General features: G+C 32.9%; 1 protein-coding gene, 1 non-coding gene and 1 pseudogene across 2 annotated transcripts; 2 read left to right on the top strand and 1 right to left on the bottom strand.

Annotated features, from left to right (window-relative positions):
* Positions 1 to 1,792: 1,792 nt before the first annotated feature.
* LOC120262601 lies at positions 1,793 to 1,899 on the top strand. Its single transcript, XR_005536866.1, has one exon. It is a non-coding gene; the product is annotated as a small nucleolar RNA R71 (small nucleolar RNA).
* Positions 1,900 to 24,547: 22,648 nt separating this feature from the next.
* LOC120259993 lies at positions 24,548 to 33,143 on the top strand (annotated as a pseudogene).
* Positions 33,144 to 35,880: 2,737 nt separating this feature from the next.
* On the bottom strand, positions 35,881 to 49,642 carry LOC120259992. Its single transcript, XM_039267441.1, has 4 exons — positions 49,608 to 49,642; positions 38,209 to 38,466; positions 37,376 to 37,427; positions 35,881 to 36,127 (listed from the first exon to the last, which is right to left on the bottom strand). Exons 1-4 carry the CDS (start codon positions 49,640 to 49,642, stop codon positions 36,023 to 36,025), a joined length of 450 nt encoding a protein of 149 aa, XP_039123375.1. The 3' UTR covers positions 35,881 to 36,022.
* Positions 49,643 to 72,089: the final 22,447 nt, after the last annotated feature.

Genomic DNA, 72,089 nt, shown 5'->3' with positions numbered 1-72,089 from the left:
CCACGACCGTGCATTTTCTCTAGATGCCTTAGAAAACTCTACAGGCTTTGTAGAAAATTCCTGAACATATAAATACACTCAGAGCCTGCCTTATCATACAAAATATGCCAGGGAAAAACACGAAAAACTCGCTCAAACGACCAACAACTTCGGCATAAACATTTAAGCACATGATAACACCAAAATGTCCACGAAAAAATCACAGCAATAGCATCTAAAAATCAAGACACCAACACTTAAAGCCTTATTTATGTAAACAGTAACTAAAACAAGGAAAACAGTAAAAACTTGGGTTGTCTCCTAAGAAGCGCTTGTTTAACATCACTTAGCTTGACTTACCTCTTTTTACCTCACGGGGGTTCATAGATGAAGGTTCCCCTCTTATCCATGACTTGAAAGCATGATGAACATAACCTTTTGAAGGTAAAGGGGGAGTTGTCGAGCTTGTTACCACTTAAGGGTTCGTCACCCTTGTTCCGTTCTTGCGCTTCCCCAACAGCCTTGGTGCATTTCTTGTGGCGTCTCCTTACTCGCTTCATCTTTCGGAGCATATTTTTTCATGATCCCCGGAGTTGATGGTACCTTCTCCTCTAGACTAAGCATCATCACCTCTTTGTTATCCACTTCTTGGTCTAGCAACCCCTCGTACGGGTCTGGATTCAACATTTCCTGCACATATTCATCAATTAGCTCATCGGTAGTGTCAAGAAAATAGAGAGTATAATCAAAGTCAAGAGAATGTCACATGGCTTCGGTGAGGCGGTATATGAGCTTGTCATCTCCAACCCTCAATGTCAACTCCCCGCCGTCCATGTCGATAAGTGCCTTGGAAGTGCGTAAGAATGGCCTCCCAAGTATCAAAGGAACATCTACATCCTCATTGATATCCAACACTTAGAAGTCTACAGGAAATATGTACTTTTCCATCTTGATAAGCAAGTCTTCAATGATGCCCCTCGTATATCTCACCGTTCAGTCCGCCAATTACAATATCATCCAAGTGGGCCTAGGCTCTCCCAAGCCTAGCTTCCGAAAGAACAAGTACAGCATGACGTTGATACTAGCCCCTAAATCTGCCAATGCCATCTCTTCACTCAAATTGTTAATGTTGCACAGAATCAAAATGCTTTCGGGGTCTTTCTTCTTGTTCGGCATATTCTTTTGCAACACCGCCGAACAAGAGGTATCTAAGATCACCGATGCACTCTCTTCCAACTTCATCTGTTGGTCAAAAGATCTTTCAAGAACTTAGCATACCAAGGCAATTGAGACAATGCCTCCACAAAAGGAATGTTGATGTGCAATTGCTTGAATAGACCTAAGAACTTCTTGTATTGCTCATCATTTTGGTCGTTCTTCAATCTTGAAGGATACGGGATTCTTGGCTTGTAAGGTGGGGGTGCCACCTTCTTCTCTTTGTTAGCTCTCTCCTCAACCTCCATGACCTTAGGTGCTTCAACATTGGTCTTCTCACTCAGAAGAATATCCCTCAACCTCACGACCACTTCTCAAAGTGATCGCCTTCACATGTTCTCTCGGGTTAGTCTCGGTGTTACTCAAAGCCTCTACTTGGGCTGCTAAGGATGTAACCGCATCAATTTCATGAAGTCCGGCCACTTTCTTTTTTTCCCTTGCATTCCATTAGTGGCTATTCATGGCCATTTCCTCTACCAACTGTCAGGCTTCTTCAGGGGTCTTGTTCCCCATTGTACTTCTTATGACGGCCTCTAGAAGCTGTCTTGTACATGGATTCAACCCGTTGTAAAAAGTCTAAATGATCATCCACTAGGGGAATCCGTGTTGTGGACACTTCCACGATAGGTCCTTGAATCACTCCCATGTCTCAAACAAGGACGCAAGCTCCATTTGAACAAACAACGATATCTCATTACGAAGCTTTACCGATTTCCCCGGAAGAAAGTACCTTGCAAGAAAGGCTTCGACCATTTCATTCCATGTGGTAAAGAATGTAGCCACTGCTTTGCTATTTCTTTTAGAGAGAATGGGAAAGCCCTCAATCTTATAGCATCATCCGTAACACCGTTGATCTTCAGCATGTCACAAACTTTCAAGAAGTTTTCAATATGATTATTTCGGCCCTCATCGGCCAAACCATTGAACTGTGCAGACTGCTGTATCATTTGGATCAATGCTAGCTTGAGCTCAAAATCTAGAGCTGTAAATGGGGGGTCACACAATGCTAGATTGTGTCCCCAATACTAACGGTCTGGCGTAATAAAAAAGTGTTCTCTGTTGTTCATTCTATTCTGTCATGTTGTCAAATCCTTCAACTTCCACTTCAGCTAGATTCGATGGTTCTTGCATAGGTTCTTTACCCTTCCTTCTGAGTGTACGTTCAAGTTTAGGATCACCTTCAATTAATATCGAAGGGTTCCCTTGGGTCATAACCTAGAGCTGCACCAAAATAAAGAAAACAAAACAGACAATGATAGAATAAGAAGATGTGAAATAGAATGAATGATGAATAGCTAAGATAGTAAAGTGCAAAGTATCTCTAAACGCCTAATCTCCAACAACGGCGCCAAAAAAATGACAACACCCCTTTCTTGTGACCTGCAAGTGCACGGGTTTGTCAAAATAATAAATCCCAAGTAAGTAGGGTATCGTATCCACAGGGAGCAGGGAATAAAAATACCAAAATTGCTACTTAACCAAGTGAAGATGAATAACGATTGTGTTGATAAGATGTGATGTGAACAGAAATAAAAGAAACAAGAATGAGAGGCACAAGTAAGTGAGAGAAAAGGAAATCAATAGAAGTGTGGTACTCGGACAATGCTCCCCCTAGGACTAATGTTTCAAGTGCATGACCTACTATTATACTTTCTAATTAATGCTTAATGAGTCGTGGAAATCCTAAAGCACACGGTCCCAAACCTAAACCTTAACTAACTCTACACTATGTCCCGGCAGAGAAATCACTCAGTCTCAACACCTCACACTGTGTAAAGTTGTATGGAGTTCTAAGGTTTCCAAGTGATAAACCCGATTTCTATGTGTAGATCTAACCCATTGGTCCAGGTGAAAGACCCCTAGTAACAATCAAACCCCAGATACTAAAGTCACTTCAACGCTTCACTCTGTGGCTCGAGAAACTAAGCCACAACGGAGTTCATCCTTTAGTACTTCACTCTATTGCGACCGCAAAGAACTCTAGGAAATGGAGGTAGAATAAATCAAACCGAAGGGAAAGGGGACGCTTCGCTACCTCTCGACTCACCCTCTCCAATCTAGCATTGTCTAGCCCTCATGGTATGTTACTCATCCACAAAGGTACCAAAAAGAACTCTCAACCCTAGTGTTACTCTAAGGAAGAAATCATTCAACAAGAATTCAAGATTGGAACTCAATTAAAACATCAATTAAGGAAAACATAATAAACGGTCAAAGTAACAATAACATCCTAGGGTTTACAAAATCCAAGTACCCACTAAGGGGTTCAGCTCTCCATGGAGCAAGATACAATCAATAATGAAATAGAAAGTAAAAAAAAGTAATCCATAGGAAAACCCCCTCGGTATTCATGTCGATGGTCTTGTAGAGTAACGTCTTCTTCTCCAAAGGTCTCCTTGTCCAGCCTAGGGCACACATCGCCTGGATCGGTGCCGATAAAAGCTCCCCAATAACCTTCTTCCAAGAGAAGCGCAGTGTCGAATCCGTAGTACCATTCCAAAGACTTGCGAAAAGCCTCTCAAAACAATAGCCAACGGCCTCTCAAAAGATGGAGAAAAGCTGGAGAGAAGGGTGAAAGATTCTCCTAAAATCGGGCTGAATCACGGCTTAAATAGGGTTGGAATCGGGCATCCACACGGCCCTGTGGAATTTCCACACGCCCATGTGGATTCTCTAGAAACCTGATTTTCAGCCGGCTGTGAACAGTAACTGCTACAATATTTTTCTACATTGATTTGCTACATTAACCTGCTGTAGTACTCCGCCAAAACACTCCCAATTCCACACTTTTCATTGAGGCAACATAAACAGGCACACTTTTATGCCGTAGATCGCAACTCTTCTTCAATCAAAGGCCTTATTGGTGAAAATCTTGCTATCAATGCACAAGTCGGGATACGCAAATGTGACTGTCTTCGTGCCCCTCCAACTCATTGTAATGACTTGCATACATGGAGGTTGGTACACATTCACATATCTTAGAGCCCAACTTGTGTATTCGCGTTTGTTCCTTCCAAGATTCCACCAAATAGTGCATTCACGATCTATTTTTGGCTTCTTTTCTTAATACTTAGCTTCACAACCCTACATTCGTAAAAGAACACAAATACACATGTATTAGCACTTAAACCTAATAAAAGTAATGCTTATCGTAAGGAAAGAACACTTTGCATTCTTAACACACAAGCACTTATCACCATGCATCTAACTCCCCCTTCTATGATGGAAAATATGATGGGAAGTGTATTTCTTATTGCCATCCTAAGTGACAACCATCAACAAAGCCCCTTTATATTTTCCATAAAGGTGTATGCCTTCTATATGAACCATTGGTTTGCAATATTTGAAGGCCCCACACATAAGGGTAAACTTTAAAAAAGTCTATGAAAAACACAATTATCATGTACTAAGTAACTTTTGTTGTATGCCGGCTTAGTTTGGAGATCAATTATTGTTCCAGGGACAAATTATTACAATGATGATAGCCATTTTGGTTATTCATTATATGACTCATCCTAATTATTGAATGCTACTTCAATTGCTTTCTACTTAGTAATCTATACTTTTCTATAGGTCAAAGTGCCCATATTGATTTTTAATCTCTGTTATCAAAATAGATACATCAATGCTAGGCCTCTTTTTTACCAAAATCTATATATTTCGACAAATTATGTTGGAATCATGCTTGGAATGATCTTGGGATATCATTGCCGATGCGCACATATGAGGACAATTAGACTTTGTAATCTACCAAATCTTCTTCCTCTTGCTAAATGATGTACGGACCCTCCAACTGCATCCGTCACCATATAATCTTGAATACTGAGTCAGATCAAAATCGATCACTTTAAATCCTACTGACTTCGGCAAGCAATAATACATAATCACTATGATGGAATCATCTTAGTTTGGAATTGTATATCTACATGCGATTCTCCATCTACTATTTCCCCTCTTAATGTATAAGTGTATAAGAAAGGATACTCAAAACATTCTTGTGCAGATATTGCTTCCAAATTCTACACTTTGTTTGGGGATATTTTCCTAATTGCAATCTTCTATATGAAAAACTTCAACACTTGCTTCACAATTCTCTATATAGTTATCACTATCATGCTCATACCCACTAGAGCTCCTATACTCACCAACTTCAGTTCCATGGATATCATAAAAAGAAGTTCTTCCGATATCTTAGTGTCTGTAACTCTGATTGTATATGTGGTCGTATTTTGGTTGAGTAGTATGTCGGTGCTTTTGATGGTTGTTGTGGGGTAGTGAACCGAACATTACATGGTAGATCATCCTATACCAACTATTCTATTGAGATCCTTTTAGCTTTATTAACTGTCTACGCGGATGTAATTCACTCCCATCTCATAGTATGCTAAATATTTTAATCTCTATTGATTTCTTGTGGGGGGAACCAAAGGTGGAAGTACCAGCACCAAGCTCCACATATAGTTCAAGAACTTGAATATTAGGAAATGTTTTGTGGCAATTTAACATCATAATCATTATGTAATTTAAATAATCGATAGCAAATCTTATCTTAACTAGAAAAATAGGTAACCTGTATTTGCATTCCAGTAGAGTAGTATGTTGGTGTTTGACACGTCCGAATATGCGTGTAAACCACAAGTGTACGGGTGTCGAAGTAATAAAATACCCGGTGAGTCGGGTAGTCGAATCCACAGGGAACATGGCTACTAGTACTAACATCTTCTCTGCTTTCTAGCCTAATGATAAATGGAAAGGTGTGGTGATCTAATGTGCGAAGAAATGAATACTGGAGACGAATATGCAAGGGTGAAATGGAGGGAGAATCTCAATAAATAAAGGTGAGGTATCTGGGCAATGCTCGCCCTAGGATCTAACATGAAGTTCAAGATTCGCTAAATGCTTCTAAGCCAAGTCTAATGAGTCGAGGCTATCCAAGAACAACCGGCCCTTGCCTCCAAGCCACCGGTACTAGTCCCCTACAAGGTCCCGGTGGAGAAATCGCTCAATCTCAACACCTCACACCCCATATGACCGCAATACGCTCCAGGGACACCTAAGAGTTAAACCGATTCCTAAAGATAGATCTAACCCTAATTCCCGGCGAAGGATCCCTAACCCCCTACAAGGTCCCGGCGGAGAAATCTGTCAATCTCACGCCTCACACCAAATATGCTTGCATAGAGCCTATGGAATACGGAGATAGGAAACACTCAATCGGAAGGTAAAAGGGACGCTCCACTATCTCATGACTCACCCTCTCAACCCTCTTTAACCTTGAAGTTCTAACTCTAATGAAGACATCTCTCTCATTAAAGTAACAAGTCATGCATATACAATCAACCACAAGGATCAATTAAACATGCAATCAATGGAAACACAAGATTAAAACTCAAATCAACTCGGATTAACTAGAATCATAAAGCAAATCAATACAAAAGAATAGATCCTATGGTTCACATGCCCAAATACCTACTAGGGTTTAGCCCTCCATGGGGCAAGTTACAAAACAATGATTAATACAATGAAAAGAAACAAAAACCATAGAGAAAACCCCCTTGAATTCGTGATGATTGGCCTTGATGGGTAGATCAACATCTTGAAGGATTCCTCTCCGAAGCTAGGTCGCCGGTGGCTTACCAAATGCTATGACGGTGAAGGAAACTATCAAAGTTGGTGAAGAACACCCTCTAAATCGGCAAAGACCTCCCCTCCAAACCCTAGCCGTCTCACCTCTCAAGAGCCGCACAAAAGATGATAAAGAATAGGGCAAAACGGCTATTTATAGGCCTTAGACCGCGTCTGTCACGTGCCCCCATGCGCCCATGTGGATTTTCACACGCCAGCGTAGGCTGCAGGAATTTCCAAGCGGGCGCGTAAACAGTAATTTTGCTACAGTACTTTCCACAAAATGTAGTCCAAACACTCTTATCTTCAGGCCACATGTCCGGGCACACGTCCATGTGGTAGGTCTTGCAATCTTCACAAAGAGAAGGAACATGAAGATGTGGCTGGCTTTGTGCCCTTCCGACTAGTGAATTGACATGAATCTTCTTGGAAGTTGGCACACGTCTCCACGTTTATGAACTCCTCTTGTGTCTTGGTCCTTGAATTGAACAAGAACTCCCAACATTGTATCTTTATAGCCTATCTTTGCTTCCTTTTTACTCTTCAAGGCATTCACAACCTATATGCATAAAAGAACACCAAATACACAATATGAGACATAAACCATGGTAAAAATGATGCTCAATGCACATAAAACATATATAAAAATATGTCTACTCAAGCACTTATCAATGCTTTTGATGGTTATTGTGTTGTAGTGAACCCAACATTGCATGGTAGATCATCCAATGCCCTTCATTCTATTATGGTCCTTTTAGCTTTATTAATTGGCCACAGGGATGTAGTTCACTCCCATCTAATTGTATGTTGAATGTTTTCATCTCTCTTGATTTGTTGTTGGAGGAATTATGTGGGCCCCACACATTTTTTTTTTAATTATTTTATTAATTGTGCATGGATGGCAGTTACGGAATTTTATTTATTTATCTTTTATTTAGGTTTCAAAACCCTAGCCGCCGCCTCTTTGTTTCTCTTGTTATGGATCTTTGTTTGGATTAAGAAGAGGGAGAGATTTAGTTTTTTTCCCCCCTCTTCTCCTCTTTTTCTTTTGATTTGGTGTGTGGTGCCGGCGGCGAGGACGGGGATAGGTCTCTCCATCAAGGGTTTTGTCTCTGACGTTGTGAGGTTCTATCGAAGAAATATCGTAGGATTTTGGGGTTTTTTGAACAATCGACAAGTAAGTAAACCACATATAAATATATATATATATATATATATGTATATGTGAATCTCTGATTTTCGATAATGGGTCATCTAATTATTTAATTAAATTGGGTTTTACTGTTAAAAAAAAAACATTCCAATCCTGTTCAAAGTTCACGTTCTGTTACATTGACCATCACTTTCAAATTTTAGTAATATTTAATAATTTGTTTATTTGATTTGTGATATTTTGCTTATTTTAAGGATTTTATGTTAACTTCTCATTTAGTTTTTTTTCTTAATTCTTATATATTTTAGTAAAGTATGGATTCATGATATTTTATTTAGTTAGATTATTTATTTAATTTATGATTATTTATATTCTTGAATTGTTGGATTCTGAGTTGGTTTATGTGTTTAATTAATGATTATTTATAATTTGAATTGCTGGAAAAAATGTTTATGTTAATTGATGTTGTCATATATTGCCATTATTTTATTTGATATAATTGGAATTATTTTGTTAGAAAACGGGATCACTAAATTTCAATATTATTACGTTGACGATAATTGACTGTGCAATAACCCTGTCACTGGGGGTTAAACACTGACCGTGTTGACACGTACTTCTGACATCAGAAACTATAGTTTCACACCGTTCTGCCGGTGAAGAATAAATGAGTTCTGGCTCGGGTCACTGAGGGTGAACCTATGTGTTCTGAAATCTGACTCGGGTCACCGAGTTTAAATAAATGATTTCTGATATTTTGTTTTGCATTAGTTGTTTGAGAGACTTATATGCTCATTATTTTGGTAAATTAAATATGTTTTCAACCATTTCTGGTTTATGGGTTCATTTTGATATTTATTTCATTATATTACATTTTTTATGTTTTTAAAGATTATTGAACATTTTGTGATCCCGATATTTTTAGTGGTTACTTACTGGGCTCCCAAGCTCATAATCTTGTTGTTAATATTTTTCATGTTTTGAGGCCTTGTATGCCTACTTGGTTTCGGCCTTGTAGGTGTACGGCCGTTTGTCGGCGTCCCGGGTCCATAGAGTTGGGTTCGAGGCGTCACAAATTACCAATAGAAACAACATCACCGAGCTCCACGTATAGTTTAAGAACTTGAATATCAAGAAAATTTTTGTGCTACTCGAACATCACGATCGTTGTGTAATTTAAATAACCAGTAGTAAATTTTATCTTGACCTGAAAAATAGATAAGTTGCATTTGATATGTGTACCTCTTTCACCGTCTGTCTTCTAAGATCTTTTCAATTATTCTCTTTAAAAATTCTAAAGATACATCATTTTTCACATAGAAACAAGATTGATTGTTGAAGAAATATATTACATTATCTTCACTTGTGGTAATGGATCCATTGTAGTATCTAGAACAAGGGATATTTTTGCTCTTTTTGAAGGAAAGGGATGCTTTATAGAGAGAGTAATTTAAAGAAAGTAAATAGGATAAGAATCAAAATATAATAACAGGGTTTATATAAGAATGATTGTCGGTTGAAATTTTAATCCTTTTAATTTTGATCATTATCATTTTTTCATTTATTAAAATTTTGAAAATTTCATATTTGATAGTCATAATTTTTAACAATTGTAAATTTCACTAAATTTCACTGCCATTTTGACAACTGTTAATTTAATAATTGTGATTTTTTACCATTTCAAATTTTATAGACATAATTTCTACCAATTACAAGTTTGATTTTTATAACTTTTGACAATTATAGGTTTAACAGTCATATTTTTTACCATGTTAACTAACTCATTATAATTTTTATAGTCTAAATTTTTGTTTGGATATAATAAGTGGTGATATCTAAATAAGTTTGTGAGAAAGAATTTTAATTAAAAAAATTCAAGGATTAAACTATAGAAGTTTCATAAAAAAATAAAAAAATATTAAATAGTGCTAGAAAATTAAAACACAAAAAAGTAACACAACCACTAGATAGCCTTGTGGAAGTCACCATCAGGGATGAGTGAATAGTGCAAGGTCGAATCCCCTGTGCCGAACTGTGCAAATATAGTGTAGATATAATGCAAGAATATTGTATTGGTAACTTTCACCAACTGTTCACTGGGTCCCTTATGGGAAGAGACGTATTCTTCATCCCTCTATGGTTGTAAGGAAGGAGAAATTTACCATTGTGGAGTTGTGGTCATTGATATATCATCTTGGGCTCACATGGCTTGTCGCACCCTGACTTGCGGGCTTGACAAGTGACAACCGCCACCATAACCCCAGGAAGGATACCCATTCCACTCAACTCTCAAGTCTCCGCAAGGCTAACAAATTCTCTATAATAAACAACACTGAATAAAATGTTCAAATCGAAACTCTGAGACATGCAAGGGAAGCACCAACAAGTTAACCTAATAATAGAGTTCAAGAAGTATAGTATCCATAAATACAACGAGGGTTACATGAAATAAGCAAGCAAATAACAATGCAAACATAGTTCAAACATACTAGTGGATCCATAATCTTATACAACATGTTTATGCTAAAAAATAAACAGACATGGTATTGGAAATGAATAAAGATAGGAAGATAAAATAATGCCTAACACTCCGTCTCTCCACCACGCTATTGGCTACTAGAGCCTAGAAGGTAGAGAGAGGGTAAGTAACCTAAGTCACTCAATGAATGAGTTAGCACAAATATAAAAGAATATCAAAGCAAGTGGAAGAAACATCAATAATCAAGCTTTTATAATTTTATACATAACTTTGAATAATATGGCAAATAGCATAACATATACATGTATATGAAATCCATAAGTATTATACATGATTCAATTAAGTCAAATAAGGGTTTCACATTCGAAAATCATCTTCAAAAATAATACAAGTTTTAAAATGTCAAACCATAAAACTCACTATAAAACTTATTCCTTTTCTTTTCAAGCATATATGAAGAATCAATGCAAGAAGAATTCAGCATAAGAATCATATATACACAAATACTAAGCTTTCGTCTCAATCAATCAATCATTGGTCTAGAAACCCTCTACACTATAGTATGGTTGTGGCTAAGTTCAGAGCGGTCAAGGTTCTCATGTTCTTGACATTGATTCACTAATTCTGTATGGTGACTCTAACCTCCTAATGCATCATCCAAATCAAGCTTATATGTGCCACCTGAAAAGGAAAAGGAAACGGGGCCTCCACTCCACTTCTAAAGGATGGTCCGTGGGGACCCACTAGTGCAGTAGGCGGGTTTCAACCCCATCAACATCAAAACAATCAATACATGTACATCTCATCACAGAATCCATATCAAGAACAACATTTAAGTACGAGGAATGAAATTCAATACAACAAGTATCAATGCTAGAAGCATGCTTAGATAAACAAATTCTCATAAATCATTTCAACTCCAAAATAGCAATATAATCATCAACTCATTCACCCAAACATTAAGGGTTTCATATGTAATTCAATAGTATAGAAACTCATTTCCAAACTGATTAATAAATATGAATATTTTCAATGTAAATCAATACCAAGGAAATCCTTCCAAATCAATCAACATCTCAATTTAAATACAATAAAACCATGAGTTAATTTGAAATCAAATAATAAAAATAATTCAATCATATTCAATTTAGAAATGTGCATCAACTTAAACTGTGATGCTAAAGACTTTTGTTTGGCTTTGTTTTCTACCTTTGTGTGTCTGTAGTAGTTTGTTTTGCGTATTTGTAGAGTTCGTGATTGTACAATGGTTGTTTTTGTGTGTTTTTTTGCAAAATACATGGCCAGGAGTCCTCCTGAGCATGTACAAGACCGTGTAGGAAGCCGTGTGGCATTTCCACAGACCACGAGGGCACTTGCTACATGGCCTCCTACAAGGCCATATACAAGCTCAAAAGGACTCCTGGCCATGTATTTTTGCCAAAACACGTGAAAACAACCATTCTACAACCACGATCCCTACAAATACTCAAAACAAACTATTACATACACACAAAGCTAGAAAAACAAAGCCAAACCCAAGTCCTTAGCATCACATAACTCACTCACAACTTAGGCAATTCAAATCCCGGATTCATTACTCCACGGGATCCTTGCTTGGAGCCGAGCTCTCGCCACCTAACAAACACACACACACACACACACACACACCAAAAAAATAACCAAGAATTAAGCAAATGAAAAATAAGGATGAACCCCTAGGTTAAGAATGATATGAAACCCTAAATCAATCCTACAATTGGCTCAAGACTGGATTTCAAGGTTTCTAATGAATTCCTAAGAGTTTGAGCTTCAATCTAAACTAAGGAATCCAAAGAAATATCCAAGTTCTACCAGTGCTACAATACTGCTACAGAGACCAATCTGTAGTGACCAAGAACCTTAACAAGCAATGGTTCATGAATACAACTAATCAAAAAAGCTATAACAATGCAAAACACACTCTCAAGTTCTCATAACAATAACCAATAAGAAAAACAAGAATCAAGTCACTAACCAACCCAAGATCATCCATCCAATAAACACAAGGAAGAGAAAGAAGAGGAGAGGCTTACCTCAAGATCTCAACGATCAAAATGGATGGATCTTGGGTTTCAAAGTTGGGAAAACAAGAGCTAACAACCTCTCTTCCTGCTCTAAAGAAAGCTCATGGAAGAGGAGAAAGGGTGAAGGATAAGAGAATCAAAGAGAGGGAAAGGAGAAACCAACAAAAAGAAGGCGAAAATGGCCTTATAACCCAGCTAGGCCCCCTTCTCGGGCGTCGTACGGGTGCATGCCGCCTGTGGGGGTGTGCCTGCAGGCATCCTGCAAGCGCACGTCGCCCACAAGGGCGTGCCTATCGATCTTGGTACGCCTAGGTGTGCCTGGCTCCCTCGAAGGCACAAGCGGCCAAACGGCTACCTTACAGCCCCGATGCCTACCCAACAAGCATGGTCACATAGTACGGCCTTCGATCCAAGCCACGAAGGTGAGCTCGCATGTGCACACTCAACAACATGAGTCCAAAATCGACTCGAACGCACTCACATGGTCTTGGTCTAGCCTACTGGGCAACAACCAGGCTCGAACAAAAGTTCGAGTCTACGCACTTGAAAAGGCCGAAACACCACATGGCCAGCCCAAATTGCCCATGCGTTAACCCGCTTCATATGATAAATCTCTAGTGGGTCATTAAACCACCGTAATCGGTGCACCACCATACCTATTTATACCTTTAACAACCCTTGTAGGGCGGCGTTTGTCATCATTTGTCAAAAATAAAATAAAATAAATTATACCCTTTTTCGTGAAAGGCACAAAATAATAAAATTTTTAACATTTTTCTGTACTAATATTTAAACCGGTAAAAACTTTATCCATTTCCGTGGTAATTTAAAAGTTAAACGAAGTACATAGATCGGTAATAAAAAAATGTAATATTTAAAAATAAAAGCGGTCTTTTTACCTATTTATACCCCTATGTAGGGGTGAGGAAAACCAGTACTGATCAAGTTTTTAAAACCGGATAGGATACCCGGTTTTTCGGATTGGCAAAAACTCAACCCATATCCAACCCGGTTTAAACCGGGTACCAAAAATCAGATGCCTTGTTTAAATTGGATCGGATATTGGATATCCGGATTCGAATTTAAATTTTATCTACTCTATAGATTTGCTTTATATAACAACATTACATAATATATATATATATATATAAAAAACTTATAACTTATAAAAAGCATTAAACTTTATATTATTCTCCACACAACAAAATTCATAACAAAAATAAGAAAGAGTTTAATCAATCTTAGTCATTAAAAAAAAATCTTCGAAAGCATCAAGTGTCTCATTAATAATGATCATTGGATGATGGGCATTGGGAACTTGGAGGTGGGCTTTGGGATTTTTTTTCTTTTCACTTAGAATTTAAATTTATTAATATATATATATATATATATAACTATATAAGTATATAACTCTTTAAGTTATTAGATTAGGCATTTAGGTATTTTTGTTTTTACTTTTAGACCTTGTAAAATTTAAATTTTTTAATATACATATATATATATAACTCTTAATGGGTTTAGATATGAGGGATTTGGATTTGTTTTCTTTTTTACTTTTTAGACCATATAAAATTTAAAATTATTATGTATCTATATATAAGAATACACTTAAAAAGTAAAACCCGATTAGATCCGGTTACCCGATTTTTAATTTCTCCTGACCCGGATTCGACACGGTTTTCATCTAAAAAATTTGAATCAGATACCCGACCCTTTTTTTCAGATTGGGTACCCAAAAAATTTGGGTCAAAAATTCGGATATCGGATCGGATTGTCAGATCCGAATTTTATTGCTCACCGATACCCCTATGCCAGGCAGCCAGGTTTATTTATAAAATTATCTCTGTCGGAGATATAAACATTGCAATTAGATACATTCAAAACTATGCTTCAATGGGTGATAAGTCGCCTACCATACTATAAAACTCGATTCGCCTACACATAGGCTAGCTTGACTCTTTTGGCATTTGTTTTTAGATTAATTGTTTCACAAGTTTTTAATTACTTACTATTTAACTATATTAAATTTTAATCATAATCAGGTGCTGCCAAGTGCTTATTTTGACAAATTGATCATCTTTGGGCTTAGTAATATTATGTTAGGAGATAAGAAATTTGAATTAATAAATGTCTTATTCTGATTTGACTTCTCTAACTAGTATATCATCTTAGTATAATATAAATACAATTTTTTTAAAACTTTTTAAACATTGTCTTATATTGATTTTAAAAACCTTTTCAGTTTTATTTAAAATTAAATTTTAAGAACTCATTTAAAATTTCTCCTCAACAAAATGGTGTGACATTGAAAGAGGAATTCTTGCACAGATTCATGATTTATTTACCTATTTATATATATAAAGAGCGGAAATGCTAAATCAGAATGCATGATATATACAGCAATCTCTTATTGGCTTCTCTTCATCTCTCACTTAAATTTTGAATATTTTAATTTTAACCAAATCAAATTATAAAAAAGTTTAGGTGTACATGTTAAATTATATAATAAATCTAATTTCACCAACCTATGATGAATTTATTGAGAAATTGGAAATAATAGAATATCAATAAATTTTGAAAATTCAGCTATGATTTATTATAATTAATTAATAATTCCTCAAACAATTTTGATGATTATGTTGCTAACTATGAATAATCGATGAAAATTCAATGGTGGTTATTTTTAATGAAAACTATGCTTGTATGTTGTGAGATAATTATGGCAACTTTATGATGTTATACTTGTCAAAAGGGTGGGTGGCTGCTTGTATGTGGTGGTTGTGGTTACAGTGACCGGAGGGCAAGATGGAAAAGAAAGCAATAAACTGTGATTGGGACGCAATGGGGTCTTGTTTGTTAATTATGATTGAAAATTTCAACAGTATTTTTATTATTTTTTTTCCGTGTTTGAATGCTTGAGTTAGAAGTTCTAATAAAAAATTAATGCAATAAATATATGGTCTCCAGATAATTTTATTTTAAAAATAATTGTAATTTAAACCAAAAAATCATATAGAAAACTAAATATATAGTTTGTATGTTGTTTTACTTTAACTAATCTTTTCGTTTTGACTTGTATAGTGTGATCACCGGCACAATAGCAGTTAGATATTTAACGCAATGTATGGTTGAATTACAATTATAAAAAAAAAAATATATGCCTGAGAGTAGGTTGTTGATAATGCCCAATATATATATATATATAAGCAACGTGCATAGCACAATGCAAAACCTCTTTAAGACAAAATGGTTTGTATGAACAGATATTTCTCTAATAAAATTTGTTTTGGGATCAATTAATTAATGAATTAGATTTATAGTTATTTATTTTAATTGTTATCATATCAATAATTTTATATATTTTCATTTTTGACAAATGTTCCCCCTTCTCTTCAATTTGGCTTTTATTCTAATGTTTTTTATTGAGTAGAACAAATCCTAATTAATAAACTAACTATTGTGATTTGATTTATACAACATATTTAATAAAGAGAAGAACTCATTTAAACAATACACTACAAGAAAAATCCCAAATCGGCACGAAAAAATTGGCACGGAAAAAAATTATGACAAATTGTTACAAGATTTAACACGGAACTAACAAACCGTGTCAAATATTTGATTTTTTTAAAAAAATATTATTTACTTCCGTGCCAAATATTGTGCCAAATATACAAATTTAATAATTTTACATGATAGTGTCGAATGTAGTGCCAAACATATTTTTTAAAAAAAATAATTTATTAATACCGTGTCAAATACCGTGCCAAAACCCCAAATATAATAATATATTAATACCGTGCCAAATACCATGCCAACAATATAAATATAGTAATATATTAATATCTTGCCAAATACTGTGACAAATATATAAATATATTAATATATTAATGCCGTGCTAAATACCGTGCCAAATATAAATATAATAATATATTTATTCCATGCCAAATATAGTGCCAAAAATATAAATATTATAATATATGAATACCGTGCCAAATACCGTACCAAAAATATTAATTTATTAATACCGTGTCAAATACGGTGCCAAAAATATAAATATATAAATATATTAATATCGTGCCAAATGCCGAGACAAATATATTAATATATTAATGCCGTGCCAAATATAAATATAATAATATATTAATACCATGCCAAATACAGTGCCAAAAATATAAATATAATAACATATGAATACTGTGTCAAATACCGTACCAAAAATATTAATTTATTAATACCGTATCAAATACAGTCAAAAAATATAAATATATTAATATGTTAATATCGTGCCAAATATGGTGCCAAAAATATATTTAATATATTTAATATATTAAATATATTTTTTGCATTTTTATTTAACAGCGACACATCACAGATATAAAATATTTAATAAATTAATTTTTATTAGTTATGATAATTAAAAGAAAAAAAAAGAAAAAAAGAAAAGTTATTTCTGAAAGCATCTAAAGCCCGGACTGTCTTGCTCACCAGCCTCTAATCCCCTGCCCCCATTGAAGCTTCTTCACCGCTAGTGGCATCGTTTCATTCTTTGTTTTTGGATCTCGCTATTCATTGCTCCTCTCTCTCTCTCTCTCTCTCTCTCTCTCTCTCTCTCTCTCTTGCGGCCACCATTGGAGGAGCTACGAGGAGGAGGAGAAGCGACAGTGAATGGGGGGATCGAGGGAGGATGCGATCGGTGGTGAGTTCTTTAGGGTGTTGTTTTGTTTTGTTTTGTTTTGTTTTTTTAAAATTCCAATGATCTGGGGAGAATTTAGAAGAGGTGTCCATTCTAGGGTTTGAATATGTTTTTCATATATCTCTCTGTTGCCATTGGAGGAGCTGGAAGGAAGAGGAACATCGGGGACTATCGGTAGTGAGATCACTGTCTTTAGCTTGTTTCTTTTTCTTTAAAAATCCGGAGGAGATTCAGAATAATGTGTTCTTCTTAGGGATTGAATATGTTTTCCCTCTCTCTGTGGCCATTGCAAGAGCTCGGAGAAGGAAGGGAAGCATTAGCGTGAACTGGCGGATTAGAGGTGGTACGATCGGAGGTGAACTCTTTGGCGTTGGTTGTTTTTTTCCTAAGATCTGAAGAGAATTCAGAGTAGTTTGTTCGTTTTAGAGTTTGAATCTATTTTTCTCTTGTATATTTCTGCTAAGAATGGAACAGAGCTCTCAATCTGAAGATTTCACAATGAAGCCCGAAGAGAAGACTCCTTCGTAGGCTTAACATTTCAAATGTGCACGTGCCAGTCAATCACTCCTCATTCTGTATGATTTTTCATCACATATGCTTTAGATACAAGTTACTGAACATTTTTCATACCTTTGAAAACTTTTCTCTGTGGAGTAGTTTTTGCTTGGGTTTCACTCATTCATTGTTTTTCCTGTCTTTAGGTAAAGTTGTTGTGATTCTTTTTAATACCAAAAATTTTGCAAGAAATAGGTATCACTTTGTGTTTTCTATGCCATTCTGAAAGATGAGGGTCTGCTTAAAAGGTATGTAGATCAGTGTGCTGCTTTTATTTAGAGAGCTTTTTTCTTTTAGTTGAAACAGAATTCTGAAGGTGAATCTTTTCTTAATTGACATTGTCCCACCAGTCTTCAAATAGGCTGAAAGTGCAATTAGGAGTTGTTGGAGAACAACAGGAAGGTATTAGCATCAGAACTTCCAAAAGTCGGAAGCAAAACTTGTACCATTTTATATCCTGCCTTTGTCAAGTCATGAAGTGATCTAGGTGAGCGTTTGTTTGATATTAGAATATATAGTTATTTTCCTTTTTCTAGACCCTTTTGATTTATTCTTTTGCATTCAATGCCTTGGATGTTGTCTTCTCTTTCTAGTTAATTTTTTTTTATCTTCATATGTTTGTGTGACTGTGTCTATATTAGCAAAATCTATCATTAGAAGTTGAGCTTTCTACATGCAAGATTGGTAAGAGTATATAATAGCTAGGATATCTATTTTCCTTTGAACTAATGGAGAGAAACTGTGTCCTTACAAATATAATAATTGTCTTTTGTTGTCAAATTGTAGTTGTTGTTATTGGAAATTCTGAATAATGTCTGGTTCTATAAATTTCAGCTAGTCATGTATTCTTAATGAACTCTAAAATTTTACATCTAAAACTTGGTTCTTTGCAAGGTTCTGACATGAAGCTGAGTATCACAATAAGACTTCAAAATCACAGTTTGATGTTATTGTTTTTACTTAAACTTTTATTTCATGACCTTGTGTACCGTTTCTTTTTATCAAACTCTTTAAAAACTCTTATCTATGTTTTCTTTAGTCTGGCTTGACAGAAAACTTTGTATTTAGGTCTTGGGAAATCAGAAAATTAGGTAGGTAAGAAGATTGTTTTGTTCTTCTTCTGGATGTTGATTTCCTTTTTCGATAAGAGATAATAGTTTAGTACCAACATAGAAAGATGACAATGCTCTTTCCAACATAGGTTTGTTTAGATATGTTTGAGGTTCTGTGTATTTTGAAATTATGTTGTATGATTCATTATGAAATAAATTGTTGCTTGTGTTTACTGGAGAAGTTTAAGCTTTACAAATTTAAAGCTATTGTGCTCTTCCAAAATATTTTGTTCTAATTGTTTTGATCACATTCATGACCTTATCTAAAACTGCCTTCATATTAATTGTATGGTATACATTTTGGTGATAATTGAGATAATGTTCTCATTTCTTTTTTGCCTACTCTCACTATTAGATGGCCTTGATCCAGCCTAAAAGCTTAGGCAAATAGGATCTTTAACTAGTAACTCGACACGAGCTAGCCAAATTTTGCCGATAACACTGTATTAGCTCTAATACTATGTTATATGAGCTTAATTTATCCTAAAAACTCAAGTTAATAGGTTTACAAACCGAGGTTTGCGTATTCAGGCAAACAAATATTTTTTAAACTGATGTGGAACTATTAGGACTATATCAAATTAATCCCTAATTAAAGAAAATTAATTTTGAATAACACTAGGAAAACTAGCACTGTGTCTAACTTTCCTTCTGGTAAAAGACTTTTGTTGTGAAGCTTTTCACAGACAAAGACTTTTGTTGTGGGATATAGTGAATGTCACTACATTGCGTGGGAGGTTGTATATGAATATTTTTCTCTTTTACAACAGGATTTATGAAATGTATATATTTCTGATTCTTTTGGAGTTACGTGGGCAATAATTGTGAAAGCTCATTTTGCATTACTGCAGCATTTGGAAGTCAAAAGTTGATGGAATTCTGGCATTCAATGTTTAATGAAAGCTAGAAACATTGAGGTAATCTAAAAGAAAAGTTTATCTTTATATTCAAAGTGTACAACATTTTGAATTAGGGTTTTATTGATTAACTTAATATTTACATCTAAATTTTTAACTTCTACTCTGCTTCACTATTGAAAACTAACTGATTTCCTTATTAAATGTCACATATTGATTTTTGGATGTTACTTCTACTTCTGGATGCTTCATGCCTCTTGAAGTTATAGGCCATTTGAATTCTTTCTCATATTCCATCGCCTTGAGTAGTAGTGTTACTGCAGTTATCTTTTGGGATTGGCCATGAGAAAGATATTTATGATAATTCATTCTTCTTTCTGTCAAAGTAATGAGTTTTGATACTTACATTGATTTTTTTTGGTTTCCTATTTATTTTGAATGATCCTATTCTTTTTTCCTTTCAATATTTTCATAATATATGGATATGTCAATTCTAATTTTCTTCTTATTTGTTGTGATTGTGCCATTTTATTGGTGTTGAACACTACATGAAGCAAACCATTCGGTTTGTATATTCCTTTGTAAGCACTTTACATTGATTTTTTGGATGTTGATGGAAGCTCCTCCGTCTGAGAATTTTCTCATATTCCATTGCCTTTAGTAGCAGTGTTGCAACCATAGATTATAGACACCTACCAAAAGATTAGGGAACAAAAAAAGAAGATTATGATAAGCATATGTAATTAAAGTCTATTAACATTTTGATAAAACTTATCCTGATTTTGCTAAGGAACCTCACAACATTCGATTGGGCCTCTGTGCAGATAGCTTTGCACCGCATGGACAATTTGGGAAGACTTATTCATGTTGGCTAGTAATTGTGACTCCTTACAACCTTCCAACGGGCATGTGTATGAAAAGCACTTATATGTTTTTATCACTAGTTTGTCCTGGGCCTAAAAATCCAAAGAAGAAGATAGATGTTTTTTTGCAACCTTTGATTAAAGAGTTGAATAATTTGTGGATTGTTGGTGCCATGACTTATGATGTTTCAAAAGATGAATATTTTTGTATGAAGGCTGCACTTTTGTGGGCAATTAGTGATTTTCCTGCTTATGGAATGTTATCGGGATGGAGTACTACTGGGGTATTAGGATGTCCATTATGTATGGAGAATTCCAATGCTTTTTACCTACAACATGGTAGAAAAGTAAGTTATTTTGATTGCCATCGGGTATTTTTACCTCGAAATCATTCCTACCAAAAGGATAAGAAGTCTTTCATCCGAGGAAGAGTAGAAAAGAGTGATCCATCTCCAATGTTGTCGGGGGAAGAAATTCTTCATCGAGTAATGTTTTTCCCAACGGCCATGGAGGACCCCATTAACACACCTGCAGAGTATGGAAAAAGTCACGAGTGGACTAAAAGAAGTATTTTTTGGAATCTACCATATTGGAAAACTAACTTGATCCGGCATAATCTTGATGTGATGCACATAGAGAAAAATGTGTTTGACAATGTCTTCTATACTGTGATGAATGTGAAAGGGAAGAGTAAAGATAATGCTAAGGCTAGGAAAGATGTTGGAATTCCTTCAAATAGTACAAGTCAGACTATTCTGAAAGCATTATACACCTTGACCAAATAGCATAGGAGGATTATTTGTGAATGGCTTCAGAACTTGAGATTTGCATATGGTTATGCTTCTAACCTTGGAAAATGTGTTGATATGAACGTATTGAAAATTACATGCACGAAGAGTCATGACTGTCATGTGTTTATGCAGAGACTTATCCCGATTGCTTTTAGAGAAATGTTACCCTTGTTCATATGGAATCCATTGACAGAATTGAGTGTATTATTTCAGACAATATGCTCTACTATGCTTCACATTGATAAACTTATGGAGTTAGAAAAAAAAATAGGTTGCGGTGATTTTATGTAACTTGGAGAAAATATTCCCTCCGTCTTTCATTGATTCTATGGAGCATCTCATTGTTCATTTGCCTTATGAGGCTAAAATTGGAGGTAATGTTCAATATAGATGGATGTATTCCTTTGAAAGGTAACAAAAGTTGCAATCTAACTTTATTGAATTTAAGATAATTTTGTTTAATTTATGTGATGTTTTTTTATCCTTGTACTTGTAGGTTTCTTTATGATTTGAAAAGAAACATTGAAGAAAAAGGCACATGTTGAGGGTTTAATTTGTCAAGCTTATATTGCACAAGAAATCAATATTTTTGCAGAACATTATTTTGAACCTCATGTATCATGTAAAAGGAGGAGACCTCCACGAAATGATGAGGGGATAAATGATGGTCCCTTCGAACCTTTCTCTATATTTAATTACATAGGTCAAAGTCAAGGTCGTCCAAAGATTAGATGGCTTTCTGAAAATGAGTTACATGTAGCACATACTTATATATTACGAAATTGTGCAAAAGTACAACCATATTACAAGTCAATTAATAGAACAATCAATTTTACAATCTATAAAATATATAACTTCAATATTTTTTAAAAAATCTTCATGTTTAAATGTGCATTCAAAAGATATTTGTCAACTACCTACAAGGGAACCCTGTTGATGCCATCGATAAGGCAATTGATAAGCATTTTGCAAAGTGGTTTGAAAATTTTGTAAGTAATCGTTTTAATATCTTGAAATTGTATTAAGAGAATAATAAAATATCTCATATTCAATTTTTTGGGTTTAGGTGGCAAATGAGGTCAATCAAGTCATTGATCCTCTCTTGCAAAGCCTTGCTTGGGGTCTATCTATGAAGGCAACAACATGGCCAAGATACTTCATCAATGGTTATAACTTTCATACTGTCACCCATAGCATGGAAAAAGCCACCATGAATAGTGGCATATGTGTACAAGGGTCCAATGTTGAGGATACATGCACTGATTTCTATAGTTTATTGCAAGATGTAGTCCAACTTGAATACCATGGAAATATATTGAACCGTATTGTCCTCTTCGAGTGTACATGGTTTAATCCAATAAATGGCACCAAGGTTCATCCTCTATATAATTTGGTTGACGTTAATTGGAAAAAAAAATGTATCCAAAGTATGATCCATTTGTATTAGCACAACAAGCCATTCAAGTGAACTATATTGAGTACCTGAGCATGAAAAAGGACAAGGTTGATTGGTTAGCTGTGTACAAGACAAAAGCTAGGAGAATGGTTGAGGCAAGTTGGCCAGGAAAAGACAGAACCGCATATCAAATAGAGGAAATTACATAAAATCCAGTTGTCAGTATTTTACAAGATATTCCTTCTTTGGTTGATCCACAAGGCATACAACAATTTGTTCACTTATCTGAAGGGTTGCAAGAAATTTTAGAAAGTGAAACTGAGGAAGATGAAGAAGATGAACAGGCAAACAATCAATGTGAAGAAACTGATGATGATGATGATGATGATAATGGTGGTGATGATTTGGGAGAACATGCTTTTAATTTATTACTAAATATCTTCTTGTGTTTCTTCCCTTTTTTTATAGAAACTTTGTATTTCTATGTTGTTTCTAGTTTTTTAGGGATGTGTGTGTGCTGATAGATATATAGCTCATTTATGATCATGTTTTTCTTCTGCCTTTCCAATTAAGTTATTCTCATTGTAATTTTTTTTTCTTATAATTTATATTCATCTAAGTTTCTTGTTGTTTGGACAGATTGTTTAGTTGAAGTGGGATGACTCATTATCCAGACTATAGCTCTGTATCAGGTTTGACTATGTTTTTCTTAAGCATTGATCTCTTTGGTTAAGCTTATTGTCTCATTGTAATAATGTTGGTTGAATTATTTTTATAATATATTGGTAGCATGAAGCATCCTTGCTTTTCATTTAGCCTTTAATTTGCGTAAAATTTGTTTCCGTGCTTTACAACTTATATTTAATGTTCTCTATTATAGGTCGAGGTCGATCAACATTGAGACATGGTGGTCGATCTATATCAGGGCGAGGTCGATTAACTGCAAGTATTCATCAGAAGTCTATTAGCTCCAAATTAGTCTCCAATACCTCACCAGAATTAGGAATGCCTCCATGTATACATCCAAATATTCAAGCACCAGAAGTAAGCCCTTTGATTACACAATCTCCTCCAGCTTCACAGCCTCCGCTAACTACATATGCCGAGGCATCAACCCATGTCTTTGAGGGCCAACATGAGGCAACAGAGGATCAATCCAATGGATCTAATAGCACTGGACCCCCTTGGTTTATTACTCCTGACAGTGTAGTTATGTAAGTAAATTTTATTTTTTTAAAATTTTATTTTGTATATATAAATTCCTCAAGAAAAGTTCTTAAATTTTATAATTAAATGTTTATTAATTTGACTTGTTTTTTCAGAGATTACGATGTTAAAAGAGCAATACATGACTTGGTTCAAGGCCACTACAAAGAACCATGGACTGGATGGGGAAAGGTGCCTAAAGATGTGCGATAGAGAATGTTCACAGCTTTTAGGGTAAATATCATTTAATTAAATTTAATGTATTAATATCATTTAATTAAATATATTGTTTTATTATTAAAAAAAATATTAATGTAGTTAACCTTTCTTTCTTTAGGGTATTTACACATGGGAGTCGTAGCATGAGTCTATGATATTATGTCATTTCAACCATGAGGCGAGTGAGTGGTTGAAAAAACATTTGTACCTTGCTCCCATGCTTTACAAGGCTCCACTTGAGTGGATGACCCCTTTGGTTTGGGAGAGTTTGCAGAAATATTGAGGGTCGGAAGAGTTCAAGAAAATAAGTGAGCAAAACAAAAAGAACAGGGCAGTAAATGGTGCTTTCTTCGATTGTAATCTATCGTGGTGGATCTGTCAGCACTGCTGTACATCGCCTCAGGCTTGTAATGTCCATATTCTATGTAATTATTATTATTATTTATGATTTATTTAACACTTTAAATTTTTTATTATGCTATTTTTTCAGATTGAAGAATTGGGTAGGGAACCAACACCGAAAGAATGTTTCATCCGCACCCACGGGAAGAAGGATGGCACTCTCGAGGGTGAGCGTGCTACACAAATTATTGTAAGTATACTATAATTTCCTCAAGAAGTTAATTTTTTGAATCAATTTGTTAAATTAGTAGCTTTTTAGTAATAGTTTCATCAATTTATTTGCAAGCAATTACATTGATTGTTCAAACAAGGATTTTGTTTTTGTGAAGGCTATATCCATATATATTTTTTAAAACATTGCAATCTCTCACAATATAAGCTTATTTATTTATTTGCATCAATTTATTTGATTTGTTATATATATAGATATATTACTGTCATAGGTTACTTTAGACATTTATATAATATTTTTTTATTAATTGGATCTAATTTTTTATGGATGCGGGAACAATTTGATAAAGCCCTTGCAGACAAGTGTGATCAAAGGGAAGATGAAAATTCTATCAATCAAAATGAATTGTGGGACCACATTGTTGTCGGAAGTGGTAATAGAGTGTTGGGAAAGGGAAATATAATTAAGCAAATGTCTTCAATCAATTACAAGCCACGTTCGGGGCCTTCTCAATCAAGTGGGCAACTATATGACAAAATTAAGGAGTTGTAGCTAGAGCCTGCTAAAACCCTAGCTAAGCACAATGCAATGCTTGCCGAGCATGATACAATGCGAGCCAAACATGATGCGTTGCGGATTGAGTGGGCTCGTCGTGAGTCATTTGAAATGTCATTGCTTGCAGCACTTAGGTTGAAGGGCATTGACCTCTCCGATATGCATGTTGCTCCTCTCACATGATCTATCCCTAGAGCACCAATAGTGGAGGCGCAATTGCATGTTGATGAGCACTCTCAAATGAGAAAAAGGCCTCGCACCACACTCGTTGCCGACAACATTCTTGATGACCCGAATGATGAAGAGGATATATGTTAAAGCTTACTTTGAGTTTTGTCTTCTTGATGTTGTTGGTGTAGAAGTTAGTTTCTCTTCAATTGGCTGATAAAGAAGATGAAGCAACAATTCAAGCCATAGTTCACTTCAATTTATTTAGCAACAATTCATTCTAATGTTTTCAAATTTTTATGTTGAAGGTAAGGGTCATGAATTGTCATTCAGTGTAATTTTCTATTTTCCAGGCTACAAAACTTTCCTTCGTGCACATAACTATAAGGGCATGGTATGTTCTCTTATTACCAATACTAAATTCATTCCATTCTTTATATTATGTTTATTTATATGTATGTTCTCTGATAAGGTCAATGAATTCCACTAATGCATGGTTTCCCGTGACTTACAACTTCCAATTTAGGTTTCTTGTCTAATGTCTATGATTATTAGTACATACCATGCTCACGCCTATGAGTTTCTAGTTGCTTGGTTGACATTTGGCGATGGTAAAAAAAACCTTGCAACACACATTTATATAAAGCATCTAATGTTGCTCCTTATCAATGACAAAGTTTACATTTTCTAATATAATGTATGATGAACCGCCTTGATGAACTAGTTATATAGTCTTCACTGAAGAGAAATATGGTATAATGATGAAACTCAAATCAAATTTTTGATATGTTAATTAGACTGTTGAGAAATATTTAGGCATTTGGCTTTCGGTAAATCTCTTAAAGATTTGTTATTTATTAGAATGTTCTGTTTTAAGTTTCTCATATTTCTGGGTGCCAATATTACGCAAATGAGAGATACTTGTGGTAGTAATTAATTATTTGATCCTTATTTACCAGCCAAACACCCAAGAGAAATTCATGCAAATTAAGCATGCATACAATACATTGCTGAACCCAGACTCCAAGTACAAATATGCTTTTAGTAGTAGTTCAGATTATGCCCAGACATTAGAAAGAAACAGTAAGGCCACTGCTCAGTAAGAAGATTTCTATGGGTTCGGTATGAATCTAAGCATCTCAAACTCATTGTGGATTGAAAATGTTAGTCCATTTTACGGTGTTATTAAGTTTCATATAGTTGTATGGCCCAATATCTTGTCAGATTTTAACTATGCCTGTTGCTACTAGTAGCAGCTGATTCATGGAAAGTCCACTTTGTTTTGTTTCATACTTAGTATTTTAGATGTTGCCAATTTTAAATACTATTTTGAATGAATTGTGTAATAACTATAGGTATACTTGCCTCTTCTTGGTAATATTGTTTTTGTCATGGAATGAAACAAGAGTGAACAACCAATTGATCCATTTTTCTATATTATGATTGAACATCTTGACGTGATCACATATTGGACTGTTGTGAAATACTAGTTAAATGATGATTATACTCTGGATGAACTCTATGATATTTACAAGAACTTGCTTTGCAACAGGGGACTTTTCCCAGGATTTGCTCCAGCTTCGCTTCATCACTCTCCCAGATCTGCATCCCTTTCGCTCCCTTCACTCTTCCCAATCTCCAACAAAATGTCGATTCCTACCCAAATCCCTTCCATTCTAGAAATTTTCTTGATTTTTGATCCAAAGATGTGTTCTTGATCTCCAAGATTCATTTCCAATTGAGCTTGAGGGGTGTCAATGTCTATGCGAGCTGCACACAGGACGGATGGGAGTAGTTAGACATCGCGGTATAAAGGTTAGAGAATAATGAAAGATTGCTTCTTTTTGGATGGATTTCTAGATTTGGTGGTGGAGGTTGTGTGATTTGGTATGTTTGTGTGTTCTTTGAATGCAGAGGACGAGGAGGAGGATGGTGATTTTTCTCCGGGGAGGGCGGCTCAAGACCTATCAAGATGATCTGGAGTAGAGGCTTTGTCTGGCTTGTCTTTGTGTCAACCATTGTTTGGATGATGCTCATTCTTATTGTGTTATTGTTTCATGCTTGGTCGTGTAGTTCCAATATCATATTCTTATCAGGTGTGCATTCATTTCCATTCAGAAAAATCTCATTTATATTTTTCTTCAAATTTTAGCCTCTTTTAGTGTGTGTTTGGACTGAGTAATATGAAATGAAATGAACAATTTAGAAACTAGTTTCCTTCTTGTCATTTCCTCAATCCAAATCACTAATTTTTTTTTATTATCAAAGAACATTAAATCACTTGTGTTGTAGAGTGTTGGTGCATAAACTGATATTTAGATTTAATAACTATTTCAGATGTTAATGATCTTTGTATGAGTTTTGTTGTTATTCATGATGGAGGTATAAAGTAGATAACAGTAGTGATGAATTCAATTCTGGGGTTGTTTTGTGCTGATAAAAATGTTGGCCTTTCAATATTTAATTTCCAGTGCTTACTCCTTTTTTTTATGAATTTGAAACTTTGCTTATGATTATAGCATCCCCTTTTTCTTAAATAAGTTAAAACACTTTTCTTGAAGATTTGATATGCCTTATAATTTGTTCTAATCTCAAATGGTTTGTAAAGAGTTGTGTTATATGCAGCTTTGTGTAAAAAAGATAGCAAGGTGCTCAATATGTTAGACAGCATTGGGTTGTCACCAAAACCACAACATCGTGAGTTTATTATTGGATAGCTTCTTTCTTTCCAACTTCTAGCTTTCTCAAAGGTCTCACATTTTTTGTTTTATGTAGGTTGCTCAATTTCTCTCGCTGATCCTGAGGCCATAGTAATCCCAAGGAGAACTCCTAATACCATTCCTAAAAGGTTGTCATATATCACAGTGGATGAGAATGCAAATCCTCCACTATTTGGTGGACATCAAAGTTGGACAGAGAGGGAGAATAGCTTTAAACTTAACACAACAATGAAAGTGAGCTGCAATTTTTATTTATTTATTTTTGAATTATAGTACTTTTACATGTATGACCAATGATAAATGAGATTTTAATTGTTAATCAGATATGCCCTGTGCAAGCAATCACAATTGAAGCAGCAGAACGTTAAGATGGCAATCGTCGCACTACTAGGTAGCATTCATATTTCCTCATTCCATTGTTGTCTCTTAGGTCCTGATGCATTTTGTATTTCATATTTACTCTCATGGACGCTATGCGGCAGGTACGATATTAACATGACAAAGTACCTTATGATCAATGTAAAGTGCGCTAGAAATTAAATTGTTGTCGTGCTGAACAATGAACATTGAAACTGCATGGCTAACAAGCTTGATCTATTTTTTCAGAGGTTGTAATAAGCCTGCCATTTGTTTTTCTTCCTCTGGTATAGAGTTTTTGCGCTCTGATTTTCATGTTGCTGCTCAAAATTGCTGGGTAAAGAAAGGAGGTGCTTTCACTGGAGAGATTAGGTAATCTTCTTCTCTTGTCCTTCTAAGTACCTAAAATGTTTCTTTATATTGTTCTATTGATTCTCTAAAAATAATCTAGTTTTCAGATTCTTGGTTTTTTCCACTATAATTGCTAGGTTTGAAGCATATAGAACCCTTTTAATTCTATGCTGAATTCCTGACATTTTCTTGTTCTTTCCTCATAGCGGTGAGATGCTTGTTAATCTTGGCATCCCATGGGTCATTCTTGGTCATTCTGAGCGAAGAGCAATGTTGGGTGAATCAAATGAGGTAATTCATTAGGTAGGCATTCGATGATTATCTATGAAATTCATTTATAAGTTCAGGGATGAACGCAAGAATAATTCCGCCACTTGTTCAAGTAATTTATCGTTGAAAAAATTATTAGTTTTGACACACTTTTTGAATTATTTTCCATCATGTTTATGGTTCTTTTCTCCCCCTTTCATTCTCTAATTACAATTTTTGGAGATAAAAGTTGCCTACTGACAACGCCCCTTGCGTATGTCCCATAAGTGCACGGGTTTGTCGAAGTAATAAATTCCAAATGAGTGGGTATCGTATCCACAGGGAGTAGAGAATAAAAATACTTGTATTGTTTCTTAACTAAGCGAAAAGTGAATAATAGTTGTGTAACAAGATGTAATGTAAACAAAAGTAAAAGAGACAAGAGAGAAAGCACAAGTAAAGGGGAGGTAAGGCAATCGATATAAATGGGGTACCCGAATATTGTTCCGCCTAGGACAATCATTTCAAGTGCAAAAACCATCTAATATGCTATCTAATTAATGCATTAATGAGTCAAGGAGATCCTTCAATACATGATCCCAAATCTAAGGTCAACCATGCCTAACTCTATATATGTCCCGGAGGAGAAATTGAACAATCTCTCAACCTCGCACTCGTATAGAATCACAATGAGTTCTAGGGATTCCAAGTGATAAATCATCTTCCTAGATGTAGACCTAACCCTTTGGTCCAGGTGGAAGGTCCCTAGTCACAATTAAGCCCTAGGTGCTAAAATCACTTCAACACTTCACTCCATTGCCTCTGCAACTAAGCCCCAACGGAAGGTCATCCCTTAGCCCATTCACTCTACTATGACCGCAAAGAACTTAAGAAAATGGAGGTAGGATAAATCATACCGGAGAGGAAAGGGGACGCTCCGCTACCTCTTGACTCACCCTCTCAACCCTCTCCGATCAAGCTTTGTCTAACCCTCGTGGTGTGTCACTCACTCACAAGGGTTGCCAAAAAGAACTCTCAACCTTAGTGTCACTCTAAGGGAGTATTCAAATAATCAAGCATACAAGATTAGAACTCAATTAACACATCAATTAATGAAAGCAATATGACAAGGTTTAATGAAACAAATACATCCTAGGGTTCACAAATCAAAGTACCCACTAAGGGGTTTAGCTCTCCATGGAGCTAGTTACAATCAATGAAATCGAATGTAAAAACAAGTAATCCATAGGAAACCCCCTCGATAGTCGTGATGATGGTTTTGTGGAGAAGCCTCTACTCAACCAAGGGTCCCTTTGTCTGGCCTAGGATACACCTCGCTGGATCGGTGCCGATGAAAGCTCTCCCACTAACCTTTTTCCAAATGGAGCGCGATGTTGGAGCTATAGAACCTCTCCCAATCCCTAGCCAATATACCTCAAAATCCTATCCACAGCCCTCTCTCAAGTTGGGGAAAAGATGGAGAAAAGAATGCTGAAATCGGGCTAAAATCGGCCTTAAATAGTACTGGAATCGGGAATCCACAAGCCCTTGTGGATTTACCACACGGGTCTATGGAATTAATGCATGGGTGTGTGGAATTTCCACACGCCGGTGTGGATTCTCTGGAAATCACCTTTCTCGGCCGGCTGTGAACAGTACTTGCTATAGTGAATAACTACATTGTTTGCTACAATACCCTGCTACAATACCGGCCTGAAATACTCCCGAATCCATGTTCTCATCGAGGTAACATAAACGGGCACACGTTTTGCTCGTAGGTCGCTTTGCTTCTTCGATAAATGACTACATTGGTGGAGATCTTGATATACATGCACAAGCCGGAATACTTGAATGTGACTGCCTTTGTACCCCTCCAAATCATTGTGTTGACTTGAATACGAGGAAGTTGGCACAGATTCTCACATCTTGAACCCGACTTATGTCTTCGCGTTTCATCCTTCCCAAGATTTCCTCCAAATTGTGCATTCACGATCTACATTGGCTTCTTTCTCTAACATTCAGCTTCACAACCCTATATGCATGAAAGTAACACAAATGCACACATATTAGAGCTAAAACTTGATAAAAGTAATGCTCATCATAAGGAAAGAACACTTCGCATTCTTATCACACAAGCACTTATCACCTACGCACTCAGTCAAGGTCTATAGGTGATTGCTTGTGTTAGTGAGACTCTAGAGCAGCGAGAGACAGGTTCAACTATGGACGTAGTAGCTGCACAAACGAAAGCTATCGCTGGTTTATGCTATTTTCTGGCTAAGTTTCATTAATGACTCTATTTATATCTGGATATTCTCAATTTAGGGTCCTGACTTGATATCCCTTAATTGCTAATGTAGGTTTTCTTCAGATTCTATAATTGCATGTCAATTGTTTGGTGTAGAATTTGCATCGTCTTATTTTTTGAAATTGGAAGGTGTTTTTCCATGAATGTAGGTTTTGATTTTTGTGTTGTCAATGCCTGTGACCCCATCAATATATTAGGGGTTGAAGCATACAAAAATGCTTATTATGTTATTATTTTTCATTCCAAAAAACTTATTGCAGTGTCATTGCTAAGAAAAATGGAGTTGGTGTATACGAAATGTTTTTATCATTGATGTGCCATATTTTTTGGTAAACCATTAGAGACTGTCAACTGGTAATTTTATCATTATGATGGACATACTGAAGAATTTGTAGGAAGGCATCAAATAATGCTTGTTTTGGCCATGTCTAGTGTCTTTAGAAATAACCTTGTGCGAAATACGTAATTTGCTTAAAGAGGCAAAGAAAATGATGATCTTGCCCTGTCATAGGAATTGTCATGGTTCCCATGGGACGAATGCTTGTTACTTGTCATGTGTGCATTTGTTTATACTCTTTGCTTTAATATCTTGCAGATAAGATCAATGACTGGACCAATGTATTCATTGCTTATGAGCCTATTTGGGCCATTGGAACTGGAAAGCTTGCAACACCTACTCAGACCCAAGAGGTATGTATGTTTTTTGTGCTACCTAGTGCCCATTGGTCATTTTTTTTATTTTTTTATTTTTTGCGTCAGCTATTTTAACAACTTGGATCTAGGAAATTCCTAAAGAATCCCTTTTTTTAGCAAAATGTTAAAAAATTAGTTGCTACTTGTTACATCCTTCACATTTCACTTGTTTTATGTACGCCATTTAATTTACTTTGCACTAATAAATACTCATCAAGAACTTCTAAAGAAGAAAACTTCTGTTTGTCCTTTTTCCCCAAGACAATTTCTTCTTTAGCTACTAGTATGGTTAGCGTAGCAAATCTTGTTGAAAGCCACATTCTTTATTTGTTGTTGAAATGAGCAGTTCTTGCGGGCCTCTTTTGATTAGAACTTAATCTTAATCTAAATACTTTAAATAACACTAATATGATGTCAACAATCTACCATCTAAATTAATTGTGAATACCCTCCATGACATTCATCAGGTGCATGTCGACTTAAGGAAGTGGTTCCAAGCAAATGTTAGTGCTGAAGTTGCTGAATCAATCAGGATAATGTATGGAGGTAATTTTCCTCCATATTTGGCACCTTCTGTTGCATTTTTATTTTTTAATATGATGATTTTATGGGCATTAATTCATTAATGTTGTGTTCATGGTTATTTCATGTTCCATTAGCGGTGCAAACTGCAAAGAACTAGCATCAAAGCCTGACGTAGATGGATTCCTCGTCGGTGGAGCTTCTTTGAAGGTACTACTTTTCCTTTCATCTAATTTACATCAAAAACCATTGGAGAGGATCTGGCTTTCAACACTCTGCTTGTCAAGATTAGTTTGTTTAACTTTCACTTGTCTCATTTTTGTTCACTTTGTTTTCCTCGCAGCCGGAGTTCATCGACATCATCAAATCCGCGACCGTGAAATCATCTACCTAGAGTGCCACTCTTAATGTTCATTATATAAATTTCCGGGGAAGAGGCCCTATTTTTGGTGATCGAAATAATCTAATTAAAATTTTTGTTTTGCAAATGTTATCAACCTGAATCTTGTTTGTTATCTGCAATACTGAATTTTAATGCTGCATGTGGAATGGAGTTTCAATGTTGTTTTGATACAAGTGTTTGTATAGTTATACTACATGATTCCAATGTATATATAGGGCATCTATATGTATTGTTAATTCAATAAGATGATTTTTGTTTGGTAATTCAAAATTTTTAACTAGTGCAATTAAAATAAAACTAAATAAAATTAATTTCATATAAATTATTTTTTTTATAGATTAAACAAAAGCGTGCTGAAAGCCGTAACAAAAAAAATTTATTAAAAACTGTGCCAAATACAGTGTAAAAAAGTTATAAAAATCGTACTAAAAATCGTGTCAAATACTGAACTAATAAAACAGTTCCAAAATAGTGCCAAATGTAGAATCAAAGTCCGTACCATAGGAACGGTTAATTTTTGGTGCCAAATACAGTGTCAAAATCAGTTTGGCACGGTTTTTATTCCATTTCCATGCCAATTTTACCGTGCCGATTTATGAATTTTCTTGTAGTAATACCTTGAACGAAATCATGTTCCATGAGCAAGAGCATTTGAATTGATGACTTGTTTTTAAAATATTAAAAATATGTTGTTAAATTAGAATGATGTAGCATTCACCACTCTATTTTGATTATTTCATCTTTGCTTAAATTTTGGATATTTTGTTTAAGATAAGGAAAAGTTTTTGAACAAAAAATAAATTCAAAATTTATTGGGAAATTATAATAAATTTAAAATATTATATCACATATCTCTAACATTAGTAATTATAATAATAAATCTTCATATCAACCAATTAACATCGAATAGTTGCTCTCTTCCAAGAAAGTCTAATTTTCATTAATCATCTCTAAAGAAAACTAAGTGTTCATCAAATCAATGACAATGCCATTTGTTATAATGAAACGATGACACCACATCAGATTTTATCTTTTCAAATCAAAATTTGCCATATCATAACTTTTATCTATTTTTATAAAAAAATTAATTTTTTTTTATCATCAAAACCATAATCTGAACTTGTAAAAATTAAACCGGAAACTCTAGCCCCTCCATAAGTCTTAAATTATAAATTGCAAACCATTGTGAGGGGTTTGTGATTTACTATTTAGAATTTAAGGCTTATGATTTAGTGTTTTGCGTTTAAGATTTATGATTTAGGTTTTTAGAATTTTGTATATAGGGCTTATAGTATTTGAGCTTCAGACTTTAGGGTTTTAGATAGGTATAATGCTTTGTAATTTATATAATTTGAATTTAAATTTTATGGAAAAACAATGACGTAGATTATGATATTGATGCCAAGTTCGCATCTAAGTTATTCGAGAAACATAATTCGGTGTGAAAACTTCTTACATGATGATATCTAATTAGAGAAAGATACACTCTGACCTGATATCACCATTTTATACCATCCTTCCTTCTGTTATAATCTATTTCTGCATATCATATAAGATTTTTTGAGATTTTCATTCATATTAAATTGATTCACTAAACTTTGACACATATAAGTCCATTAATATATTTGTATATATAGACATGCATGTATGAGTATATATTTTGTATCAAAGGCCCGGTCAGGAAATATATTCATGAATGATTTATGGGTGAAGTGGAGAATTTATTGTCACTGTGAAACCAAGAGGAAGTGAGAAAAAGAAACAATAAATTGGATAATTATATCATGTTATGGTTCTATGTATCATTTCAAGTTTTAATTATATAAATTTATTTATAACTAGATTAAAATATTACTCATCCAATAAAACATCTTAAATAACAATATTACCCCTGTCTAAAATATCGCAAATAATAAAATTAGTAAACAAAAAATCATCATTACACTTTTTAGAATATTCAGCACATTCAATGATTCAATACCCACGTGGTAACATCTGTAAAAGAATCTAGGAGATGGTGAGAGTTTACTATTAACCAGTATCTATGACAAAAATAATGCTTACTAACAGTCTATAGATGACAAATATCTATGACCAGAAGAAGTTATTGCAATCATAGACGCTTAAGGAAAAAAATTATAAAAAAACTTAACTCAACCATATATTTTTCAAGAAAGTAGGAAGGGATTGTTTGTTAACTTTATTTGTTCTTTTTTAAAAAGCAAAATAATAAAAATAGAAACTGAAAATTTAAAAGAAAAACTATATTTAAAAAAAAAATTAGATAATAAAAATATAAATTATAACAATGTGTTTGGAATGAGAGCCCGCTAGGGAAATTCGCAAGTGAAGGTTCATGAGGGTTAAGGTGGACCCGTCAATTATTTGTTTTTTTTTAAAAAAAAAATTATTTTTAATTTAATGAATAAAAAGATAGGTATAACTCTAACCTTGAAATCCTCCAAAACCTTTGTTTTTTCCCCCTAAATTTGGGCACCAGATGAAGGAACCATCAAAAAAATTTATTACTTATAAAAAGACTATAATACCCTCAAATTTTTTTAATTAATTAAAGAACTTCACTTTATAAAGTTTTCTACTATAATGTTTAATCTACTTTTATCTTTTATTGTATTCAAGAATTTAGACCACACCAATCATTTTGTCTAAAAGTGAGATTACTTCTTGTCTTTGATTCAAGATTTGATTTGTCACGCCCCGAACCTGGTGCTGCTGATAAACGGCCGCAGACCCACAGGGCGGGGCCCAGTGAACCTGCAAGGCCTCAAAACCTAACACAGACTAGGAGTGGAAAATAAACTGACAGAATACCAAGTAAGAGTACAACTTAAGGTTTACAACCAACTCGAATACAAGGTAAATGAAAATACAGCATGACCTACAAGGAGGTTCTTAACAATAATACAACTGATACAAAGACATAAGTCTCAAGGCATAAATCTCAAGGAAGACATCTACTGGAAGCCTTCTAAGATCCCTGGGTCTACTGCTCCTGATCTGAAAAGGATTTAAAGTAAATCCATGAGCTCACTAGCCCAGTAAGTAATCCAAAAACAAACTGAAAGCAAAAAGTTCGAGTCCGAAATTTGCACACAAAAAATAATGCAATTGCACAAAAATAATGTAAACAAAAATCAAAGGTAAAACAATAAATACAATATCCAAAGTATGACTCCAAATTCACTGAAAGTGTCAAAGGTCATTTGTTTACCCTCGGTGACCCGAGACTGAATAACAGGTGGCCGTTGATTATTTCACCGAACGGACACGGTGCGAAACTGCAGTCTCATTTTCCAAAAATTATTTGTCGACAAGGTCGTGGGTTTAACCCCCACCGATGGGGTTGCATATTGTTCATTTGGAGACCAAAAAAATTCGAGATACATTTCCAAGCCAAGAATACGAATATACACAAGTATTTTCCAAAAAAATTCATCTAATAAAATAAAGTAGATAAATAAATAATGTAAAAAGAAAAATACTCACTTTTCCAAGCCTAAGCATGGTTCTCATTTTGGAGAAATAATAATAACATTTCACAAATATTTTTCCCAAAAATTTAAGAAAAATAAAAAGATTTACCAACAAAAATAAAAATACCACAAGTATAAATAATAGTGAAACCAATAAATAATTATCCAACCAAACTCAAGGATGAAATGCATGATTATTAATACAATAAAAATACTAAAATTTGTAAAAAAATTCAAGGTCTAATGTATCTCATCAATTGAAGAAAAAAATGATCCACCTAATTCCAAGATAACTAGAAAAAAATAATTTCAAGGGAAATATTGACTAAAAACAAGGATGCTAAAAAATTTTAGGAAGAAGATAGGCAAGGACATAAAGGTAAGTGGATATTTAAGGGATAAATGTATAACCAAATAATAGATAGGTAATCCAAATTGATGTTAGGTGGACCAAGGATTCAAGCACTTAATAAATCTTAAGTTTTTTTGTTATTGGGAATAAACAAGGTTACAAAAAAAGGATAATTACTTTTGCCAAATATTTGGAAGTAACAAGGAAATAACATGTATAAATTTTGGCAAATAAAAAGCACTATGGTTCCAACTAAGTATAGAAACTTCTCTTCCTCTAAAAAAACACAAGACATAAATAGATGGCATTCTCACAATAATTTTTAAAGAATAAATGCAAATAAAAATTTCAGAAATTCTACATGAAAAATAAATCAAATACCACAAAAATTTAAATACAAGAGTTTAAGGGATTACTTACTTGGTGATCTCCTAAATTCAAAAGAAATCCAAGATTATAGCTCAAGGTGATCCTATAATCCAAGGAAAAACCAACCAAAAATACATGAATACATGTACACATGGAAACATACACAATATCATGGTTTTTTTAAATAGCATGCTAGTTCTACCCTCAAATATGGTCCAAAAAAAAATCTCCACCATGCTTGGGTGAGCAAGAACTAAGCAACTTAACATTCATTAAACTAATGCCAAGGCCAAACCTTTCTCCAAACAAGGATGGTAAGCACAAGCCTTTGAGCTAACACTAAGCTCCAAGGGTTTCAACAACAATTTGAAAGTATCTACAAGTAGATCTAACATAAAAACTAATACTAGTGGTAATAACAATGATGTGGGAAGGGAACATAGAATGATTAAGAGGAACAAGGACAATAGGTGAGAGAAACAAGGATGGAAATAAATCTCCCTAGCACAAGTAGTAGATCAATGCATGCATGCATGCATGTATATATATATAATCACAAGGGTGCAAAAAAATATATAAGGTCCAACACACATGCCAAAAACTACAAAAACTAAACATTCATTAGGCATGCAAAAACTTGGGTTTTTGGCTTGGGTTTCAAGCAAAATGGTATAAACACATAGATGGTTCCATGAATAAAAACTTTATGTAACATGGAGACCAAGAACTAAAAGATACTCAAGAGGCACAAGGGTGGGTTTCAACATGTATAAGGTGAGGTTTTTTTCATGCAAGGATAAGCACCAAAAAAATTTTTAAACAACAACCCATGCAAACATAAGCAACAAGACAACCACCATCAACAAGAGGAGGAGAGAGCCTACCTTGCCTTTGGAGGACGCCGGCGGCTACTTGCTCTTCTTCTCCTCACCTTCGGATGCCAAGACCACCGGTGGAGACTCGAACTCCGGTGATGGATGGCCTTCTTCTTCAACTTCCAAGGAGTAAACAAGTGGGAGAGTGGAGAGAAAGAAGAGAGATGGAGGAATGAAAGAAGGAGATGACCATGGGGGTGAAAAACATTCGCCAAGGAGGGGCCATGACAAGATGGCTTCCGGGAATTCCTCCGGGAATTCTTCTCTCTAGAAAGACTCCCAGCATGGTGACAAGAAGAAGAAGAAAGGATTAAGGGGTAAGGTAAACAAGGTTAGCACTTAACTAAGTTTTAATTTTCTTTTAGGAGACAAATGAAAGGTGTAGGGACCAGGTTGGAGGGGTCCACATGATTCTTGTTGTTAATTCCTCTTACCATGCATCGATTTGATCTTCTATTTTTAATTTTTTTTTCTCTAGTTATAGACATAAATTGTGAAACTATATTACCTTAACCGTTGCTATATGATTAGGTTTTTATTTTTCAAGCTTTCATTATAATAGTTTTTTTTTAATTATGTGTTTTTTAGTTGTTTATGGTCCACATCTCTTCGCTCTCAGGGGTCAAGGGTTTTATTTTGTTTGTTGATGGGAAGATTTTCTTAAAGAAATTCATGCATAATTCTCCTTTTACCATATGTTTCTTTTTTGTTTGTTTATTTGTTTGTTTACATGTTTTATGTTTTTCCTTAAATAATTTTATGTTTTTTTCTTTTTTTTTTGTTTCCGAAATCATCTTTTTGAGAATTTATCTTAATTGAATTATATTTTAGCATTTTAATGTCATGGAATTAGATCTTGCTATCCAAATGTTATTCGAATTACAAACAAAATTTATCTTTTGTTTGAGAGAGAAAAAAATAAAAGAATTTTATAATTTAACTGTTAAATATAATTATTGTGCAATGAATTAAAATATTACACCATTTTTACTAATTATATGATAAAATGATCTTCTAATGTACCATATAGAGCTACTATAATGAGCAATTAATGGAACTTTAAACCCTTATTAAGTAATTTGGTGCTATATAAAATAACATGCTATTTGGGAAAAGATTGACATATGGAAAAGTTAATAGATGAAGCATATAAACTTTTGGAGATGATAAAATCAAATAATTACCTATGGGCATTACAAAGGATATCACCAAGATGAGTGTGAGAGCTCACAAACTCGAAGCAATCATAGTATTGAGGCACAAGTAGCTTCTCTTACAGAAAAGATTGACACTAAACAAGTAAGCTGTACAACTCATCCCTTTAGCTCTTTTTGTTTTGTAATAGTTGTGGTGAAGGACACCCAAGAGAACAATGTTCAGCTAGCCCACAAACAATCTAAAATATGGAAATATTCAACATCCCATAAGGTAATCCTTTTTCTAATAATTATAATCTCGGTTGGAGTAACAATAAAGGATAAGTGCATAATCAAGGCCCACACCGTCTTCATATTCCCTAAACATGATGTCTAAAACTCAAGGAGAAGGCATCATCTGAAGAATTACTGATACAATATATATCCAAGATGCATGCCACAATTCAAAGTCAAATAGCAATATTTTAAAATGAAGTGACAAATATTTAAAGTTAAGCAACATTAGTTAGAAAATTAGGACATTAGATTGGACAACTTGTTAACACAATCAACAATAGACTACAGGGAACTCTTCTTACTAAAACAAAAATAAACCCAGAAGTGAACATAGGAAACAATGTGCAATTCTTCGAAAAGTAGGCAAGGAACCTTTAATGAAACAAGTTGCTATCAATTGTCAATTAGGATATTAAAATAAAGCTTAAGATGAAATCAAGGAGAATAAAAGAAGTAGAAAAGAAAAGTGAGTAAAACACTAATTTTTCTTTATAATATAATATGTACCCCTATTTTTATTATTCCCCTCCTCTTCCCACAAAGAATCCAAAAAACAAATCAAATTTTCATTTTTTTTAAATGCATTGAGATACTTGAAATTAGGCACACTATCAGTTCTTCATTAGATGTCTTTGATTAGATGGCTAATTATATTAAATTTATGAAGTAATTAAATTTAGTTAAAAAAACACTAAAGGTGAAAGCGATGGTAAATCTTACAATAGGGTGTGTTGCAATAATTCAAAAGAAACTATTAATCAAAACCGTCAGAGATCAAGGGAGTTTTATTATCCTTTGTGTGATGGGGGGATATGAATTTTGCTAGGGTCCTTTATAATTTAGGTTTATGGGTTAACTAAATGATTTTTTGTGTGGCAAAAGTTGAGGTATATAGGTTTGAAGCCTAAAATCATCACATTACCACTGGTAGATAGATCCCTTGTTAAATTATCAGACATAGTTAAATATGTTCTTATACAAGTGAACAATTTTATATTTCCCATAGATATCATAATCTTGTACATGGGTGAAAAAAAATTCTATTAATCCTCGAAAAACCATACTAAGTAGTGGCAAAGGTTTTAATCAATGAACTAAAAGGGGAGTTGATGCTAAGAATTAATGAAAGAAACAAAGTTTAGAATCAACCAATGAATCTACATACAGTTCAAATGGGTAATAGGCAGCTAAGAAAACTTTTTGAAATAAGGCTAGATTATAGCACATGATTAGGTGCGATGAAAGCAACACCATAACAAGAGAGCATGAATCTTTGATGAGAATAAAACAAAATTCCATCACAATAACAATTCTTAATCTGAAGTAATTATTGGATAACAACTCCATCTATTCAAGACACTCCTCAAGTACAATCCAATGAATTAGTGTATCATTAGTAAAGCCATTCAGGATAGAATAAGTATTTTTCATTGTGAACTTGATTCGGAAGAACACCCAATGGGTCCAAGTTATTAGATAAAGTTAAAGGCTAATTTGGAAATCCTAAAGTTTAAAAAAGGAGTTGTATTCCTCTAACAACAATAAAACAAGTGCTTCGTGGAAGGCAAGCGAAGATCTCTATGTTTATTTCTCAGAACTTTTAGATCAATTTAATATAATTGGTACTTAAATGCTAAACTTGTAAATTATATTTGTTTGCTAAGCTTTTAGCTACATGTTAGCATGCATGATGGGCCTTCATTAGTTGAAATTATTTATGTTGATGATGGTATAACATTTCAATGTAATTATAGATTAAGTTTCAATATTTGTTGCAGTATCCATTAGATTTTGCAGTAATTGATGGCATAAGCTACTTAATTGGTTCTTATTATCTCAAATCATTAATCAAATTTGAACACATTGGTATCACATCATGTTCATACCATGCTTTCTTACATATATATGTTGCCCATTTTTAGAATCTTTTCTTTTCTTATTTGTTTTAATGTCTTTTTCTAGCTTTCACATAAATCTACTAGTGTTGTGATCAATGTCAATCAATGTAAATGCTTAGATTTGTTCAAAAATCCTTTGGAGAATTGAATTCAAGTAGTGGAAGATTACTTGGAGAAGGGATCATCTTAATTCTTAAAACTATTTTTCTAACCTATATTTCTATACTTTTATAGTAGATTATTAATATACTGTCTTATCTAATTTATTCTGATTTTGAAATCTAAGATATTGATTGATTCAAGAGTCTTGTCCTTCAAGAAGTGGAAATTAAAGAAGAGCTCAAGTTAATTATAGATGATTATAATAGCCATGAGGTAAATGCTTTAGTAAATGTTAGAAGCTTTTCTCCAAATAAAATCTGAATACTTCTCATCAAATGATGATAGATTTTCCTTGACGAATTAGATAATTTTATGACATTTAATTTTGTGACCTTTTTTTCTGTGCTATAGAACCATGTTCATAATTTTGTTTCAGTTATTCAGGCTATTTTAAGTTAATGGTTACTAATATCATATAACTTCGTAAGTTATACATTCTTATTAATTAGAAATTTCTATTGGACTAGAACCAATGGAAATTTTAATATTCTAGAACTTAAGAATATCAGAATGTAGGTTGCTTGGAATAACTTTTGTTGCATGTTTCTTAGATTATTAGCATTGGGCTTGAAACAACCTAACTTGGGTTCACTCCTAATTAATTGCCTATACATAGGGTGGGTGGCTCATCTCATTCATTTACTTTCATATATAAAAGAAGATTAAAGGATTAGTTTACAATTTTAGACTAGAAAGAAAATTGGAGAAATAAGAGAAGGAAAAATAGGAGCTCAGTGGATTTCTCTAATCTTCTTATTATAGAGAAGATTAGACAAGATTCATTTATCTAGGGTTCCCTTTAGTAATCTCTTTCCTATTCTCATTGTATTCCATCATTTGTGGTGAGAAATTTGGTAATTTAAGAGAGCCTTTTTCTCTTAATTATGTATGTGGTCCTCTAACATCCTAAAGAAATTGTAATCCCATTATTATCCCATCATTATTAGTATAGTGGGCAATTTGTGGATGATTGTCCTGTGGTTTCCCTCTTCACGTTGATAGATTTTTCATGATTTTATGCCCTCTATGTGATTGATGAATTGTTTAAATCTCTCATCCCACTTTTCATAGGTAACCCTTTCTTGAGAAAGGAAGAATTTAGAATTCATTGTGTATGTCTCCCATTATAGTGGTATCAGATCCAAGTTGGAGGTGTTTTCTCTAAAGCAAGATAAACAATAGCAGTAAGACTATGATTAGCTTGAATTGGAACAATTCATAAATATGAAAAGCGAAATGCATATACTAGTGTAGCTCTCCTAAATATAAAAGTTGATTTTTTAGGGCATTAGGATCATTATTGTCATACCCCGTCTGGTAGAAATGGCACGTGACAACCACTGTGACAATCCAAGGAAGAACTCTCAAACCTATCAACCCTCGAGTCGTCACAAGGTGAAAAAAATTCCTGGCTTGCACAAAACTGAACATAATATCACAACTATGGAATAGAAAAGTATTGGGTATGATGATAACACAGAGGAAGCAATAAAATTCTAAATTAAAATAGAAGGGTTCTAAGAGTCATACAAGTCACAATACAACAAGGGTTCTCCAAAAGAAAAAATATGCAACAATACAAGTTTTCAAAACCCAATGATACATGTGGATCCATGTACTTTGCAGAATGTAAACATACTCAAAGATAAACGTACACTAAACTGGAAATGATGAAAGATAGACAAGAGGATGTCCAGCACTCTGCTTCATCACAACGGCACTAGATGCTAAAGCTTGAAGGGGAGAGAGAGGGTGAGTAACAAAAGTCACTAGTGAATGAGTTAGAACAATTCTAAGAGAATATAAAAAAAAAAATAAAGTCATGAAATGTCTAAAAACCAAGCATTTGTGATAGTACAAATAATCTAGTAACATTTCAACATATATAACAACATATAACAACATATAACTGTGGCATATGAAACCATAGTATTCAAAACCAAAACATAGGTTTTCACAAGTATATTTAGCCTCAAAGTATTTGAACATGTGTGTAACAAATATATGCACATAAGTCTCATGATGAGTATATACACTAACTTGATCAAATGAAATTTCCAAAGTTCACAAATAACCATTTGGCATAAAACGATTTTTAAAAGCATTAATACATAAAACTAGTCATCAAACCACTTTTCGAAGGAGTATACAAGAGATCACATCTCAAATATTTCATTTGCATGTAAAATAAAATTTCTTGAATACAAAGTTTGCAACTCGATCAAACGATCAGTGGTCTTGAAAATCTCTCTAAACTCAAATCGTGGTCCATGCTAAGTTTAGAGCCTTTAAGGAACTCATGCTCCTAATGTTGACCCACTGGGACGTCTTCAGGTGACTCTGGGTTCCCTATGCACATCCAATCGGGGCTCTACATGCCACCTGAAGTGGACAAGTAAATTTTGGTCTTCCATGCCACCCCAGCTTGGCTACAAAGACCGCCTACTGTAGTTAGAAGGGCTAAGACCCAATTACCATCTAAACCACCCTTTCAAGAACATCAAGGCGTAGCCCTACTTCCGTGTATATGTTCAACACTTATAGGTTCTCAAATAATATAATACATGCCTATCTCATCATAAGTCCACATCCAGGATAAACATTCATATGTTGGGAAAAAAATTATTTTCACATGTACTGATGCCAAAAAACCTAGTAAGGTGTACCAAGTTTCATAAATCATCCCAATCCTAATATACGATTATAGTTATAAACATTTTCATGCAAATATCAAGAGTTTCATATATAAATCATTAGCATAAAAACACCTTCCAAATCAATCAAAGCATCGATTCAAAATGACAAAACCGTTAATTATTTTCAATCAAGAGATTGAGATATTTAAATAATATTCTAATAGAAATATGCAAACAACTTAACCCACTAACAACTTAGGTAATTCAGACCGTGAGTGTGTTACTACTCCACCGATTCCTTTGCCATGAGCAGAGCTCTCACCACCTAACTAAACACAACCACACACACACACCAACAACCAAACAAGAAAGTAAGCAAAAGAATGGACAAAAGAAACCCTAAGTCTAAAATGCAATGAAACCCTAAACGAGGCCTAATGTTGGCTCAAAACTAGGGTTCAAGGGTTATTGGCTTCAATCCAAACCAAGGATACAAGGAAATTAAGAAATTTACCGATGCTACAATAATGCTATAATAACAACAGTTTCTTACAAAAGAAGGGTTCAAAGTTACAACAATCTTGAAGGAAATGGAGTACGAACACTCCTCTTAAGCTTCTAGCACTAAACAAGCAAGCAAGGAGAGAAAGAATCAAGCTTTCTCAAGCTCATAAACACAACCTTAGATCCATTATCCACACCAAAAACCAATGAGAACAAAGAGAGAAACAAGGGAATGAGGGTGCTTACCTCTAGCTTCCAAGGTGTAAGAATGATGGACAATGGTTTCAATCTACCAAGATGGAGATGATCATCGAAGGTTTTATTCTCCTCCAAGAGAATACCAAGAGGAAATGAGGGGGAAAGAAAAAAAAGAAAGATAAAAGGGGTTTAGGGTTGAGAAAAGACAAAAATAACCTCATTTCAAGGCCTGGAAAAGCCTTGAATTTGCGTGCTTCACAACCACTGTTACAGCACCGTTACTATAGTAAAAAAAGCATGGCACCATTCTCAAAACACCACCTTGTAGACTGAAGCACGGATGTGCTTCAGGCCATTCACTTCACAAATTGGTTGATTTTCTCACTAATAAAGTGCACAGGCACAAGCACAGCCTAAACATGGCCGTGCTAGTGTTTCAAGACTAAAAAATGATCAAAAATACTATTCTACAACTATGTACTCCACAGACTAAACAAAATGCTTTAGAGTACACTCAGAAATGAACACAAACCAAAGAAAAGGGTCTCAATATAACACATATTAATTAACACAGTATACTTTACATATTTAGATGGAAACATGTGAATAAATATATAGTTCAAGACAATAGTAAAATAAAAGAATAACAACGTCACATTAGTCAAATATATTGATTCTATTGAATAACTAATTTTTAAAATAATTCGGATAATATAGTTTAATTCCAAAAATATCAATATCTAAGATTTATTTATTATTAATAAAATCTTATGTTGTCAAGATGAAATTTGGCCTGCTCAACAGTACATCCTCCCCTCACTACCAGCATTTAATCCTGCATTATCAATTAAATCTAAAATGAAGGTGAGTATAAATAAATACTCAGTAGCTGTTCAAATGATGAACAAGAATGAGTCATATATATCACATGCACCATACGTGTCTAATTTACTCATGATCATTTATTTTTACCACTTTATCTTCTTGTGTGTGTTATAATAATTCAATAGTGTTCAAATACTCATCCTAAGATCGTTGACTCACCATTCTATAGATTTTCGTGCTAGTCTCTCTCAAGAGTAGTGAGCCACATGCATGGGAGATAAATACGTACAAGTCCAAAGATCTAAAAACATGGTCTCACTGTACCTGATCCACAAATTGTAGTACGAACCTCTCCTAAGAGTAGTGAGTATGAGGAAGGTGAACACGAATCTATAGATCCGAAAACATGCAGTCACCTAACCTGGTCTATAGATTTTCATGCAAGTCTTTCTCAAGAGCAGTGAGCCGTACTCAGGAAAAGTGAACACTCATCCTTAGATCCGAAGACATAGATTCACCATATCTAATTTACAGATTTTAGCCTAAGCCTCTCCCAAGAGTAGTGAGCCATATTTTTAGGGGAGGTAAACATGCATCCATAGACTCGAAAACAACACTTGCATGCAGACTATGGATAACATACTCCCAACCGAGGTCATGTGAAACGCCAGTGGTTATCATAAATATAACTTGGTAGAACTTAAATCACATAGCCGAAGAACTTGACATGGGAGAGAGCAAATACATACTAAAAGTTCTTCGCTAAAATTCTTAACATGCACATGTAATCACATCAACGTAGAAGTAGTTATTTGATCTTTATATTCCATGCTCTCATAGATACTATCGCTACTTTAATAAAAACAAGTAGTAAAATATATAAAAGGAAATATCATCTGTCACATGTAAAGCCTACTTATAAATAAATACACATTACCCTTATGACAAGGTTCTTATAAATAGATAATAACCAATTAATCTCATAAAAAATACTGTTGAAAGAATATAATAATGAATTATTTGAATAAAATATAAGACTGCATATCATGTGAAAAGGTAATTATTACATATAAATTATTTATCATAAGAAATTACTTACTATAAATATGCAAGTATTTATCATAAGAAAAGTCACTGCAAAAAAATTATGATTTTGCAACCGACATTTGCAATGGAATTCCTCCATTGCAACTTTGCAACAAAATTGAAAACTCTTTGCGGCGGAATAGAAAATTTGAGATAGATTTTGTAATGGGAAAAAAATATGTTGCAAAAAATTGTGGAAGTGGGCAAGAGACATTTTGCGATGGATTTGCAATGGACAAGAGTCATTGCAAAGGATTCCACAAAAGATATAAGATTTTTGCAGGGGATTGTTGCAATGGACTCAATTTATTGTAAATTAGCAACAGAATTGTATTTAAAATAAAATTGTCAAAGATTTATGGCTGATTTTAATTTTATATAATTTTTATTATTTTTCTGTTAATTAGGTTGAACTTTTCTATTTAAATTATTTGACTTTTATAGTTATCAAATCTATTTTATATCAATCTTTTCAAACTCAATCTAGCCAAATGATTGAGTAATGCAAGTGAAATTCGTTTATTGTGTTCCAACCAAATGTTTCAACAACCAATTAACCACAATTAATACACTCTCAAAACAGTGCAGTCTAGAATCATTATTGATCTGTAATTAGGACCAGATTTTTTGGCAATTAATTATTAGTAAATACATAATTATCTATTGTTAATCATTATAAATTAAGATATATGTGTGTGTATATATATTAAAAATTTTAAATTAAAATGTAGAGTTAGTCATAATTATAAGAAAAAGAGAAACCATGCATATATGTATGTAAATATTATTATATATACGAAATGATGATGCAATTTTAATTATAATTTATACGATTGATAATTTATTTATAAATTTTCATTTTTCTAACAATAATACATTTTTTTATAATTATTCTTTGTGTCGATTAATAATATATATAATAATTTATCAAATAAAACATTATCATTTTTATTTTACTTGAGTATTTATGAAATAATTAATAATTTTAAAATATATGAATAAAATATATTAATTGTAATATATATAACTATTACATATACCAAATAATAAGAATATATATAATTTTAATCTATTTAATTAATAATTTACTTGGACATTTCCATTTTGCTCAAATAATTAAATTTTAATTATTATTCATACAGATTAATAATATAAACAGCAATTTATCCAAAATAATTATAAATCATTTAATCTTTATTTAAAAAATATTTATTATATATTTTGGTTTTCAATATTTATATAAAAAGGTTATTTGAAAGGTTTAAAAGGAAAAAAAAAAAGGTCTCCTTTTCAATAATTCATGAAAAAATGTAAAAAGAAAAGCCCCAAATCCTTAACCCTAAAGCCCTTGTCCTATAAAATTTCTCTTCTTCACTCTCCAAAGAAACGCTCCAAAACCGAGCATGTTCTTCATTACTTCCATGACCAAGCCCCCAAATTTACAAAGAATCGACACCTGCCCATCTTCTTCTCTCGATCTCTCGAACCCCTTCTCTTCAGGCGAGGTATGGTGATTCATCACAACTTATTTTTTTTTTTTTCCATGATTTTTCCATGATTTCTATGGATTTTGTTTGATTTGTTTCATTCTTGTGGAGAAGATCAAGGGATTAGTTCCTCTAATGAAATTTTTAGCCAACTAGGTTGATTTTGTTTTCGGCGAGATACTGTGATTTTGTTTGATTTTTCCATAATTGACAACCAACTAGGTCACAATTATTATTTTGTGGAATTCTAGATGTGATTCTAGTGGAGAACACGATTTTGAGGAAGATAATGGAGAGAAAGATTGCATCTATGAAGAAATAATGAAAATCTATAGTCAAGGGTAACTATAAATTTCTTAGGGAGTGGAAATTCTTATATGCATCTAACGGTTCATCGTCAAACTTATAATAAGATGTTATTAAAGTTGGGTTATTGTAACTCACTGATTATCATTTCCCTATTGCTGATTGAAGATAAGAAAAAGAAAGTAAAAAAAACGAAGCATAATGTGCGGAGATTTGTCATTTCTTATACCTCCCTAGTTAATTTCTATGATGGCACAATCGTTGTGGCTAATGGTTGTAGGGTTTGTGCTGTATGTCCCAAAGTATATGTTTGAAGGATGTTAGGTGATAAGGACAGTGGAAGGTGGTAGGGTTATTGGATATAAGATAAAGATGGAGGAGAAGAAAGGGGTCGAAATGGCAAACTTGCAGTTTAGTTTTATGGTGGTCGGAATTAATGTTTTTGTTTTGATAGTGAGCTTGTGGGAATGGAAATTTGGTAATGCTTATTTTGAGTATAAGTGGATTCAATTGGGAGGTTTTGATGATCAAGTTGTGCTAGTTCACCAAGAAAACATAAAAGTAAGTTTTTACTGTTTGAGTAATGTTCATGAATAAAGTTGTATGGTTAATTATGAGTTGGTATTTAAAGTTTATATATATATAAATAATAGTAAATATTTTGAGTTGTCTATTTTCTAAAAATATTAGAAGTTGATGAGGTATCTTGTGTTGGATTAGAGTGCTAAATTGGGGTAAATTTTTACTATGTCATTAAACTTTGATTTATTTTTATTTTTATCACCAAACTTCAATTTACATCAATTTGGTCACTTAATTTTAATTTGATTTCACCCTGCAATAAATTAAGGATTTCAACCGCTAATTGATTACATGGCTGTCTGAAAATATGAGTCAGTCTTTCCCATGGCACATTACTAAATCTATTGAGGGTGGTCATATCATTGAAAAAAGCCACATCATTCATTTGGGTGCCGCAATCCCTTGATTTTTACCCAGTAAAATCAAATTAAAATTGAGCAACCAAATTGGTATAAATTAGCATTCAATGATAAAAGTGAAAATGAACCAAAGTTTAGTGCCCTACTAAAAAATTTACCCAATTGATGTTTATAGAGACGGCTTGAGTGTAATTTGTGAGCAAGGTCCATGTATGCCCAATGTTTAATGATAGTTATTTGTAATTAAAGGCATACAACTTCTGGAAACAGGTTGAATTATTGGGACACCCTCATGTGTTGTTGTTGCAAGTTAAGAAATCATTTTTTCCGACTTCCTGGTGATTGTTTGAGGCCTGGTGAATCAGGTTTTTACTAGACTAGTACTAAACCAACTATGTTGTCTATTAATTGAACTGCATTTATATCTAGTGTGCCAAAGCTCTTACGCCATCAGAATTCATTAGTCATTGTTAGTGCCCCAAAAATACTACCCTTGCTTTGTTGAGTGAAATCATTCCCAGAAAAAATTCACACTTATATATCTTAAAATCTGCCAAACATGCATTCAACATTATCTAAATGTTCCAAACCATTGAAGATGCATGGTTTTCTGCTGAACATGTATAGGGAACACTAATGTGTAGTGTTTCTGTAGAACTTGAAGCACAAGCTCTTGAACAAGCTATCACCCATTGAAAGTACCATAAGTGACAATTGGCAAGTAAGGCTACTTGATGCTCCTTTTTCACTTTATGTTTTTTTCTTGTTGACACTTGGAACCTGAACACAAAGGAACACAATAGCTTGTCAACATAAGCCTTGACTTTTCTAGGTACGGTCTGGACTCTCTGAGGGAGTGTTAGAATTAATCTTGTTATTGCATTTAGAACCCTATGTTATTTATATATTACATTTAGGCATTGTTGCATTTATGCATTTAAGTTTGCAGCTATGGCCCTTCTTATTTCATAAATTGCATTTACATTTAAAATTATGTTAGGATTATGTTTAAATAAGTTTGTTAGTTTAAATCTATTTAGTTTCTTGGTGGCTAAGTAACTTAGTTTGAATTCAGTTATTAATATCAACATAAAAAGACCAAAATGACGTGAGTTTGTTGACCGTGTCAAAAATATTCTTCTTCTTTGAGTGCTTCCTCTTTGATTTATCTAACATTTGGTACTAGAGCAAGGTTCGGAGTAGATGCCAAAGATCATGCAAGGATCATCATCAGGAATGAAACAACCACCGCCACGACAACTTCAAAGGTTTCGACAAGAGACGGGATGGTGACTCTCCATTACCCATTGCTCATAAGGAGCAACTACTTGGCATGGGCGCTCAAGATGAAGGTGTACATGCATGTGCAAGACGTGTGCGATGCCATTGAGCCTGTTGATCCGAATGAGGAGTTAGAGACGTGGAAGGATCATATGGCCCTTGCTGCCATCTACCAAGGCATTAGCGAGGATACGCTCCTCATGTTGGCCAAGAAGAAGACGGCCAAGGAGGCATGGGAGATGTTGAAGACAATTCACATGGGTACCAAGCGAGTCAAGTAGGCAAAGATCTAGACTCTGAGAAGCGAGTTTGAAGGTCCACACATGTGTGAAGCAGAGAGGATTGATGACTTTGACAAGAAGTTGACCACAATAGTCAACAAAATTCATGTATTGGGCGACAAGGTGGATAAGGCCTACGTCATCAAGAAGCTTCTCTGTGTTGTTCCTTCCAAGTTTGTTCAGATTACATTGACAATGGAGTAGTTCGGCAACCTCTAGATGATGTCTGTAGAGGAGGTCATTGGGTCACTTAAAGCCCTTGAAGAGCGATTACGGGGTTATGAGGACGAGAAAGAAGAACACATTCTATTAACAAAGGCCAAATGGAAAGCGAGAGAAGAAGTTGAAGGTGTGTCGAACTTGTTGAGAGGACAAGGAGGAAGCAACTGGCGTGGTCGTGGATACGGACGTAGTGATGATAGCAGTTGAAATGAAGGCACTCATCTAGAGAAGAAGTTTGACAAGAGCAAGGTAAATGCTATAATTGTCATTATTTCAGCCATTATGCCTATGAGTGCAGATCCAAGAAGAAGGATGAGGAAGCCCATCTTATGGAGAAACAAGATGATGATGATGATGAGCTGGCACTACTCACGACCGAAGTATGGAACCCTTGCAAGACATGAAGCATGCGGCAAAGGAGATCATGTTGCACGAGGTGACCATCAAGCTTGGTCTTGGAACTAAGGAAATGGTGTATGAGAACAACTTGTGGTATCTTGACACGGGTGCAAGTAACCACATGACCGAGAGCCGAAGCCAATTTTCGGAGTTGGACGAGACAGTGGTTGGGAGAGTCAAGTTCGGTGATGATTCCATCGTAGACATCCAAGGAAAAGGCACTGTAATGTTTCAGTGTCAAAACGGTGAGCACCATCTTTTTATGGATGTTTACTTCATACCTAGTTTGTGTAGAAATATTGTGAGTTTGGGATAACTTGATGAGCATGGATGCGAGTCAGTGATAAAAGGAGGGTACCTATGTGTCTATGATAAAGGTGGAAGGTTGTTCGCAAGGGTGAAAAGGTCAAAGAATAGATTATATATACTCAATGTTAAGGCAACACATCCTATGTGTTTGCTTGGAGAACTTAGATATGTGGAAAGGATGTGGTATTATCATTTGAATTTTCAAGCTTTGAGTGTCTTGACAAAGAATCCAGTACATCAAGAAATGAGTAATCACATCGATGGTAAAAATCACTTCATTGGTGATTGTGTTTAGAAGGGTGACATTGAAGTTAAGCACGAAAAAATGGAGGAGCAGCTTGCAAACGTTTTGACAAAGCTTTTGGATGCCAAAGGTTCATCGAGCTGCGAGATAAGATAGCCTAAAGGACATGAAGAAGACATAACAAGATTAAGGGGGTGAATGTTAGAATTAATCTTGTTATTAGATTTAGGACCCTATGTTATTTATATATTACATTTAGGCATTGTTGCATTTATGCATTTAAGTTTGCAGTTATGACCCTTTTTATTTTATAAATTGCATTTGCATTTAAAATTATGTTAGGACTTAGGATTATGTTTAGATAAGTTTGTTAGTTTGAATATGTTTAGTTTCTTAGTGGCTAAGTAACTTAGTTTGAATTCAGTTATTAATATCAATATAAAAAGACCGAAATGACGTGAGTTTGTTGACCGCGTCAAAAATATTCTTCTTCTTTGAGTGTTTTCTCTCTAATTTATCTAATAGGGAGAACAAGTTACCCTTGGGTGGTGTGAGGTAAGCGTTGTGGCCATTTATAAAGGTTGTGCTAGATCTAGGAATTGGGTATGCTATGATGTTAAGCCATATGGCTACATTTGTTGTCTATAATCTTTCGGCCATCAACCATCGATCATTTTCTCTGATTATTTAAACTATACTATTCTACTTAAGAAAATTATTTGTCCTCTAATTTTGGTACAAATAAAAGCTTACTTGTCATGTAAATCATCAAACAAATGTGCCTTTTCCCAGTAACTGATCATTTTAGTATCTACTCATCAAAAAGATGGTTGCTATAAGATTTATGTCCTTGTGTTCTTGAAATCTGTACAAGAGCTAAAAATTTATCCTAGGTTCAACCAGGGGCGGAGCGACAGGGTGGGCAAGGGGGGCGGTCGCCCCGCCGCCAGGGCGGGGTCTCAGTAACCCCGCCTGCTCGTTCCCTCCTGACGAGTTCCCTCGCCCCTTCCTTCCAGACGCCTCACCCGTCCCCCTTCCACCCCTCCCTTCGGCCTTCTCCTCCTCCCCCTCCCGCCTTCTCCTTGACCCGCCCCTTCTTCAAGCTTTTTTTAATATATATTTTTTTTAATTTTTATTTCTTTATCTTTATATATTAATATCTTTTTATATTTTCATTATATTATATTTTTTTAATTTATTTTTTTAGTTAAATGATTTAATTTTTTTTCTCATTTATTAGATATTTGGTTAAGTTTGTTATTTTTAAAAATTTCTAGAATTTGTAAAAATATGTATGATTGATTAATGTTCATGATTTAGGGATTTGAGAAATATTAAAGTTTTGATTTAGTAATAAATATTTTTTCAAAAATTATAATTAATTTAAATAGGAGTTTAAATGAAAGTTATTATTTTTTAAAAATATTTAAATATCAGTTTATTTTGTAATTAATAAGATTTTCAATGTAAGTAATTTATAAAATTAAATTTTTTAAAAATTATTTTAATGAATTTAGATAAATTATTAAATTCTATATATCATGTAAATGAAAATTTTTTTAATTTAAAATATTATCTATATTTTTACAATTATAAATCAAAACAACATCAAGTCAAGGATAAGATCAATGAAGTAATTACTTTACACCCTTAATTTTTAAAATCCTCATCTTTAAATTTTTTTTAATAATAATTTTACAAACTAAAATTTTAAAATACTATTAATAATTACATAATACAAAAATATTTTTAATTTAATATTTAATCAATGTAATTTAATCTTAGTTAACATTTAAATTTTTAAAAAATACAGTAAGATATTAAATATTTTATTTTAATGCTTAATCAGTCATATCTTCTCTAACTAACTTTTCAAAATTCTATTATGATTGGTTTTTTCATGTATTTGTTTCTCTAAAATTAATATAACATTTATTTTTTAATTATAAATAAGAGCATTTGTAGTTTTTATATTGTTACAATGTTTTTGTTGTTAGGTTTTATTTTATTGAGTTTTATTTACAAATTTTAAATATATACTTTTATAGTATGTGAAAACAATAAACAAACATCTTAAATAGATATTTATTAAAATAAAATCTAAATAAATTTAATTTTTATTAAATAAATTAGAAAATATATTCTGAAATTCCAGTATAGACCTCTAATAAGCCCCCAAGTCAGAATTAAAAAAACAAATTTTGATATATTAATTAATTTTAACTGTTTCTCTTAAATTTTACTTATTGTTATAAAAAAAATTAAATGTATTTTATAATATAAAATTTTTGTTAATTAATTATTTTAAAACTTGTAGTTCGCCCCCCCTCTATTTGATTTCTGGCTCCGCCCCTGGGTTCAACCACTTGGCAAAAAACTATTTATCTAAAAATCAATCAGAAAACAAAATAGGGCTGATTAAATATATTACCACATGCCATTTGTGTTGTAGAAATAATAACATCTCAAAACATTATGTATCTAAAAAACGATTAGAAAACAAAATATGTTTATGGATTATTCTTGTCAAGAGTAAAAATGTTATAAGCAATTTGTTTTGGAAGAATCTAGTTGATGTTATTTTGGAAGGTTAGGAATCTTAGGATGGATCTTGATTTGCCTAATGAATGCATAAGTGAATAATTAGATATTGTCTAATGGAAAATTATGTTGGTTCTTGGTATGTTGTGTTACTTGCAACTAACCTGCAAAGTTGTTCACCATAAATAGAAGTTCTTACTAGTAATATGCAAAGTTGTTTATCATAAGAAAAGTACTTACATGTAAATCTTATGAAAATATCGCATGCAAAGTTGTAAGAAAAGTATTTACCGTACTAGCTAACCTTGTTGTAATTTTGATGGAGAAACCAAGAACAACCTCTCTGTCAATATGCCAATATTAAGGCAAGTATGCCTATTTATAGCAATAAAATTATAATTATCCTAATAGGATAAGAGTTTGAGTTTTAATAGGATTTGAATTTGAACTACCTTATCTAGGATAATCCACAACTAATGTAAATACCCTAATAGGATAAGGATTTGTATTCAATTAAGATTTAACTTTAATCAACATATCTAAAAGATAATTATTATTAATAAGCCTATCTACTTACAAGTTAACTTAGATTATGGAAATTCAAATGACTATAGTGCCCCTTGTGTTGAAGTTGCTAAATTATTGCAATGAGAGGTAATTTTGGAATAAGGTTATTTATGCCCAACTAATTTCAAAAATACCCTTGCTTTACACCAAGATTCTTTATGGCCCAATTAAAGGAAAGAGTATGGAAAAGACAAGTCCGATAAAGATTTGAAGAAAAGAAAGCATGAAAGACTTAGCATTTAGATAATGGCTTGATGATGTAGTGTTCTATCATGAGCCCAATCAAACCATTATGAAAGGTTTATTGAAAAACCACTATAAGAGAAAGACTATTGAGAATGAGACATTTCTTAAAGATGTATATCATAGTTCTGTCACTAGCATTTGAACTATAAGGGAACAACTAGAGAGTTCCTTATTACTATAGATCTATATAGACGTGGCCATTTTGAACCGAAACCATAGAACCGAACTACCAAAAACTGAAACTGGAACCGAAAAAATTGGAACCGTCCTAAAATCAGAACTGGAACCTTCATATAAGTTTCGGTTCCGGTTTTAAAATTTAAAAACCGTGGAACCGGTGGTTCAACAGGCGGTTCAAACCTCCGGTTCCACTTGAATCAAAAGATTCAAAATATCAAATTACTTAGTTACATATATATTATTATATTATGTAAAATAATGTTATGACTTATGATATCTGATTAGGTTTGACCATTTAAGACTTTGAGTCGTGTGAATCATCTGATTAGGTTAGGCCTAAACACTTGAATTAAACCAATTGATTAAGTTTTTATTTTGTTGATTTCTTCTCTCTTTTAGCAGGCCCTCTCTTGAAGACTTGAAAACTCTAAATCCCCTCTGATGAAATCCTAATCCTAGATCTCTATGGAGGATAGCAGGCCGGATCGATCTACCGATGTGGAAGCCCGACCTAATGGTGGAGAAGATGGGAAGGAGCAACGAGATAGACGACAATTCATCTTCGATGGATTACTAGAGACGGTTCTTCTATAGCTCGATCTCGGATATCTTTGACGTGATAGAGAAAGCGATCATGGTTTCTACCTCCGATCATTTCTAATTTTTAAGGAGTTCCTTCTGAGACGGAAGACGGGATGGAATCGTTGTGACTTTCTTTGCTCATCAGAATGTGGAGGTGAACGACAAAACCCAAAAATAGCCCAAACCGTTTGAACAGTTAAACCGGAACCCTTGAACAGAACCGCCATAATCGGAACCAAACCAGAACAGAACCGCCAAGAACCTTTCCTAGGCAGTTCGGTTCCGGTTCAAAGTTTTTTGTACCTAAATTCTATAATCCAAGATAGCAGGAAACATATAGTAGATGTTAATGAAAGTTGGCTAAAATAAAGAGGAGCTTCTAAAGTTTTATAAATATTTTTTGTAACTTTTAATGAAGAGTGGTATCATGTTATTTGATGCCCTTTAAAAATGATCAGTGACACTTAAGATTTAACTACTATTGTACCTAATACACCTCTTTAGATGTAAACTACTATTATAACTAATTCATCTCTTCATGTGTAAACCTCTATTATAACTAATACATCTCTTCATTTGTAAACCACAATTGTAACCAATTCGTCTCTTCATGTGAAAACAGTGCACCATCTTTGTCATGTATCTTCATGCACATAATAACCATGGATATAACTTATCTATTTTTTATCATTATTTTTAAGAATTACACAGTCCTAAAATCATCTTTATTGGAGATATAAATATAAAAATTATCTACACATATATTTAAAATAGTTATATAATATGCTTGAGGGAGTTTGAAGGAATATTTTTAAACCTTATTTTAAGAATTCCCCCTTTTGCGTTTATTTAGTTGTATTAAATACGGTATTAATAACGAGAAATGTTTAATTCCATTTATATATTTGCATTAAATGTTTCTTTAAATATTTCAAACCAATTATTATAAGTATTAAAAAAAATTTATTTTGTGGGAAAAACTATACCAACAGTTTGTATATTGTTTGGGATGTATTTTATTAGAACAAACTCAAACATCAAATCCTTCTAGGCTCTAGGTCTGGGGTTAGATGATTCAATCACGGGTCATTTGGGTAAAAGCTAAGTTAATAAAAATATTTTTAAATACTATTTTAAAATCATAAATTATTTTTGAATTATATGATATATAATAATTTGAAGGGAAAAAAATCTTAAAAATGGAAAAGCCTAAACGGTTGCCATTAAAAATGGCTAAGAATTCTATTTTATAATTTTTTTAATTTCACGAAAATGACATATCACTTGCCTTTTAACATTAAAAAATTGAAAAAGAAATGAAGCAATGAAAAATATATTTCCAAAAATAAAATTTTGACTCATCTCGGGCCATAAAAACCTTGACCACGCATTGAGTTTGGCCACTTCAAAGTGTGTCAAGATAGATTGCACTGGTTTGATTGCATAAGTGGTGTAGTTAGAGATTTCAACCAATTTAGGTGCTTGGTTGTTAGGTCAGCCAGTCTAGGTTTAATAATTATATGGAGTTACTTGATCATAGACATTGGACTTTATAGGTCATATACTTTCATTAACACTGGACATCGATTATTTTGGGGTTATATGGATAATGGATAAGGTTATAGATGAAAATTTGAAGGTGTTCAAACAATATAGAAAAATTGAAGAGATAGAAATATGGAAAATCAAATATTAGAAGATGTTGGAATTGTGTAATCTATGTGAGTTTCTAAACATGGTGTATTAGTATATTTTAATGAAGAGGAATAATATATATAATTTAGCGTCAGTTTATTTATCGCATAAATTTAATGACACAAGTAGTTATGTTGGGTCAATTCTTTTAATGTGTTGATGAAAAGGATGAAATACATTATTGCATAATTAAATTTGTATATCCTTTGTTTTTCTTCTAAACATTATTTTCATTTTAGGATTTTTTAGTTGTTCTTCTTATAGGCATTGTTTCATTTGCAATAAGTTTATCTATTTTGTCTTGCGTATTCTATTGTATGATATTAGAATTTGGTTTAAAGGGTCGTTTGAGATTGTTTTTCTTTTTATTTTTGGTTTTTTAGTCACATTTCACATTTGTTTCATTTTTGTTATATTGTTAATTTTTTGGAAACAAAAACATATTTGAAAACATAAGTTATTGTTCGGAAAACTTAAAATGCAAAACAAGTTTGGTTAGCAAAACTGTATTGTGAAGATTTTATTATTTTCTCATATTTGTATTTTTAAAGTTTTTATAAAATTTTTCTTTTATATTAGTAAACAAAGTTAACTTTTTTAGTAAACAAAGTTATATATATATATAATATTAAAAAATTGGCAACTGATGACACAACGCCGCCCACTGCAGGGGCGGAACCAAGGGGAGGTAGCAGGGCTTCAACCCCCTCGGCACCGACAAGGTTTATTTTTGTTTGGCCGGAAAACATAGAAGTTATAGAACCATGCAAACCAGCCCCCCCTTCGGCCATGCCAGCCCCGCCAGCATCCCCTCATTTGTTTTGATAATCACTACATAGATACTAAAGATCATGAGGAAGAACTTTTATATTCAACTCGATCTCATAAAACATTTCTACAAGGAGGGATAATTCATGGAAGATGAGATGTTCAAAGAAGAAAAAAAACAGCCAAGTTCACAGAAACTATGCTTTTATAATTTACAGAAACTTCAGTAACTAAAATGAAACTGGTGCACTGAGAGCATGAGTCAATTGCACTCTGGTTAAACCAAACCAACTAACTATTGCCTCGAACTAATATGCATCCATTTGATGATCGCATCCTGGCCGTTCATTGGAAAACCAATCTTGACTCTTGAGGTTGCCTCGAACTTAAACCAATCATCTTGATGAAATTAATCTCTGCAGTTCGTTCTTTCCATCTCAAAGCTAACCCATATTCAAACATTTGATATGTCAGTTTTACCCTTTAATCAAAATCTATTTCCAGGTTTCCACCATAACACATAACAGCATTAAGTTATCACTTATCAACCTGCTTGGATGTTTCTTCACTACATCCTCTCTACTTTTCACTGGGTATGTATATTTTAGTATTTATTTTTATTAATTATTGGATCATATAATCAATGATCAAGTATTACTTCTTATTGAAAATGAGGGAATGAATGCATTAAATTTATGGGTGAAATAAATAGAACATGAATGATAAACTTCATTTTTATAAATATGCCTACAATGTGTTTGATTAAATGCCTTGATGAGTTAAAATGTTGAAAATATCAAATATCAAATATTAATATGTATCATAATGTATATATGTATAAGTAAATAATGTTTAGTGTTAAATCTATATAGTAAAATGCATAACAAAATAGGTTTCAAACTTTCAATAAGACTAGCTATACCAAAGGTTTCATATTCATAGAATCATAAATATTCATTAACACATAATAAAATTGGATTCAATGACGTAACAAAATTGGTTTCATAAGACAAATTTAATCATTTAGATGCATTAATGTTAGCACTACCATGTTCAAACAATTTTGTGTGCTTGATTCATCTAATGATCTTGGTAGTTGACTAGTTGGTAATGTAATGTTAGCACCTTTAATATTTTGCAACTATTGACAATGAGGCGATTCTACAATGTTTTTAAAAAAATGCAAACTCGTCATATTCAGTTACCTCCTCTGAGTAGCATGCGTCGCACAGATGACAATTCTAGCTCGAGTGTGCATAAATAAATGTTTTATGTTTTTTTGTGATTATTTTAATTAAATATCACAATATCGCGCTATTTTGTATTAAAAACAATTTATGTTGACTAAAATTTTTTTTTTAACATTTTGCCATCACCCCCCACCCCCCCAAAATCAATAAGTCCTGATTCCGTTCCTACCGCCCAACCACCAGTGACTTGTAGCTCACTGTCTTAGTGCACCAATGGCTCATAGCCCTCACACATCAGCAACCCATCACAACATGGCTTCTTGACCTGGCCTACCACCGATAGCTACCACAAGCTGGCCGGTCTTTAACCATTGCCAGTATCCAACCACTAACCACATGCTGCCCCCAATTGCCTGTGACCAACGGCTTACCGTCACCAACCATTGTCAATCGGCCTATCTCCGTCAGAGGGCCCATTGTTAGCCGGTAGAAAAACTAGTGGTTCAAAAGTTTTAATGTATTAGGCGAAAATTACATAACCAATGTTTTGGAAATATTTTTAAAAAAGTTAAACACAAACTGTTTGTTTAGCCATTTTTTAAAAACACGAGTGTTGTTTCCAAAATTTTTGAAAACAAAAATAGCTTGTCAAATATGTTTTTCTCCCAAAATTTAATATTGACAATAAAATAAAGAATTAGTAGCAATGCCGGATGACCCCTTAATTACTTTGTTTGTGTTTGAATTTTATATATATATATATATATGCAATATTGGCAGAATTGTGTGTCCATAATGTTGTTTAGTTTATAATGTTTTGTTATTATTTCAAATATATTGTTTTTCATTTATTATTTGTTTCTGTTATTTTTATTAAATTGTTAATTTAGAAAATTTAGGATTGATAATATGAGGTAAATTTTGTCAAAATTTATGCTATAAATAAAAATATATATCCCAAAACTATCATAATTACAAAAACTGTGACACAAAGCAAAGGAATTCACATAGGGCCCATTTGGTCCACGGAATCTTATATTATTCTCAAGTTATATTGACGTGAATATATGCAATTTTTGTTTGGTTGACAATGACAGCAATGTGACTGTAAAGTAACATTATAGTGTTTGGTTGGTTAAAAGTTTTTTATTACAAATTGTTTTTTTAAAAAAATACCTTTATCTAATAAGTACTAAATATATCAAAATTAATAATACATTGAACCAAATATTGAAATTATTTTATAATAAATATTTGTTATTATTAATCAACAAAATTTAATTTTAATATGTTAATTTTTACTAATATTAATGAAGTCAAACATACCGATTTAAAATAAATGAAAATTCTTACTTATTTTTGAATTTCTAGAAAGTTAATGTTTTTGAGATTTTATTGAATTTGAAGAGTATAACTCGAAAAAATTCACATTATGTTGAAAATGTGAGATTACTACCTATTTAGTGGTAATCACATTTTCAGTAATATTGATTCAATTATCATATTCCGAAAATACGATATTTCCATTTTATATAACCAAATTAAATAATATAATATTATCTAATCCATATTCGAGGGTAAAATTATATTACCACCAACCAATTACTATGCTTCAATGGTGATGCCTAGCATACTATACATAGGCCAACATGCCTCTTTTAGCATTTGTTTTTAGATTAATTGATTAACAATTATGTAATTATTTAGTATTTAATTACGATTATTTTTAATCATTATCACTTGCTTATTTGGACAAATTGATGAACTTTGGGATTAATATTATTATGTTTGACGATAACAAATCTGAATTAATAAATGTCTTATTCTGATTTGACTTTTCTAACTAGTATAGTATCTTAGTATAATATAGATATAATTATTTTTTAACTTTTTAAACATTATGTCTTATGTTATTCTTAAAAACCTATTTTCTTTTATTTAAATATAAATTTAAGAACTCATTTAAAACTTGCTCACAACAAAATAATGTGGCATTGAAATGAGGAATTCATGCACAGATACATGAATTATATATATATATATATAGCAGAGATGCTACATAAGAAAGCATGGCATACCAATCTCTTATTTGCTTTTTTCCATCGCTCATTTAAATTTGAATGTTTTAATTTTAACTGAACAAAATAATTCGGAACTATATGTTAAATTAGAAAATACTTTTAAATTTCAACAATTTATAATGAATTTATTGGAAAATTAGAGATAATTGAATATTAGTAAATTTAGAATATTTAACTATATATCATTATAATTAGTTAATAATTACACAAATGATGATGTTGTTCGTGATACTAAAGGTGAATAATTGAAGGGAATTCAATGGTAATTATTTCTAATGAAAACTATGATTGAGTTTAGGGGACAATTATTGATAATTTTACACTATTATACTACCCCTTCTGCCATTAATGATGAAGGGAAAGGTTGCTGCTGATTGCTGTATTGGTGGTTGTAATGACGAGAGGGGTAGGAGAGAAAAGTAAGCAAAGAAGATGGATAGCTAGACATGGCCATTGTTCAGGAATAGCCAGTTTCAGTTTCTAAATTGCCGGTTCCGATTCCAAAAATCTTTGAACCGGAATCGATCCGCCTAGCCAAGGTTCTTATCGATTTCAGTTCTGGTTCCAGTTCTGGTGGTTTGGTTCAACGGTTCCGGTTTGACAGTTCAAATGGTTCGGGCTATTTTTTTTTGTTTTTTTTGCTACGTCGTTCACCTTCACCGTCCGATGAGCAAAAAAAGTCACAGCGATTCCATGCTGTCTCAGAAGGAACTCCGCAGAAATTAGAATGATTGGAGGTACCAACCATATCGACTTCTCTATCACATCAAAGACATCCAAGATCGAGCTACGAAAAAACTGTCTCCAGTAATCCATCAAAGATGAACTCCCTTCCATCTTATTGCCACTCGAGCTTGCTCCTCCCCACCTTCTCCACCATTAGGTCAGGCTTTCACATCTGTAGATCGATCCGGCCCCACCGCCCTCTAAAAGAGATCTAGGATTAGGGTTTCATCAGAGGGGATTTAGGGTTTTCAAGCCTTCAAGAGAGGACCGCCCAAAAGAGAGAATAAATCAACAAAATAAAAATCTAATCAATCTAATCAATTGTTTAATTCAAGTGTTCAGACTTAACATAATCAATTGGTTTAATTCAAGTGTACGTTTAGGCCTAACCTAATTAGACGATTCACACGACTCAAAGTCTCAAATAGTAAAACCTAATCAGATATCATAAGTCATAACATTATTTTATATAATATAATAATATATATGTAATTAAGTAATTCGATATTTTGAATCTTTTGATTCAAGTGGATTCGGCGGTTGAACCAGCGGTTTGAACCGCCGGTTCCATAGTTTTTAAATTTTAAAACCGGAACCGAACTTTATATGAAGGTTCCGGTTTTGGTTTTAGGACGGTTACGGTTTTTTCGGTTCATGTTCTAGTTTTTGGCCGTTTGATTCCTGTTCGATTCTACAGTTTCGGTTCAAAATTGCCACGTCTATGGACTACCGTGGATGTTGTGATGGGACCGCTTTTAGTTAATTATGTTTTGAAAATTTTTTAACAGTATTGTTATATTTTTTTTTCTATTTTTAATGCTACAGTGAGATACTAAAACTTCTTTTTAAAAGTTCTATTGAAGACATTATTGTAATAATTATATGGTCTCCAAATAACCTTATTTTAAAAATAATTGTACTACAACATAAAAATTATATAAAAAACAAAATATATGTAATATTTAACTTGGATAGCGTTTTACCCAAGCTAGGTCTTCCCATTGCTTAATAGAATTCAGCATTGTATATTTTTCTTTTTTTTATTAATAAGCAATAAGCGCCCCTCAATTTAAAAGATTATTAAAAGGACAAACAAGTACGGAAGTATATCAATTACGGTGGCTTACAAACCTTTTAAAAAAATTTCCCTACCCTGCAACCCTCGAAGGGTGAAACTACTATTTCTTCTACAAGATTTGTGAACAATACAGAAATAGTACCAGACCCAAGTGTACAGTGCATGAACAATACAGAAATAATACTATCGGGTGAAGGATTCAAACCTTTATCTTCTCCATTGCACTCTTGTGTGATATGATTAGGCTATCCAATGGTTGATTAGCATTGTGTTTTTTCAATTGCGAAAACCTCTTCAAAATAAAAAAAAAATGGTTTATATGAATAGACATGTGTCTCTAATAAAGTTGTTCTGGGAATAATTATTCTGAAATTAATTAATTAAATTAATAATTATTCTTATTTTGACAAATGCTTCCTCTTTCTAATCAATTAAGTTTTACTCTAATATATTATATTTGACTAGAATAAATCTTAATTAATAAATTAATTATTTTGATTTGACTTATCCAACATATTTAAAAAAGACAATAACTTATATAAGCAATACCTTGAACAAAATCATGTGCTAGGAGAATAAATTCATGACTGTTTATTTTAAAATATTTAAAAATAATAAAATGTTGCTAAATTGGAAAGATGTATTATTCACCATTCTCTATTTTGCTTATCTTCATCTTCACTTTAATTTTGGATATATATTTGTGTTTTAGCTAATGAAATTTTGCTAAACTAAGAAATAAATTCAAATTTAATTCAGAAATTAGAGATAAATGAATATTAATAAATTTAAAATATTAAATCATATATCTCTATATTATTAATTATAAAAATAGATCTACATATTAACCAATTAACATTAAATAGTTGCTATCTTCCTAGAAAGTCTAATGTTTTAACTCTGGAAAACCTAAGAAGTCATTGGGGATTGTTTTTGTTTTTGTTTTTGTTTTTGTTTTTTTGATTTATTTCTGTTTTATTTTTTTCATTTGTTTTTTTGTTTTGTTGTCAATTTTTTTTTATAACAAACCATGTTTAGATATGCTAACTATTATTATTTTAAAAAATTGAAAACAGAAAATATGTTTGGTTAGAATAAAATTATGATAACAGTTTATCATCATTTTTTTCCAATTTATATTTTTTATATTTTTTACAAAATTTTATTTTCATATTAGTAACTTGATTGTATTATTATTAAATAAAATTTATAACATGTGACTAGTATTGTATGGGTAAAAAATATCTTATAAAAATTGCACCATTTAAAACTAAAAATTTATGCACATGTTGATAATTTTTTTAGTTGTAATTTCATTTCTAACAAAAGACATTTATTGTAGCTTTTTTGATGTCAATGGCAAAACTAGAAGGAAATGTAGGATTTGTTGACTTGAAGAACTAAAAACAGATTTTAGGGTTCACCCTAAAAAATTTAGGGTGTATATATTCAGACTGGAACCATGTCTTTTCCTTTTCCCTTTCACTTGTGGTTTAAAAAAATAAAAGGGAGGGGATGTAGTTATAAATTTTTGGGAGTCCATGTAAAAAGTCAATAACTCAAACAATAGATTTTTACAAATATTTTTTAGATATATATATTATATGTGATTACCTAGGTTATAAAAAGTAGGGGGTCAAACAATAATTTTCACAATTACTTTCTAAACAGATATTTTTTTATAGTGTATAAATTAATTTTTAAAATATCGACATGCCAAATAATAAGTTTTATAAATATTTTCCTTAAAATATTAATTTTTAAAACTATTGGTATTAATTTATAAAAGATTGATATTTTAAAAAAATAATAAAAATCATAAACCAAAAGAGGGGAAAGGAGTAGGAAGAAGAAGGGTTTCATAGAGGGAGGAGGGGTTTTAAAAACATTTTTAAAAAAGTTAAAAACATAAAAATTCTGTTTTTTATTTTTTTAGAAACACGAGAATTATTGGCAAAATTTTTTAAAACACAAAAAAGGTGTATGTTAAGTCTTTTGACATGGATTGGCATTATAGGCAAGAGGAAGGTGACGTGGCATTGAAGACTCAGCAAAGAAAGTAATGACTAGGAGGATGATGTGGCAAAATATTAATGTCATGACATTAGAAGATACAAGGGTTAGAAGATCTAGATGAACATTTTGTTTAGAAGATATTTCTCTCAATGGAGTCATGTGATGATCAACTATTTTTGGAAAGTGCATCAAGTCTATAGGATCTCTTCAAGAAAGGTAAGTTTTATTTAAAGTATGTTTATCTATCCTTGGTAAGATCTGGGATGATAAATCATATCTTTGGTAAAGTTCCTTTTTAGAAAGATCTATTTTAAAGAGGGAGAGGAATATTCTATCATTGGCAAGAATTCAAGATCTTGAAGATTGCATGGAGCCTAGTTTGTTGTAAAGCTATTTAAAGACACAAACTAAGATAAGAAAGGACAAACTTAGTTTGGTGTAAAGCTATTTGAAGACACAAACTAAGTTAGGCAAGGACAAGCCAATGAGATTATCAAGGCCATATTTAGCAACAACAATTTGAAGTAAAATCCAAGAGCTGATTATGGGTAGAACTATTCAAGGAGGCTAATCATGTATCGAGATTGATTAAAGATTACTTGAGATATGATTAGGGATTTGAAGATCCAAGCATTGATGATTGGAGATCATGCTTGAAGATATTGAAGGCTAAACTTGGATGAAGATGAGATCAAGTTTAGTAACAATATTTCCATGAGTCAAACAAAGATCATTTGGGAAGACTAAACTTAGGCCAAGTTTGGAAAGAAAATCAGGAGATCTTCGGTGACCATTTTTGGTTAAATAGTTGTGTGTGCCTTGGTGGGCACGTCTCTCTAGAGAGGGAGACCTACTGAAGTAACGTGAGGAAGGAAGCAGCTGCAGGCAGGAGGAGCTTGAGTCGAGTTAACTGCTACGAGGCGGACTAAAGGAACTGGGAGATTGAAGGTCTCAAATTCGGGTGTAACTGGCTAGAACTCAGTCATGTTCGGTAAGGTAAGCCATGTTGCAACTGGGTGTTGCAATATCTAACTTTGGAATGTGTCCAACTTAGGAAGCCGCGAAGAATTCTAAAAGAGGAATCTTTATTGGACATCGGTGCTTTTATATAAGAGATCCTGCTTGAAGATTTAGGATGGGCCAACAAGTGAGAGACTCTTCGGTGAGAGTTGAGTGAGTGGCTATCAGGCAATCTAGAGAAGATATTCTTTGTGTTGATAGAGTGAGAGAGTGTTGTACTCATTGTTCTTAAATCTCTTTTAGTGGATTGTTTCTCCGGGCCTGGCCCCCTAGATGTAGGCAAAGTTGTGCCGAATTGGGTTACCAATTTGCTTGTCTCCTTTCTCTTGTTTTGATTGTGTGTGTATGTTTATTCCTTGAGTGAGTTTATGAGTGACTTAGCACATCACACCACCCACCGGAACCATCAGTGACGAACATGTTTTTATGAGTTTTGTTTCTAAAACATGAAATTGAAAATAAAAAAGAAGAATCAGTTCACTAAGGGGTTGTTTAGTTTTTTTTTATTTTTTTATTTTTTTATTTCAATTTTTTTTCGTTTTTGTTTTGTTTTTGTTTTGTTGTCAATTTTTTGAAAACAAAAACATGTTTGGATACAAAGTTGTATGTTTTGGAAAGAAACAAACACAAAAGCATAATAAAAATGTATTGTAAAATTTTGTATTTTTTCTTAATTTATATTTGTTATGATTTTTATAATTTTTTTTATAAACAAAGTTTTAAAAATATATAAATCTTTAAAAAAATATATAATTAATGAGATGACAAATCTTTAAAAAATTCTATTAGTCATGGAAAAAAAAGGAAAACATGATATATAAATCTTTTGTGATAATTAGAAAATATTTAGAAAAAAAAACTGAAGGAGATTTCTCAATAAAAATATCAAATCTCTGATCTTCTTTAACTCAATTTTCCTAACTATCTTAAAAAAAATTACAAATAAATCTCAAAAAAGAGATGTGAGAAAATAAATTATAAGATAGGAAAAAATCAATAAAAAAGTTGTGAAGATTAGTTGGCATGCTTGTCTAAACCATTAATGTTTATGAGAAAAAAAAATAGTAATTAATGTCTTTAATGGGTTATGTTTTGAAAACATTTTCAAAATAGTTGAAAACATAAAAATTATGTTTTCACTTTTTTTGAAGACATGGATGTTGTTTTCAAAATTTTCGGAAACAAAAATAGCTTACCAAACATGTTTTTCTTGTTTTGTTTCCAAAATTTGGAATTGGCAACAAAAACAAGGATTTGACAGCAATCCCAAATGACCCCTAAACTTTGACACATATATATCCATTTATATATATATATATATATATTGCCAAAGGCTCTATTGGGAAATATATTCATGACAGAAATGTTGGTGACATGAGTAACCAAGAGAAAGAAATAATGAATTGGATAATTAGATTATATTATATTAATTCTTCTAAGGTTCTTTGTAACATTTCAATTTTTAATTATATGAATTTATTTATAACTAGATAAAAATATTCGTAATTCAATAAAGCATTTTAAATGGTAAGATTATCCAGTGTATAAAGTATCACAAATAATAATATTATTAAACATTAATTCATTAATACACTTTTTATAATACTCAACATATTCAATGATATAATACACACTTGGTAGTACGTATGAAATTGTTTACGCGTCTGTTTAATAGGAAGTTGAGAACAACACAAGTAGTACAATACAGTACAAGTAGCTATAGTACAATATAAGTACTTGTACTGTTCTATGCTTGTTATTCAATGTATAGTACATAATGTTTTTTGTTGTTCCCCCATTTAATTTGCACAAGTACTAGACACAATATTATATAATTACCGTGATACCCTTTGTCCTATGTTTGTTTTGCAATAAAAAAATACTTCACAAGACAATGAACTTTAAAGTTTTCTCTCATTTTCAAAATTAACCAGCTTAAATATTTTTCAATTCATAAACTTTTTTAGTTGATAATTATATTTATTAATTTCCAAAATATACTAATTAATAATTGCTTACTAAAAATACACCACAAATCATGTTAGCATGCCCATTAAAAATAGTATAGAGTTTGTTGGTACCATTTTCATTCTCGAAAACAAATTCCAGATTGAAACATTTTCCTACATGCACACAAATGTAGTAACGGAGCCAAAAATCACAGATAAAAGGGGTAAATAAAACATAGTAACTTAAAATTTAATATATGCAAAAGTATATGAGAACACAAATTGTATACTATATCTAGTTTCTTAAAAAAGTCTTTTATAAAAACAAGTACTATAAATATCAACACGTGCAAAGTCATAATTGGCGTCTGCAAGTTTTCAAATTTTTAAAGCAATTAGTAATTTTTCATTATCTATACAATCAAAGATATCTTTCTTAATAAATGGTACTAAGCAATTAGCTAAAGTTCAAATTAAGCTTTTTTTTTTTTGGCCAATTGGGCAAAGACCAATACTTTTTATGTTTGAATGAAAAGAATATTAAGTTATTGAATTGTGCATGTGTGTTTGTTTTCATTTGCTTATGACATTTGTACTAATTCATCCAAGCAATGCGATAACATACTTTTATTTTTCATATTTATTGATCTTAATTTTTATAGTTTTAACAACAAAATTTTGTTTGTGGTGACGTTTTTAGCCTACTAGCCATGCAAATAGGATATATTATCTAGAATGGTTTGGAGCATTAGATAGAACACATTTCCAAGTAGATGTGCATAAAGCTAATTGACTCTTAGAATAAAAAAACTGAAATCATTACTAATGTACTCGACATTTGCAACCAAGACATGTACTTATGTCTTATCTGTTGGAAATTTCTCATCACAATCAACAACTTTTGATTGACAACTAAGCCAAGGATCAACGGAAAACATCCATAATATATGAAGTATATTGTAAATCGATATAATGAATGGAGTTACCTCGCACAGATGGTAAAATAGGGATGGAATCCATCAGAGACTAATCTTTGTTCCTCCCACATACAGTGGAACTATAATCAGTATCCTGTGATAAAAACAAGAAAGGTGGAGATAGGGTTCATTGAATCCTTTCTCTCCAACTTTTCACACACACACATGCATCCCACGACAAACTCATCATAAGCATATATTAATATACCACATATTGGGTGGACCCAAGCCCAATGGGCTGACTTGGGTAAGTTTGAAGAGTGGATCAAAGGGCCCATAGCATGGTTAAATAGAAAAACATTCATCCCATAAATGACCCAATATGTCACATGCATTCAACAACGATGTTAATTGTCTTTTAGATTATGTTGGTCCATAAAATAATCCAACATTCTCCCACTTGGACTAACATAATCAATACATAAGTATTTTCTCCACAAAATGCATAGCCAAACTAATCATATATAACCAATACATTGATATGATGTAAAGGTTATACATAATTAGGCGCTACTATTATGAAACCAATGACAAAGAACATCAATATGGATTTAACCAAATGAATTTCATCATTTTCGTCACTTAATAGAAACACAAAGATGCAGTATCTCAGACAACATCAAACATCCATAATATGCATGAATTACACAAAATCCAAACAATCATCACAAAAGATCTGAAGAATAGTAGACACCCACTAAAACAAAAGTGATTAAGCTCCTAAGTATCCAAATGTGAAATGTGTTCTTGAAACACATAAATTAGGAAGCTTTTTGTTAGTGGGTTTTGCCAACAAATTACTCATAGATGTGTTCTCAATATAATAAGAGATTCTAGATCTTTCTCTTTCACAAATAGAACTTAACATCTATATACATGGAACAAGATTGCTCCTGGTGTTCTAAGAGAAAGATACTACTGGGAATTATCACAATACCATTTCAGAGGCCTCAAAATGGAGTCCATAACTCCCAATGCTGAAATGAACTTCCACAGCCACATTGCCTAACATGTTGTCTCATAACACGCCACACATTCTGCATATTTGGTTGAAGATGTCATAAGTGTCTATTTGACACTTTTCGAGAAACAACTCCTCCCACTCTTGTAAAAATATATCCAAATGTGGATTTGTTTTTTATCATCTATGCAACCTGTATTATCGGAGTGACTAAAACCAACCTCTTCAAGTTGGTAGATCAATATATCAACATAAGATCCTCGCCCTGATAATACTTCAAGACTTTCATAGCCACTTTCTAATGGCTTGTTCAGGATTGCTCAAGTATATACCAAGCACACCAAGCACATAGGCAATATCATGACATATGCATACTTGAACTTAAACATACATCAGGCTCAGGATCGCTCAAGTATCTACCAAGCACACCACGCACACAGGCAATATCAAGAAATGTGCATACTTAAGCATACATTAGGCTACAAACAATAGAAGATTAAGGGATAGTTTTCATCCAATCTCTCTTAGCATCACTCTTAGGCCATTGAGCTTTGGAGAACTTGTCAGTACTCTTTACAGATGAATTCTTTGTAAAATAACTAAACAATATTTGTTTTATCTTAAACAATAGATCAATGTTCTGATGAGCGAGCAAGATATCACTAACATATATTATGAAAAATATATACTTGCTCCCATTGATCTTCATGTCAATGTCGCTTAGTCTTGAATACCCATTTACAACCAATGAGTCTACAACTATTTGGTAACTCTACCAGTCCCCATACTTTATTTGTGATATAGAGCTCATCTCATCATTCATTACATCCATCCAAAGATTGGACTGAGAAGCAAAGATAGCTTCTATATATATAGCACAACTCATAACTGATCATTTATGTTAAGGCCAACATAATATCCATTAGTTGGTTGTGTTATCAAAATAATATCCATAATTTATATTATTAATAATCCTATTAATAATACTAAATAATTGAATAATGCTAATCCACAAAATTATTCAAAAGTCTCCCACTTGGATAGCGTTAGTCAATTATTAGTAAATGAAAAAGATTATTATAACTAGAAATATTAATTATG

Source organism: Dioscorea cayenensis, chromosome 5, assembly GCF_009730915.1.
Source record: "Dioscorea cayenensis subsp. rotundata cultivar TDr96_F1 chromosome 5, TDr96_F1_v2_PseudoChromosome.rev07_lg8_w22 25.fasta, whole genome shotgun sequence".
NCBI lineage: Eukaryota > Viridiplantae > Streptophyta > Magnoliopsida > Dioscoreales > Dioscoreaceae > Dioscorea > Dioscorea cayenensis.
Note: the sequence above shows the minus strand (reverse complement) of the source record. Positions and strands in the feature narration are given on the sequence as shown.

Coding starts and splice junctions, on each gene's coding strand:
- LOC120259992 (XM_039267441.1), bottom strand. CDS start 49,642: ATGGGAAAGACTGACTCATATTTTCAGACAGCCAT. Junction 38,467..49,607: donor TCATATTTTCAGACAGCCAT/GTAATCAATTAG, acceptor GAGTCTTTCTAG/AGAGAAGAATTCCCGGAGGA. Junction 37,428..38,208: donor CGGCGTCCTCCAAAGGCAAG/GTAGGCTCTCTC, acceptor CTTGGATTATAG/GATCACCTTGAGCTATAATC.